The sequence below is a fragment of the Elaeis guineensis genome, chromosome 16 (assembly GCF_000442705.2).
Source record: "Elaeis guineensis isolate ETL-2024a chromosome 16, EG11, whole genome shotgun sequence".
Taxonomy (NCBI): domain Eukaryota; kingdom Viridiplantae; phylum Streptophyta; class Magnoliopsida; order Arecales; family Arecaceae; genus Elaeis; species Elaeis guineensis.
Window position 1 is genome coordinate 44,668,487 of NC_026008.2, and position 59,318 is coordinate 44,727,804.

The 59,318-nt window shown below is 43.2% G+C and overlaps 3 protein-coding genes across 5 annotated transcripts; 2 read left to right on the top strand and 1 right to left on the bottom strand.

Annotated features, from left to right (window-relative positions):
• The first annotated feature begins 5,786 nt into the window (after nt 1-5,786).
• On the top strand, nt 5,787-9,038 carry LOC105059132 (auxin-responsive protein IAA10). Of its 3 annotated transcripts, none has more exons than XR_012137571.1 (5): nt 5,787-6,350; nt 7,212-7,540; nt 7,881-7,996; nt 8,246-8,307; nt 8,595-9,038. XR_012137571.1 is itself a non-coding variant. In XM_073250243.1 (5 exons), exons 1-5 carry the CDS (start codon nt 5,896-5,898, stop codon nt 8,624-8,626), a joined length of 981 nt encoding a protein of 326 aa, XP_073106344.1. In that variant the 5' UTR covers nt 5,790-5,895; the 3' UTR covers nt 8,627-9,038. The 3 variants fall into 3 exon arrangements, 2 of the variants coding, with proteins under 2 accessions (XP_073106344.1, XP_010940651.1); XM_073250243.1 differs by having other exon boundaries at nt 5,790-6,350; nt 7,894-7,996; XM_010942349.4 differs by having other exon boundaries at nt 5,794-6,350; nt 7,215-7,540; nt 7,894-7,996.
• A 9,787-nt stretch (nt 9,039-18,825) lies between these two features.
• Nucleotides 18,826-33,282, bottom strand: LOC105059133 (probable voltage-gated potassium channel subunit beta). Its single transcript, XM_010942350.4, has 4 exons — nt 32,552-33,282; nt 32,132-32,275; nt 31,398-31,562; nt 18,826-19,121 (listed from the first exon to the last, which is right to left on the bottom strand). Exons 1-4 carry the CDS (start codon nt 33,119-33,121, stop codon nt 19,008-19,010), a joined length of 993 nt encoding a protein of 330 aa, XP_010940652.1. The 5' UTR covers nt 33,122-33,282; the 3' UTR covers nt 18,826-19,007.
• A 9,236-nt stretch (nt 33,283-42,518) lies between these two features.
• Nucleotides 42,519-54,951, top strand: LOC105059134 (actin-related protein 2/3 complex subunit 1B). The gene is made up of 15 exons (XM_010942351.3): nt 42,519-42,716; nt 43,543-43,628; nt 44,446-44,522; nt 44,640-44,734; nt 45,510-45,579; nt 46,702-46,771; nt 49,220-49,293; nt 49,377-49,419; nt 50,160-50,241; nt 51,066-51,154; nt 51,255-51,340; nt 51,705-51,768; nt 54,288-54,394; nt 54,492-54,550; nt 54,634-54,951. The coding sequence occupies exons 1-15, from the start codon at nt 42,647-42,649 to the stop codon at nt 54,690-54,692; spliced, it is 1,131 nt and encodes a 376-aa protein (XP_010940653.1). The 5' UTR covers nt 42,519-42,646; the 3' UTR covers nt 54,693-54,951.
• Nucleotides 54,952-59,318: the final 4,367 nt, after the last annotated feature.

Below are 59,318 nucleotides of genomic sequence, written 5' to 3' on the forward strand. Positions count from 1 at the left end.
GTCGATGATCGGATGTCGCATCCACCAGTTGGTCGATCTTCGACAGTAGGAAGCTGTCCTTCGGGTAGACTCGATTCAGATCGGTGTAATCGATACAGATCCTCCACTTCTCATTGGCTTTCTTCACCATGACGACATTGGTGAGCCAGTCGGGATATGTGATTTCTCTGATGAAGCCCGCCTCGAGTAGTTTGTCTACTTTCTCATCGATGGCCTTCTGTCTTTCGGGGGTAAAAGATCATTTCTTCTGTCTCACCGACCTTATGCCAGGGGCGATGTTGAGTCGGTGAGTCATTATTTTCGGAGGAATACCGGACATATCCGCTACCGACCAAGCGAATATGTCGGCATTGGCTTTCAATAGCTCTATCGGCTGCTGTCGCTCCGGGTCGGACAACTGCGACCCGACCCAGACCACCTGTTCAGGATTCTTTGCCATCGGGATGGAAATCAGCTGTTCAGCCGATTCACCCCGTTCTTCCTCTTTCCGTTAGTCCAACTTGTCAACCGGCAGGAAATCTTTCGATTTATTATTTTGAGTTGAGATTTGGAAGCATCGCCGAGCGAGCTGTTGATCCTCGTGCATTTTTCGAGCTTCATTTTTAGTCGAAAATCGGACCAGCAAGTGATATGTCGAGACTATCGCTCTGAGAGCGTTTAGTCCGGGTCTTCCAAGTATGATATTGTAGGTCGAAGATACTCGGACGACCGTGAAGGTCAAGTAGACGGTGCTTTGTCGTGGTTCGGCCCCAGCTGTCATGAGAAGAGCAATTTCTTCTTCTACTGCGACGGCCTCCCCGGCGAAACCTATTAGGGGCGTAGAGACTCTCCTGAGTCGGTCGGTCGACAGTCGCATTTGGGAGAAGATCGAGTAAAACAAAACATTAGTCAAGCTTTCATTATCAACAAGAATCTTTTTTACATCATAATTTGCTATTGTTGCCGAGACAACAACAGCATCATCATGGAGAGTTTGGATTCCCCAAGCATCTTCATCTGTAAAAATGATTACATCATCCTGGCGTGGCTTCTTCATCGACTCCCCTTCAGCAGTCGTCCCTCGGTCCAGTCGTTTGGAGATCATGTTGATGACTCCGGCAGTAGGCTGATTGTTCGCTGCCTCTTCAGTCGGTTGGGGTCGTCGGTCGGGAAGGGGTCGAGTCGGCAGGTCCCTTCGATACTTTTCGAGATACCCTCGTCGTATGAGGGCCTCTATTTCATCCTTGAGTTGGATGCATTGCTCGATGTTGTGACCGTAGCCCCGATGGAATCGACAGTATTTTCTCCGATCACGGTCTTTTGCCTTCAGAGGTGGAGGCCGTCGCAGATATTTCGCTCCTTCAATCTCTATCAGGATCTGCACACGAGGAGCAGAAAGAGGGGTGTAGGAGTCATACCTGCGATGCGTCGGTCTCGAACTCCACCGTCGTGGCGATCTCGGGCTCCATCGTCGGGGCGAGACCCGTTTATCGGTCGGGGGCCTGCTGGGTTCAGCAGGAGCCTGATTTTTCTTCCGCTTCTCCTTTTAGCCCGTGCTCTCGATCAGGCGTCGGTCGGAAGCTCCTTCATCCGCGCGCATGTATTTGTAGTGCACTCCAGCAATTCGACATATGTCTGGGGGAGTGTCTTGTCTAAGAAATATGTGAATCGGGACTCCTTTAGCCCCCTCTTCATGGTCGAGATAGCCATATCTTCGTTGAGATCCCGAACCTCGAGTGTGACCGTATTGAATCGGGCCACAAAGTGTCGGAGTATCTCATTTTCTCCCTGCTTGAGGGAGAAAAGACTGTTCGAGATTCGTAGTGATTTCTGGCTGGTACTAAAATGGGCCACGAAAGAATGCTCGAGCTGTCCGAAGGAGTGGATACCTCCTGAGCGGAGGCCGGAATACCAGGCCCTGGTAGCTTTACAAAGTGTGTCGGGAACGCCGATGCAGAGGAGGGCATCGGTTGCCTCTTGAATTATCATGAGAGCCTTGTAGCTCTCCAGATGGTCAACTGGGTCGGTGGAGCCATCGTAAGGCTCCACATGAGGCATCTTGAACCGACTAGGGATTAGTTCGTCGAGGATAAATCGGGAGAGAGGTTGGATAGTCCGAAAGTTGACGTCGTTTGAGAATTTCTGACCATCCGTCTGGAGCTAGGCAAGCCGACAGTCGATTTCTTTGAATTTACGTTCGTAGTCGTCCAACTGTCGGTGTTGAGAAACCCCAGGGGTCGAACCTCCCGACGAATTTGAGAGTGAGGTGGATGGTGTTCGCGGCCGCTTCTCCTTCCTCACTCGCTCCATCTGGGAAGGAGAGGGACGCCGAGACCGGTGGGTGTCGCACCGTGGCCGTCTCCCCCCTTCTCGGTGGGAGTGCTGAGACGGCTGCTCTTGAGGAGGAGACAGAAGTTGACGCGGGCGTCGGCGGCTATTTCTGGACGGCATCGGGTGCACCGTCGGTTGTTCCACCGGCGGTTGCGGCAACTGGATCAGTTGTTGTTGGAGATTTTTGACCGCGTCCGTCAGAACAGTCATTTACCGCACGATCGCCGCAATCTGTGCCTCCATGGTCACCACCGGATGCGGAGAGCTGGGTTCTGTCATGGAGGATAAAGGAGGGGCCTCCTCCCGGTGGGAAGAGTGCCTCACCGATCCGATAGCTCTCGATCACTGAGCCCTGATTTTTGTTATCTCGAGAGATTTTTTAAGCTCTATAGAGCTCGCTGTCTTACCGCCGCCGTGGCCGCGGCCCCCTACCTGGCACGCCAAATCTGTTGCGGTTAATCCCCTCGTCGCCTGATCGCCGCGGACGCACGCCTGCAAGGAAAGTCCTCACTGACCGAAGATGCCTCCGGTGGGGACCCTCCGATGCTTAAGTCAGAGAGGAGACTAGGCAACAGTGAAAAAAAAATCAGGGGCTCAACCCGAGAGAGAGAGAGAGAAAGCTCTTACCAAAACTGTTGCCTTATCCCATTTTATAGTAGAATGCGGTATGGTCCCACCATTAATGGTGTAGACAACTGGAGAGTTGTCAAATCCCGGGGGCTATCAAATTGTCGTGGGTTGTCATGTCCTTGGCAAGACAACGTCCCATGGCGGTCGTACAGCATGTTCTTGACATGACAACAGTCCATAGCGGTTGTACGGCGTTTGGATGGGCTGGCCGACTATATGTCGGTATTTGGTTGTCGGGACATCGGGTGATGACTCGAAAATACCGTTGACTGATCTGGTGCCTTGTGGAAGTCGGACGTCGGCTGCCACTCCCGACAGTAAGTCGGTGATATGGGTTCGGCTATTCGATCGGTTGGAAACAGTATTGGCCTGTTTGGCCGGCATACCTTTGGCCGGATATTGTCGGCAGTCATTATCGGAGTTGTCTGTCCGTCCGGTGGGTAGAGTCGGACGTCGGTTGGACCGTTTTGAGGATAAGTCGACGTATAGAGGTCAGCCGGTATATCCAACATGTAACATAAATGAGAAGAGTTTTGGAAGGATATTTATTTATTTATTTATTTTGAGTAAAATAAAAGCAAGCCCACGTAACAAAGCCAACTATTTATTACCTAAAGCATCGGTGATCAAAAAGTCCGAAACATAAACAGCTGCTAAAATATAGAAAATTTTGTACGTAGAAGCCAATGATGGTTGCCTCCAAAATTTCGTACCATCCACATGTATGAAGTAGCCACAGCTGCAAAGGAAATGAATGCATACTCCACCATAGTTAGCATAGGAAACTACGGTAGAGAGGAACATAGAAGTAGCTTCAGAGATAAGTTTGATTATAGGCCAAATCAGGAAGCCCCATCTCCTCAAAACTCGTAAAAGCTGTAACAAACACAGAAAGAGATAGCTAGGGTCTGAGAGCTCTCTTCCACTGTGGATTAGATCATGAAAGTTAATCTCAAAAGTGCTCCCCAAGAACCTCAAATATGAAGCATAAGATAATGAAAAATGATAATAAAGTGGAGAAGTGTCATGCATAATATGAAAGACATGGGATGGTAGTGATTTTTTTCAATTAGAAGAAAGGCTCCTAGAGAATCGAGGAATAGAAGTGAATGTTTTCTTCTGGCGTCGTTGGTTTTTCTTAATTTCATTGAAGGGCGATATTCTGGAGTTTACAAGCAGGAGAAAAAGGTACCATGACAAGCCCTATCATATAAAATATCGACATCAAATGTATAAATAATCAAATTCAAACATATCGGCGTGCACGTCTGAAGATTGTGCACTAAAATGAAACCCGTTGGTGGTTACAATGACACTTGAGAGCGAGGGAAGATCTGGTGGAGATTTAGAGTTTAGTTGGCCAATCTTATCCAATCGTGGTGGCCCATCCTCACAAAAGTACAAAAAAAATGGGGTTTTTATAAAATATTATATTTAATAAAATAAAAATTTTTATAATATTTAAAAAATATCGTAGAATACTGTACATATATTGAAATATTCATTAATAATATTATATATTATTTATTTAAATTATTTAAATATTTTTAAAATTTATTTATTTTTTTTAATATTTTAACATGCATGCGTTCATCCATTTTTTTGATAGATATTCGCGAAACATTCACAACATCTTATGACAGAGGATTTCGAAGCATGCTACCATTAACGTGCAGGATTAATATACCGTGTGACCTGTGTTCCATAATTCTATGAAATTAACCCTGTACGTAATAATACTGATATATATGCCCACTTTACGCAACACCCATACGCAGAAGATCTCATGAAGAGGGTTCGTCCTCAAACAAATACGACTTCGGTGTTTCGTAATTTGGGTGCCCCATTTTTTTTTCCTCAATGCACATGGAAACCGAAAAAAAAAAAAAAAAGGGTAAAAAAGATATTATAAGTTCCATGGTACAAGCCTTGTAGCCAACATTTTCCCGTTCTCCCCTGGACCGGACCGACAGCATCTCCTTTTTGCTTAGCTTTGTCTCCTAACAAAAAGAAAAAAATTAACCCCCGGAACCTTTTTGATCGGGACCGCCACTTGTAAGACCACTAGGCCGGTCGACCTCGGCTTGGTGTCGCCCCACAACTGGTTAACCTAATCTTTATCATTATATTTCCTCTCCTACCAACAGAGTGGCAGCTTATGCGGAGGTGGTCCGATTCCGAAAGAAAGACCAAGTACACGATACCGTTGCACGCTACATATCGTCTCGATAAGATAAATTGAATCCATTAAGGCGAGAAATTGCCTCTCACCACGTCCAGACACCCACAAATTCACCCACATTAGTCTTTGCTTCAGCGAAAAACCAAACGCAAAAAATGGCACACTCGCATGTTTACCCTCTTAATTACCTCTCACCTCCATGATTTAAGATGAGTCTATCCTCGTAACAGAATTACTTAATGATAATTGTGGAACATTGCAGTCATAATTTAATACTTTTCTTATTACTTACATGTGGACTTTTTTTCAATAAACAGTCAGCTGAGCAAATATTACGGTCCCCAACCGTATTTTTGTTATTGTGGCACTAAATTGAACGTGATCTTGATAAATTAAACATAAAAATTAACTTAATGTCATAATAATTATGACAGATCGAAATTTTGTTAATTGTAGGTGTGCGATGTCAGTACATCAAGTGCTGCGTCCCTTATTTAGATCAACCATTGGTGACGTACCCAGTCGCACACCCACAGTGAACACCGTCTCCTGTTCTCTGCATCGCACGATCCCTACTTTGGGCTAGCTTGTCTTTTCCACGTGACACCCATCTTTTCACCCAAACACGACTTCCCAAACCCTGCCTGCTTAAAAGGGATCTCGGCACTGAAAGCACCCTCGGGTACCGTCACCGCTCTTTCCGCTGCTACCCTTATTAAACCACAGAAGAAGACTTCTCCGACACCCACTGACTGAGAGAGAGAAGGAGAGAGATGAAAGGTGTTAGCGGTTTCGACGAAGGAGTAGCTTCGGCGGGGTCGACGTCGGCGGCGGACGTGGTGGTGGTGGAGAAGGACTACGTGGGGCTTTCGGAGGCGGCCTCCTCGCATCCTGCCGTGGAGGAGGAGGATACGGAGGCCAGGGACGAGAGGGAGGAGGAGCTGGAGCTAGGTTTGAGCCTGGGGGCGAAGAAGGTTTCCGGTGGCGGCGGTGGCAAGGCTGCTGCGGCGGTGGCTGCGACGTGGGGGCATTGTTGTAGAATTCTCACGGCCAAGGACTTCCCTTCTCTGGTCTCCCGTGAGTCGCCGAGGTCGTCCTCCACCTCCTCCGTTTCCTCCCCCTCCGCTGCTTTGGGTGGTGGAGTGAGCGGTTGCGGCGGCGTCGCCGGCACTAAGAGGGCAGCGGACACCGTTTCCCCGGATGTCGTCGGATCCGGTCACCCACCTAGGTGAGTGTTAGACTCTCTCTTTCGTTAGCCAGCTCCGTCTTTCCCTTGCAAATGGTTTTTTAGGTAACCTTCGTCCGGTTTTCTTTTTATTTTTGTTGATACTTACCTTCAAAAGCTTGTGGATTTTTTCCTGGCTTGAGATATTTTCTTTTCATATATATATATATATATATATATATATATATATATATTATATGCTGAAAAGAAAAATGGTCACGATTTCTTGTATTCTGCTACATTATGTTTTTCTATTTTTTTTCCCTTATGGTCATTTTTTGGTGAAATTTTTCTCCATTTTTTGTTTTTTTTTTTTCCTCTTTCTTTCATTGCGATCCATGAAGTTGTTGGTTCTCAGGTTCTATCTAATTATTCTTACACTTTTTTTAATGCTCTGCACTTTCTCTTTTTTTCAATTTTCTAATGACTGGTGAGCTTTTGTTTCTTTTTGTTGTTTTCTTTTTTTTGTATTTTCCACTTGAGTTTTTCTTCTCGCTGAAGTTTTCTTTTGATTATTTTCTCTGTTTCCTCTCCAATAAAGGTTGCTTTCTTGCTACTCCGAACCTATTGACATCTTTAACTGCATTGTGTGAACTCAAGAAAAAAGTGACACTCTTAGTCTCAATTATGGGATGCTTAACCAAAAAAGGTTGGGAGAATGATGCATCTAAGCTTGTAATAGCAGAGTTGTGCCAATCAAAGGAAAAAATAAAAATAAAATGAAGGTAGAGGGAAAAAATAAATAAAAGATGAACACATGGTAACTTGGTAAGCATAAATTGATGTAATACTAATATGTGGTGAATATTTGGATGAACATTTACCATTTTTTTTTCTTTGATTCAAATAATTTTCATGTGGTAGCAGTCAGGTGGTGGTGGGATGGCCACCTATAAGGGCATTCAGGATGAACAGCTTGTTTAACCAATCAAAAGATAACACCTCTCAGACTGATGCTGCCGCCCCCAAGAAAACCAACAGCAACAACACCAGTATGAAGGAAGCCAAGGGGAATAATGATCAGGCTCATAATGGGAGGGCTGCTGTGAGCTCTCGCTTTGTTAAGGTGAACATGGATGGAGATCCCATTGGGAGGAAGGTGGATCTCAATGCTCATCAGTCTTATGAAACCCTTGCACTATCTCTGGAGCTCATGTTTCACAAACCCACCATGGCCCTCAGTACCTCTGCCCGTGAGTTCCGGACCCCAAAATTCCCTTGGTTTTGCTTTAGCTGCAGTTGAATCAATATCTCTATGGTTATGTTCTTTGAGGCTGTTGTGTATATCTAAACATCACGTTAGCTGAAAGATTTAAGATGTATTACTGTAGTTGGAAAAATTAAAGCCTTTATTCTGGATCACACATAAGATTAATAAGCTGTTACAACTCCATGGTTTCCATAGTCCTATTGTTTAATAGGTAAGACTTCTTTGATGCAGTCTATTTGTGTGTGCAAAATAGAAGCTGAAGTCGTGTCATTATTTTTTTGGTTATATTGGCATGGGTGGAAATTTGATTTGGTCAAATTAAGTGGATGATGGCAGATGGTGCGAAGGCCTCGAAGTTGTTGGATGGCTCTTCTGAGTTTGCTCTTACTTATGAAGACAGAGATGGGGACTGGATGCTTGTCGGAGATGTCCCATGGGGGTAAGCATTCTTCTTCCCACTCCACATTTGTACTTACAAGAGATGAGCTAAGGTAGCATCATAAACAATTTACTTAATGGTAGCCTACTTGCACTTGATGCTTGTATGATGATGTCTCTAATGCCATTTCTGTAGAATCAAGTGCATAGGGTGCTTGGGCTATGATATTGATGCATACATGCATTTGCTTTGACACCAATATTCCTGCAATTGTGCAAGATGTTAATCTGTAATTCCAATTTGATACAGGATGTTCTTGGACACCGCCAAGAGACTTAGAATCATGAGGACCTCTGATGCCAGTGGGCTTGGTAAGTGAGCTTTGCGATCAGCTTAGGCAAGCCAGGTGCAAGCCGTCTAGTATTCTCATAATTATATATAAAAAGCATAACTAGATTCAAATCAACATAATTCTGCTTTGGATATTCCAAAATGAACTAATTATCGTGGCCATGTCTCATCCAAGTGAAAGTTCACAAGTCTGATGGGACCGACCAACATGGTCCTTTGGTGGTTTTCCTTTAGAATTAGATCACAGCTGTGAAGTTTTTCATAACTCCTTATTGATATCTTTAACTCTGACCTGATTTCCTTGCAGCTCCAAGGTTCCAATCCTCAAGCAAATCTTGAAAAGGAGATGAAAGGACAGGTGCTGTTGACTATACAGAGAAAAACAAGAGAAAGTAGAAAACTAGAGTTGAGAACAAGGTCTTTTCATTTTTGCTTCTTTTTTGTTTGTTTTTGTTTTTGGTTTTTTTTTTTTTTTTTTTTTCTTTTGTTGGAGCAGGGGGTCAAGCCTAGATCATCACCACTATCCATTTGTTATTTTGCCCCTTCAAAACCCCTCTCTGGTCAGTTACCCCTTGTGTTGGGTGGTTTGCTAGGTATACCCATATGTTTTCTATTTCTTTGTAGCTCCATACAATAGTGCCTCCAATACTGTAAATATTGTTGTCTGTGCTGCTTCAAGATTTGAGGGATGAGATAGTTTATCCGTTTCACATATCCCAGTGAAATATATTGTGGTGGATGTTTACCGTTATTTTTTTGATGTATGCTTCAGGTATGGGTTAGATGGATCTTTTAATTACCCATATCAGAAATCTCTCTTTGTGCAGAAGTTCCATTTCGGGGGCTTTCCACTATTTTGTCTCTTGGCATGGTGCCATCTATCAGTTGCTTGAACTAATTGTGCTGGTGTTGCAGTGCATCAGATGCATGTATGATGCTTGTATTTTGTAATCTTTGTGCCTCTGTATCTATGAATGGATCGGAAAACATGGCTCTGGCTCTGCTTGAACTCTGCTAAACTTTTTGACTGAGTGGCTCGTTCCTGAACTGTTTTTGTGTACGTGTCTGTGTGTGTCCCAACACAGCCACAAAGCACAAAACCATGTGCCAGCAAACGAGCATGTCTCATGGCTGGCTCTAAAGCTGGCAGAGATCCAGTCGATGCATTCCTGGTACAGGCTTTTTGAACAGCAAACTGCAAAAGTGTGCTTCAATACTTAAACGAAAAGGTTGGCAAACAGAGGTGCCACCAACCATCTCAACTGCAGGAATGAGCCATTTTCCTGATTGTTTGAAAAGAGTTTTCCTCCAAGTTAGTACCGTGAATTCAACGCTCTAAGATCAGAGTTGGTCCCCAACATTGGCTTTAGGGTGCTCGCATGCCAGAATGGAGGAGGACCATGTGTGAAGTGGGCCGAGCTAAAGGCCAAGCCGGACGTTTTAAACATTACAAGGACTAGCACGAGGTGTATAGCTTGGAAATTATAGGACGTTTCTGTATATATCTGGTGGTATTCCTGCAAGAGACGGAGGGATACAATGAAGACACGGCACTGCGTGGCATTTTCCTTGAATAAGGCATCTTTCTGACAAGCATAGTTTTGGTTCCTTGAATAATCCATGGGTGCCAAACCTTGGAGAATTAGGAGAGTTTAAGCAGACCACAACGTCCGACTTAAATGGTGACACTTCTCCTACGAGTCGGGAGCAATGAAATGCTTGGATATGGTCTCCCCCTTAAAATACCTGAGGGCTAAATTTTGCTGAGATGTAACTTAATTCATCACCACTCGTTCCTGAACAAAGAGACGTTATTCCCCCCTCCCGCCGGCGCGCGCGAGAGAGAGAGAGAGGAAAAGGAAGAAGAAAAAGAATCTCCGAGAGGCTATTTTAATACCAGTCGAAGGATTCAACCTTCTGGCTACTTTCTTCTAGTCAACTGATACAGCCTTCTGCCTACATTCTCTACAGCTATATATGCCTTACACCAAAAGATTAAAATTCACATCAATTCACATCCAAAGATTAGGCAACTGGTTGCGTGACCTCGCTAACCACAAATTCCTCCGGTCTACTGAGATCTCCGAAATGAAGGACCAACCTTGGATTGGCTTAGCTAATGCGCACCGCTAGCAGGGCTTGGCCCCTTGGGTGCTGAGACCGGCTTTCATTAAACAATGCCTAAGTGAGCTCCTTATTCTCTCGATCAAAGCTAGTTCAGAAAGTAACATGACAAACTTAGTGTTATGAGGGTTATCCTATCTTAGCTCATCATAAAATCGACTTCAACTTGATGTCACCAGAAATCCGACCTGATCAGAAAGCTGTCTGTCATGAATCCGACCTGAATTGGAGGTTGTCTGTCATGAATCCGACTTAAATTAGAGGTTGTCTATCATGAAGCCGATCTGAACCAGAGATTGAGTTCATATAAAGTCGATCTAAACAAGAGGCTGAGCTCATAAGGAAACCGACCTGAACTAAAAGGCTGAGCTTATAAGGAAGCTGATCTGAATTGAAAACTGAGTTCATATAAAGTCGACCTGAATTGCCTGAATTGACTTCTGATAAAGTATTGTGATCAGCTCATATATATATATATACCGATATGACTCATTTTAGCTTATATAAATACCGATCTGAAATATAATATTATATATATCCGAGACATTTAGGATCTCATGTGATTCTTGATTTCACCTCGGTATTTTATCGAGATGAACTATTACATTAATGGCTACAGTCATCCTATTAAAATCCGTCATGATCTCTACAACTAAATTATAATTGACGACGATCTCACATACAGCTATGCTATAACTCACTCCTAACTGGCACATACAGCTAAATATGACCTCATTTCTAGTTAATATATACAGTTATGCTCTATCTCACTTACAGCTAACCTCCAACGACCTAACGAACTCCACAGCTAGCCTTTAACGGCCTAACAAACTCTTCCAACGACCTCATTAATCCCTATATAAACAGAGGGCCAGAAGATCCTCCAGGTAAGTTCTGACTTTCAAGTCCCAAGCTCAAACTAAAGCTCAAACTAGAGAGAGACTCTGTCGCTGGGACTCTAACTCCCACGAAGTCATATACTCTCTAGTTTCTCACCAACCCTCCTGTTCTCTTTCCATTTTTCTACCTCCTACTATCGAAGCTCGAACTGACTTAAGTATCGAAGAGTCAAGAATCGGAGAATCTCCATCCAGTTTCTTGACTTGTTTTGCAGGATTCTTCAAAGGAGACTAGGATTGGACTACCACACCCACTCTAGCATGGCTTAATCTAATCTCCCTATATGAGATTTTGAGCCTCGCAGCAATAGATTGACGCTAGAGAAAGGACCTTTGCTTAAAACTTTTGAGGACAAATGATGGCTTAGAGAGCACAAAGCAACTCTATACCTTGACCGTCTCCTTCTGGAGATATGCTGGAAGCTATCTCACCTCCATTTCAATAGAGATTGAGGGGTAGATGAAAGTTTATTTTAAAAAGGATAGTACACCGACCATAGATCCCTTAGTGAAGTTTTCTTTAACATTTGAATTTTTTTCCATAGAAGGTCAGATCCCTCTATCAAGCCTTGTCAGGTCATAGCACTTTACCATGTCATACCTTAAGTTGTCAACTAATGACATTAATGAAGGCGGCCCCTATGTACTGTGAGATGACAATATTTATTAATTCTGAAAACTAAAGAATCAGGCTCGGTACTCGAGAATATTATGGGAAGGGACAAAAACATCCTTTCCAACTTTCTCTTTTCTGAAGGCCCTCAAAGAGAACTCCTAATCTCTATGGTAATAAACTCTCAAACCCCATCTTTTATTTTATTCCTCTCCTGTAGGGCAACAACTTCTTGGGCACGTAAGCCGGAGAAGAAATCGAAACAAGGACAAAAAAGTCTGTCCAAATGAGATATCTGTTTGAGGAAACTAGAAGATCGTGGCATCTGAAAAAAAAGAAAAAGAAAAAAATTTCCACGCACCTGGCCTCAATCGTGGCCGAAGCCATCTGTAAGCAGTCTTCTGTGAGTGGCCACTTTAGAACTTGATTTGATTCTCCTGCATTAAATAGGTGCAATGATATCCGTCACATTATTATACAGGTAACATAACACATTATCCTATAGGTAACAAAAAAAAGAGGAAAAAATCCTAGTGCATCTAGCCTCGGGCACGGCCGATATCACCTTACAGGTGACAACAAAACAATAGAGAGAGAGAAGAAAAAAAAAAGAAAAAAAAAAGAAAAAAAAGAAAAGAACAGAAAAGAAAAGAAAAGATGAAAAGGAGAAAAAGAAAAGAGGATGGAGGAGAATCAATCTACTCTGCCCGAGACCTGTCTCATGCCCGTGCAACTCCCGACATCAAATCACTGAGAGATCGAGGGTTCACCAAGCTCCCGTGTGCCTTCCGTGGCAGATCAAGGGTTCATCGAGCTCCCGTGTGCCTTCCAAGGTAGATCGGGGGTTCACCGAGCTCCTATGTGCCTTCCGATGCCAACCCTGACAGATCAAGGGTTCATCGAGCTCCCGTGTGCCTTTCGATGTCACCCCGACAGATTAGGGGTTCACCAAGCCCCCATGTGCCTTCCAACGTCATCCCCGGTAGATCAATGCCCTCTCGAGCCCTCGTGCACCACCTAGAGAGAGATAGAAGGGAGAGTCAGCTCTCTCCACCACAGGCATTCTTGGTGCGAGACCCCATCGGATCGAGGCCTCCTGGCATCGGACTCTACTGGATTAGTGGCCCCGATGTCTCCGGCTCCCCTCCTCACGTCCGCACCCATCTCCGACGTCAAACCAGTCGGATCGATGGCCCTGTGCTGCCATATGTCTCCCGTCGTCGAGTTCCATTAGGTCAGTGGTCACCATAGTCTCCCACACGCCTGCATGCCTGCCCGACGTCAAACACTGTTAGATCCCCACACTCTTATGCGCCTCTCTGTGTTGAGTCCCGCCGAGTTGACGGCCCGGGCTTCTCCATCACACATCGAGACCAAGGCCAAATGGCCAAAGATCCCCGGTGCTTCCGCACCCACGTTCAGCTCCTGTCGACAACAGTTGAGACCACTCGCACAAGCCTGATGCCAAACCATTCTGATCAGTAATTTCTTAGACTTCTCCAACTAGCCATCACAATTCACTATGCACTCGTGCCTCCCAGCGAAAATATTTTAGGTCGGTAGTTTTCTGATCTTAAAGCTCCCTTAAACCAGGCTAGTAATCTCCGGGCTCCCGGACACCTTGCCTCCCTCCAACGTCAAGCACCGTCAGATCGGTACTCTCCCGATCTCCTGCAACTCTGCATGCCTTCTAACATTAAGCTCCGTCGAACCAAGACCTCCTATGTTGCTTTATGCCCTCGTCCCCAGGCCCCGCCAGATTGGCGACTAAGGATTTCTCCGTCGCCTGTCAAACTAAGATCAGCTGGCCACTTGCCCTCCGTATTTGTCAAAAGATGGAAATTTTGGCCTGCATGAAGTGGTTGAAGCATTCTACAAAAATGGCTGGTGTCGGGGAGTTGTTGCTAGGATTAATGCCAGGCCAAAGTATGGCATTAAGTTAATGCATTTGGAGGAAGAGTTGAAATCTAGCCCTGCGAAGGTCTCCAACACTTCCATGTGCAGGCAGGGACTTCGGCTGACTCAAACATGAGGGTTGTTTCTCCTTTGCCCAAGGCTTCCACGCACAACTGACCTCGGACAACGCCAAAGAGATCTATGGGCGTCTCCAAGGCCCAAATTCAAATAAATGATCCAAATCACAAATCAAGTCCGAGCCGAGCAATAAGAAGTTAAGTAAGACTCACGAGTTCTCTAATAAAAACTCCTCATAAAAGACTCTTAAGCTACCATCTATTATCCTTTCTCTTTTCTTTCTTGCAGGATCTAAGAAGAAAATAGGGCCAAGCTGATATCATAATCACGGTCAAATTGGGGTCAAAATCAGACCAACATAAAGCAAAAATAAGTTCTAACTGAGAAAGAGAATAAGGAGTCAACAAAATCCAAAGGCTCTCAAACAGAATATATAATCTCCATGGTAATAGACTCTCAAGCCCCAGTTACTATTCTATTCTTTTTTTGCAGGATCACAGATTCTTGAGCATATGAGATGAAGTAAAAATTAAACAAAGCCATGATAAATATTAAGCCCAAAGATAAGCCAAAGACTAAGTTGAAAAAATAGAGGCTCATCGGAAGCAAGCTTGTCAAAAAGCCAACTTCATTAGAAGGGTGAAGGCTGAGCTCATGAAAATACCGATCTCAATAGAAAGGTTCAACAAAAGCTCATTAGAAGGTGAGACATCCGATCTCCGAATTAGACCTCAATGAAAGTCTAATCTCCGAATTGGTAAAGCCCCAAAGAGCCTAAATCTGATCTTCGAATCGGTAAAATCCCGAAGGATCAAAATAGAGATAAGATCTTTTCAAAATTCGATCTCCGAATCAGTAAAGCCCCGAATGACTCAAATCCGATCTCCGAATCGGTAAAGTCCTAAGAGGCCCAAATGAAAATAAGATCTCTTCAAATTTAATCTCCGAATTGGTAAAACCCCGAAGGGCCAAAATAGAGCCCCAAGAGATACAAATGAAGATAAGATCCTCCCAAATTCAATCTCCGGATTAGTAGAGCCTCGAGTGGCACAAACAGAGATAAGACCTCCCAAATATCGATCTCAAGATCGAGGTTATCTTTAGCTCTATCAAATACTGACCTATGGATTGAAGTTATCTTGATATTCTATCAAATACTGATCTTCAGATTGAGATTATCTTCAGCTCTATAAAATACCGACTTGAAGGTCGAGGTTATCTTTCAGTTCAATGAAATACCGACTTGAAGGTCGAGACTATCTATAAAATACCGACCTCAAGATCGAAGTTATCTTCAATTTCTATCAAATACCGATATGAAGGTCGAGGCTATCTATAACATACCGATCTAAAGGTTGAGATTATTTTAAATTTCTATAAAATATCGATGTGAAGGTCAAGATTATCTTCAGCTCTATAAAATACCGATCTGAAGGTCGAGATTATCTTCAGCTCTATAAAATACCGACCTGAGTATTAAGGTTATCTTCTACTCTATAAAATATCGACCTCACAGTCAAAAATATCTTTCAGCTCTATAAAATACCGACCTCAGGATTGGAGTTATTTTATTACAAATCTCTGGATCAAAGTTATCTTGAAATTCTATTATTGATCTACGGATCCAAGTTATCTTGAAATTCTATTAAATACCAATCTCCGGATCGAGAATATCTTTCGATCTATTCAAAGTTACATCGAATAAAGAATCCAAGCAGTTCATTTGAAAAATCAAATGATACAAATTCATCGCATCGAACAAGTTGAGAACTTATTTTTTGGACTACTTTCATCCAAAATGAATCTTTTGAACTCAAAAGTGGGGGACAAGTATTATGGGAGTTATCCCACCTCAGCTCATCATAAAACCAACCTCAACTTGAGGTCACCAGAAATCCAATCTGACCAGAAGGCTATCTATCATAAAGTCGATCTGAATTGGAGGCTATCAGTCATGAAGCCAACCTGAATTGGAGGTTGTCTGTCATGAATCCGATCTGAATTGGAGGCTGTCTATCATGAAGCCGACCTGAATCACAGACTGAGTTCATATAAAGCTAACCTGAACAAGAGACTGATCTCATAAGAAAGCTGACCTGAATCAAAGGCTGAGCTTATAAGAAAGCCGACCTGAATTGGAGGCTGAGTTCATATAAAGCCAACTTGAATTGTCTGAATTGACTTCTAGTGAAGTATTGTGATCAGCTCATATATATATATATATATATATGTATACCGATTTGACTCATCTCAGCTCATATAAATACCAACTTGACTCATTTTAGCTCATATAAATACTGACCTGAAGTAGAGTATTACATATATCCGAAACATTCAGGATCTCATGTGATGTTTGATTTCATCCCGATATTTTATTGAGGTGAACTATTACATTAACAGCCACAGTCATCTTGTTAAAATCCGCCATGATCTTTACAACTAAGCTACAATTGACCACGATCTCACATATAGCTGTGCTACAACTCATCCCCAACTGACACATACAGTTAAGTATGACATCATTTTCAGCTAATATATATAGCTATGCTCTAGCTTACTTATAGCTGACCTCCAACAGCCTAACGAACTCTACAACTGACCTCTAACGGCCTAACAAACTCTTCCAATGACCTCATCAGCCCCTCTATAAATAGAAGACTAGAGAATCCTCTAGATAAGTTCTAACTCCCAAGTCCCAAGCTCAAACTAGAGGGAGACTCTGCCACTAAAACTCTAGCTCCCATGAAGTCATAAACTCTCTAGCTCCTCACTAACCCTTCTGTTCTCTATTCTTCCATTTTTTCACTTCCTGTTCTTGAAGCTCGAACTGACTTAAGCATCGAAAGGTCAAAAATCGAAAGACCCCTATCTGATTCCTTGACTTATTTTGCAGGATTTTTCAAAAAAAACTTGGATTAGATCACCACAGCCACTTCAACATGGCTTAATCTAATCTTTCCATTTGAGATTTTGAGTCTTGCAGCAATATTTAGTATCATGAATGCTCACATACTCTACCATTGAGGCACTTTGATGGCCCACATGTTGAAGGCAAATTGCATGATCGATTTCTTGCAGCTACAATTGGGACCCATGCCTAACGTAATTCAGACAGCAAAATTACATCCCCTCGTTTGGAATATAAAGTTGAAACCATGACAAGTTGCACCACGCACGAAGCATCAAACTGAAAAGGTATAATTTTTTTTTCCTTGAGAAAGGACAGGCATCTCAAACTAAGCCAAACAGATCGAAGTTCAAGCGTATATGATCTAAGGAGATCTATGCTCATAAGCAGATCCAAGCTTAGCTCCAATCACTTACAGCAGCAACAAAAGAAGCTACTAATTATACCAACAGAGTGGGAGAAATTAAGTAGAGCTCTAAATAACACTCCAGAAGAGTAGTAGATCATATTAACATGTGGCCAGGAATTGAGAACAAGTGTCTGGCACATAAACAAACAATCCTAGCTTTTGCAAGTATTGGGAAACAGATGCATAAAGGTTTGCTAATTGTGACTTGGAGACATAGGCTCATAATTACCAATTCAGAGCCTTGAAAAAAAAAATCGTGGTTTAGTAAGCCTTAACAAGTTAATGTAAGTCAAGCAATAATGCTACCAAAAATTAGGAACCAAGACTGAGTACCCCGCAGAATGTATTCTTAAAATAGAATGAAAATAAAGACAGACATTGCACAGTTTTCAGGCAAATTACAAGCCCGTCAAATATAATCTTTAGAAAAATTTGGGCTCTACAGAAAAATACAGGGTAGTACAGCACTATTCTGAAGCCTTGGCATTAAGCCAAGTCAGGGCTCAAGCTAAATCAACTCATATAGATGAGAATGAAGGATTGCTTGAACCCTGGTTTCAAGTCATCCCAAGCTGTACTGTGAAATTTTAGAGTAGAAAAGTGTTACAAGCCCATCAAATATAATCTTTGGAAAAATTTGGATTCTACAGAAAATTAGGGGGTAGTACAGCACTATTATGAAGCCTTGGCCTTCAGCCAAGTCAGGGCTCAAGCTAAATCAACTGTATAGATGAGAATGAAGGATTGCTTAAACCCTGGTTGCAAGTCATCCCAAGCTGCACTGTGAAATTTTAAAGTAGAAGTGCATATCCTTTCACGGAGTATGGTAAAGATATGTAGTACCGCATCTTTGCAAAAACCACAAAGAACCTTATAAATGGGTTTCTTAAATGCTGGGACACGAAAATAATTATGAAAACACCCAGGGCTTGGTAACACTAAAATGTCTCACAACTTTCAGATTGGTGATAAGATGATGGGAAGGACAGTCCTCTCAACCAGGAAATGGTGACTGAAAAGAAAGAAGTTGGAAATCTGTCATATAAAGCCCAAGAGATGTAGAGAGCAAGTTCTCAATGCAAGCAAAGGCCAGAAGAAAGGCCACGATGTCTGTTGGTCAAACAAGACAACCTAATACAAGGAGCATTTGACAGAGACAAACTCAAAGAACCAAGATTAGAATTACTCAGATACGGGCTAAGCAATAGAAGACTCTTGTAACGTCTAGCATAAACTAATAAGGCTTCCTCCATTCACATAAAGGCCACATAGGATTCACTTTAGACAACATTCATGTGGTTTCTAGAAGCAGTATGACTTTGCACATCCAAAGAGCACAGGATTAAACTCTGTACTCTACCGCATGGGGGCAGATAAAGTCCAATAGTGCTGCAAAAAGTCTTCAGCTATCTAGAGATCTAGCAGCCTTCAACTGACAGTATTTATTAGAGTTTGATCTTGCAAGAATCAAGTAGGCTAATTCTTTATCTCAACATGAAAACAATCATCAGCACAATAGAATTAGCCAACTTTTATCAACTTATCTTGGAATAATCACAAGCCACAAAGAATACAAGATAGCACAATAATACAATGTGCAGCAGCAAAACATGAAAATTCAGAAATCTCCATCAAAGGCTTCAACTACTATAAAAATGTCACATCCATGATGCAAACCCAATGTTTTTGATAAGCTCAACAAGACCATTCACAACAGGATAAACATTCCTGGGCTTCATACATTCTCAAACGAAGCAAAAGTAAAACAGACTCTACTAGATCTCATTGTGGATTTACCTGTATGATTCTGGACGCTTGGGCTTGGTTTGAACAACTGCCTCAATCTTCTCAATCACATCAGGTGTCAAAAGTGGAATGACATCAAGAGCTTTCATGTTCTCTTTTATCTGTAGTAGTGACAAAATGGAATTTTCAATAATAGCAGAGGTGAAAGAATAAGCATAAAGGAAACATGAAGATTAAGGTATTCACAAACTAAATGGTTATCACTGCCTTTCCAAAAGCTTTCTTGCTAACTAAGTAGCAGGAATGAGGCAAAGAGATGACCAGTGATCATCTAGTGTATGCCTATTAATACATGCAGAAAGCATGCAAGACATGGTAAACACAACATACCATATTTGTTAATTAATACCTAAAGATGATATGCGTTGCTTTCAGTAAACATTTTCAGGGGCCACATATTTTTTCACCTGCCTACAGAAACACAGGCTCCTCTTTGTAGAGCCTCCTTGTGTACTCATTGCATGCTATCATGCTACCTAATCAATCATAGACTATAAAGCTATGTGAAATTGGCCAATATGGTTTTCATTTTTTTTTATAACTATAAGTTATGCCACATCTAAGCCGTCAATTATACTGCAAAATGCTTCAAATCTGCCATTCAGAAATATAACACTGAAAACCACAATAATTTTTTTTAAAAAAAAAAAAACTAGTCTCGAGTTAATTTCTGCAAGCAAAGCCTCTTTGAACCATAGGAGATGATCAAAGTCAAAATTCTGCAAGCAAGCCCCTGTATTCATTCATCGCTCCCTCAGCCTGCTTTTCTTCACTGTTCTTTTTTTTTTTTTGGAAGATACAGCTCCCAGATCTCACCTCAGTGCTCCTTTTTTTTTTCTATGTAGAATCCTAGTTCTCCCACAAATCAACACCATTATATTTATATCCGCTTGATCTGTCTTACTAAACTCTGCCCTCGTATCCAAGAAATCCACCTATGATGCCCCCAAGTGTTGAAACATCAGTCTCACCCCAGCACCTGCCTAAAGCTTTTGCAACCTTCTTTGAGCAATCCTATTGTCAACATCCCTACATGTTAGTGATCTAGTTCACTCATAATGTATCATCTACTCTTCTATCACTCTTTAGATCAATGGGTTGTTATATATGCTTTCAGAAAACGGCCACCCAGAAAAACATGTTTCATTTTTCCCATAACAAAGTCTTGCTCTATTATATCTTTTAATATCTTTGATTCTTGTTGGTGCAAAAATCCGCTTGCGCCGGAGAAGCTGGAGTCGAGGGAGTCGCGGTCGCCGCCGGGACCTGCAAAGAAAGTCTAACCGGAGGTGGGGTTGCTCCGGCAAGACCCTCCGACGCTCAAGTCAGTTCTCTGCCTCAACAAGAATGGAGTGCTCGAACGGAGAATTTAGCAGAATTTTGAGATAAAAACTAAGAGCTTCTTGAATAACGTATCTGGGGCCCCCTTTTATAGACGGAGGGGACAGTAGCCTGATAGTGATATCTGTAACCGTCTGGCAGTGTGCCGTCCAGGGTCAGGCGGAGTTTGTTGCGAAGAGTAGTGGGGTGGATTCGTGGCTATCACCGGGGTGTGCCACGTGGAGTCTGCCGCGGGGAGTGGAGCGGCGTCCGTTGTCGCGACTTGCCATCGGATGGGAGAATCGTGCGGTATCCGTCACAGGAAGTGGAGCAGGATTGGGGCCGTTACTGTGACCTGCCAGGGAGTAGTGGAGCTGCGCGGGATCCATCGTAGGAAGTGGAGCAACGCTGTGACCGTTACTGCGGCCTGTCAGGGAGTGATGGAGCTGCGCGGAATCCGCCGCAAGAAGTGGAGTAGGATCGTGGCCGTTATTGTGGCCTGCCTGGGTGTGTAGATCCGTCGGCTGAAGTTCGGCAGCAGTCGGAGCTGATGACGGAGTCCGGCTCCCGTAGGAGCCCGGGCGGAGTCCTCTTGCGGTTGGAGTCGTGGGCGGAGCCCGGCTCCCGTGGGAGTCCGGGCGGAGTCCCCTACAATTAAAGTCAGGCGCGAAGTCCGGCTCCCATAGGAGTCCAGACGGAGCTTACCGGCAGTCGAGGTTGGCGACGGAGCCCGGCTCCTGTAGGAGTCCGGACGGAGTCCCGCTTGAGGTCGGAGTCGTAGGCGGAGCCCGGCTCCCGTGGGAGTCCGAGCGGAGTCCTCCCAGAGTTGAAGTCGCGGGCGGAGCCCGTCTCCCGGAGTCCGGGCGGAGTCTCCTGCAATTAAAGTCAGGCACGAAGTCCGGCTCCCATGGGAGTCCGGACGGAGCTTACCGGCAATTGAGGTTGGCGACGGAGCCCGGCTCCCGTAGGAGTCCGGGCGGAGTCCCGCTTGAGGTCTGAGTCGTAGGCGGAGCCCGGCTCCCGTAGAAGTCCGGGCGGAGTCCCACTTGAGGTCGGAGTCGTAGGCGGAGCCCGGCTCCCGTGGGAGTCCGGGCGGAGTCCTTTCAGAGTCGAAGTCGCGGGCGGAGCCCGGCTCCCGTAGGAGTCCGGGCGGAGTCCCTTGTAATTAAAGTCAGGCGCGAAGTCCGGCTCCCATAGGAGTCCGGACGGAGCTTACCGGCAGTCGAGGTTGGCGACGGAGCCCGGCTCCCGTAGGAGTCCGGGCGGAGTCCCGCTTGAGGTCGGAGTCGTAGGCGGAGCCCGGCTCCCGTGGGAGTCCGGGCGGAGTCCTTTCGGAGTTGATTCTGCTGAGAACTTCGGCTGTGGGTATTTTGTATCCAACACCAGTCCCCCTACTTCCGAGTTTGAATTTCGAATGAAGGAAGTACAGAGATATAGCCGAAGTTGTCCCCTCGAATCCTGCGCACGGCCGCCCCCATATATTTTTGCATTAAATGTGCGCGTGCTGGAGTCTTTTCGAATCGGGGCGATACGAAGGGACCCTTCGAAATTCCCGCCAGTACACTGGCCCAGGTACGGCGCCATAATGGCCCTGCCGATTCGTCAGCCGCTTTTAGCCGCCCACCGGGGGGAGTGGGACACGTGTCTGACGCGGGCTGGCCTGGGGGGATTCGCGATCATTATGGCGCCGGATCCCAGGATCTATTTAAACCCGTCCTTCCACCTTTAGGGGCCCTACTCCGTTCCAGAGTTTTTATCTGTGTCTGTCTTCCCTTCGAGAGCCCTGTTTCAGTTGGCATCTTCTCGAGCCGTAGGCACCCTCCAAATCGTCCCTCTGGTCCCTCAGAGCGATCTAGGTTAGTTCCGGTACCTTCAACCTTCTTCCCACCGCTTAGGAACTTCTTCTCTGTCATTATTTTTTGTATTCCTCCGAGTTAGTTTCCTATGACCTCTCGCCCCTCATCCGGTCCGCCTTCTTAGGGATCTTTAGAGCTCTCCTTCAAACCTACCCGAAATGTCGTCCGGCTCTTCTGCTCCCTGCAGTTCCGAGAGTTCTTCCGCCTCAAACCCCCAGGTCCCTTGCTCTGTAGACGAACCTGCGTCTGGGACTGGGCTCCGCCCGGTTTTTGCACCGGGCGCCATTCCATGCTCCCTGACTCCGGAGGAACTCCTTCTGATAAGGGTTCAGTATGGAGTTCCTCCGGAGTACGACCTGGAGCTGCCTGGCCCTTCTGACCGGGCCAGCACTCCCCCATCCAGTCGTTTTTGTCTGTATCAGGAAGCGTTCCGTGCCAGACTCCGGCTTCCGCTTCCTTCCTTTGTTGTTGCCCTTTTCCGCTTCTTAGACATCTCCTTGGCTTCTGTGGCCCCGAATTCTTTTAGGTTTTTGATAGGATTTCTCTTCCTTTGCCACGTAGTCGAGGTCCAACCGTCCCTCTCCCTGTTTAGGCACTTCTATACTTTCAAGCGCCATCCTTCGACGAAGGACTGGTGGTACTTCTCCCCCCAGTTCGGTAAGAAGGGGTTGCTGAAAGGTGCCCCTTCTTCAATCCACAATTGGAAGGGGAAATACCTCTTCGTCCACTGCCCGACCCTGAGGCTGGGCCTGCCCCCTTGGGGCTCTTTGAGGGATTCTGTTCGCCGGGCCCCTAGTCTGGGGGAGGATGACCTCCAGGCTGCCCGGAAGCTTCTTGCCTATTCCGCTCCTTCCCTTCCCAATCTTCTGAGGAAACAATTTCTTTTCAACATCGGCCTGAGCCCCCAGGATCCTGCGAGTATTCATCTTTTCCTTTATCTTCTCTTTCATGCCTTTCTCCTTTTTCTTTCCCTTTTTCACCTCTTCTTCCTTCTCTCTCTTTTTCCCTCTGTTTCTTTCTTTCTTCCCCCCCCCTTTTTTTTTTTTTTCTTGGGCTCTTGATTGATTGGTTCGCTTCTTTTTCTTCTTTCTTTTTTTCTTCTTTTTTTTTTTTTTAAGGGATGGACGCCGAAGCAGCGCGGATGCTTGCCAGGGGCCTCAGGGCCCACAAGAGAAAGGGCGTCGCAACCTCCGGATCGGCGAAGAGGGCCAGGGCGGAGGAGTCGAGCTTGGCCGCACCTGTCCAGGCGGCCCCAGCGATTAACATTCCCTCGGATGCCGAGGCAACGGCTCCCCGGGCCTCCTCGAGGAGTCCGCCGGCTGGGGCCCCTGTTTCGGGGGTCCGCTCCACGGAGGCGCCTGTGGCCGAGAGGGGGAAGAGGAAGAAATCAGTGGCCCGCAGGGTGAGTAGCCGCGAACTGCTGCCGACGAGTCCCTCTGCTCCGAAGAGGGACCGGAGAATCCCTTCAATAGGGATTTGATCAGGCGGTTGATCGACGGCTGCATTCTGCCCGACATCGTCGAGAGGATCGACCGCGCCGATCCTGAGCAGCGAGCCTGGGACTCTTTGGGGTCCTTCCTTGAGGTAAGCAAATCTTTATTTACCTGGCTACTCGGCCTTTGTTCTGATTCCCTAGCTGCCCTTGCAGATTGGGAACCAGCTCCTCGCCAATATCGAGGCGGTGAACTGTGCGAGGAGGGACATCCTCCAGGTGGAGGAGCGCTGTCGGACCGAGGTTGCTCGCCTCCAAGCGAAGACGGCCGAAGTAGCCGCCCTCCAAGAGGCCCTGGAAAGAGAGAAACAAGCCCGGGAGGAGGAGAGGCAGACCTTGGAGGAGTCGACGAGAAGGGCGGAGGTCGAGGTCGCCAACTTGGCTGAGCAGATTCCGGTCTTGGTCTCGGAGGCCAGAGTCCTTGCGGTAGAGGAATTCAAGGCTTCCGCGGAGACGAGGGACCTGAATGTCCAATTCGGCCAGGAGGCGTTCATCAAGGGGTTTGAGCTCTGCCAAGAGAAGGTGGCCAGAAAATTTTTGGAGCTCGACCTCAGCTTCCTAGGCGAGGAGTCCGAAGACGAGGCCGGCCCCTCGCCAGCCGCCACCGCAATTGCAGTCCCCTCGCCGGGGACGCCGAATTCTCCAACCCCTGCCCCCGAGGTCTGAGACCTCCGGCCTTGTATTTTTATTTCATCGCAACTTTTCTTTTTCTTTTTTGTCTTCAAAAAATCATCCAATCAATAAAGTTGAATTTCTTGTCGCGGATGGCTTCTCCTCCCTCCCCTTCTTTTCCCTGCTTTTCTTCCTGCGATGAATCGTGCTTTGACGCTTTTGCCTTCCGATGACAGTGTCCTGCAGAAGCACTTCCTCTGCCCCTGGGGATCCCACTGAAGTCGACGATCCAGCGGCTGAAGAAGAAAGTTCTTCACTTGACAAAGAAGTCGAAGAAGATGGAAGGCGAGCTTCGCAGATTGAGAGAAGGTCATTCTGAAGCCACCGCGGAGGCCACCCACTTTCGGAATCTCCACGTGAAGGGGATCATGGAGTATAGCCGGAGGAAAGCGGCTTTCGCGAAGGAGCTTGATGAATGCAAGAAGAGCGCCAGCGACCGAATTTGGGCTCAGGCCACTAGGATTAGCGCCCTCAAGGTGGAACTGTCGGCCGCGAAGGAAAAGATCGGCCAGCTGGAAGGAGGTTCGTCCCGGCTCTTGGCCCGGGTCGACGGCGACCAGGAGTGGTCGAAGAAGGTCTCCGACCTCCAGCAGCAGCTTCAGGACGCCGAGGTGAGCCACGACGTGCATCGGGCCAGCTGGCGCAGGCAGGTGAAATATAAAAGGAGACTCAGGGCGGCGACCGACGAAGTCGCCCGTCTCCAGAGGCAGCTGGCCAGCAGGGCTCAGCTTACTTCCGCCCGGGATTCTGATGAGCTCCAGTCCCTAAGAGGAACCGTTGAAGGGATTTCAGTCGCCCTCGGGGAAAAGACAGCCGAGCTGCAACAACTAAAGATTCAACTGGCATACGAGCAGCGGGCCGTCGCGGACGCGGAGGCAGAATCCGAGGTCTTGAGGAAGAGGCGTCGAGAGGCGGAGGCCGAGAGCCAGCGACTTCGTCGGGCGCTCCAGGACGCGCTGCAGAAAAGGGAAGAGCTAGAAGAAGAAATTGAGAATCTAAGGCAGTCCTGGTTGAGAGGTGGAGCAGACAACTCTAGGTCGGAAGGAGCAGAGCCTCCTTAGAGCTCTTTTCGTCCTTCTGTCTTTTCATGTATTTACTTCCCTTTTTGTCGTTTTGCTTTTCTTTCCTTGGCCTTCCGGGCTTTGTAGCGTATATTACGGAAACGGAATGAAAAGGGTGTTTTGTGTTACCTCGTCCGCGCGTTGTGTTAAATTGTCGTCCGCCGAACTTTTCTTGTCGTTCGATTTGTCCGATGTAGACGTCGTTGGGAGGCGCCCAGTCGTCGATGCGTTAGCTCGCCTTCCTCGTCGTACGTGGCCGCAAGCCCGAGCTTGGCGGTCCGAACTCCGCATTACTTCGGGGATGTCGCTGTCTTCCTGACCTGTGTCGGGAGTCTTTTTAGAAGTCGGGGGTGTTTGGTAGGAACTCCCCGTCTCCGTTGGGACGAAGTCCTTTAGGTCTTTGGGGCGGTTCGTCCTTCATCTGTTTCCACCGTGGTTCGTCACCCTTCCTTTTTAATTTTTCTCCTCTTTTCCGAGTGAGGACCCTTCCTTCGCTTTTTGCGGGGTTGCATAGGAGCGCGGAGGTGTCGCTAGGGGGCTTTTTCCCTTCATCCGATCTTGTTGGGCGGCCGGATTTCGTTACCATCAGGGCGAGGTTTTCCTCCCGTTCCCACGAGGGCATGTAAGGGTCATTGCCAGGGCGGGCGGAGTCTTCCTTGCTGCAGAAGTCGCGGGGTGGAGTCCGGGCGAAATCTCTCTTGCTGCAGAAGTCGTGGACGGAGCCCGGCTCCCGTGGGAGTCCGGGTGGAGTCTTCCTTGACGTCGCGGACGGAGCCCGGCTCCCGTAGGAGTCTGGGTGGAGTCTTCCTGGGCGTCGTGGACGGAGCCCGGCTCCCGTAGGAGTCCGGGTGGAGTCTTCCTTGGCGTCGTGGACGGAGCCCGGCTCCCGTAGGAGTCCGGGTGGAGTCTTCCTTGACGTCGTGGACGGAGTCCGGCTCCCTAGGAGTCCGGGTGGAGTCTTCCTGGGCGTCGTAAACGGAGCTCGGCTCCCGTAGGAGTCTGGATGGAGTCTTCCTTAGCGTCGTGGACGGAGCCCGACTCCCGTAGGAGTCCGGGTGGAGTCTTCCTGGGCGTCGTGGACGGAGCCCGGCTCCCGTAGGCATCGTGGACGGAGCCCGGCTCCCGTAGGAGTCCGGGCCTTCCACTTTGCTCAAGCCAGGGTGAGGTTCTCCTCCCGTTCCCGACTTGGCTGTGGGGGCGCGTTAGGGCGCTGTAAGGCCTCTCCCCCCATCCGGTCTAAAAGAACCGGACCTTCGACTTTGCTCATGTCAGGATGAGGTTCTCCTCCTGTTCCTGACATGGCTGTGGGGGCACATTAGGGCGCTGTAAGGCCTCTCCCCCCATCCGGTCTAAAAGAACCGGGCCTTTGACTTTGCTCATGTCAGGACGAGGTTCTCCTCCTGTTCCTGACATGGCTGTGGGGGCACATTAGGGCGCTGTAAGGCCTCTCCCCCCATCCGATCTAAAAGAACCGGGCCTTTGACTTTGCTCATGTCAGGACGAGGTTCTCCTCCTGTTCCTGACATGGCTATGGAGGCACATTAGGGCGCTGTAAGGCCTCTCCCCCCATCCGGTCTAAAAGAACCGGGCCTTTGACTTTGCTCATGTCAGGACGAGGTTCTCCTCCTGTTCCTGACATGGCTGTGGGGGCACATTAGGGCGCTGTAAGGCCTCTCCCCCATCCGGTCTAAAAGAACCGGGCCTTTGACTTTGCTCATGTCAGGATGAGGTTCTCCTCCTGTTCCTGACATGGCTGTGGGGGTACATTAGGGCACTGTAAGGCCTCTCCCCCATCCGGTCTAAAAGAACCGGGCCTTTGACTTTGCTCATGTCAGGACGAGGTTCTCCTCCTGTTCCTGACATGGCTGTGGGGGCACATTAGGGCGCTGTAAGGCCTCTCCCCCCATCCGATTTCGAGATAGTCGGACTTTCATTTTAGGTATGTTAGGATGGGGTTCTCCCCCGGTTCCTAACATAACTTCGTTTCAGGCGTTTGGAGGGGTCATATCCAGTCGTGACAAATCCATGCCAGAGGGGAAGAGTACGTTAAGTAGAAAGAAATTTAGATTCAAGGTGAAATCGTAAGTGATACATTTACAGATTTTTCGAGTTCCATGGTTGCGGGAGGCCTGCTCCTCCTTGAGGCCCTCCGGTGATGGAGTCGATGGTCCCGATGGGAGGCCGATCCCCGGGTTGCTCCTCCCTTTTTGGCGGCTCAGGCTGCGGAAGGGCCCTTGGTCGATCTCCTCTACCCTCAGACCTGCGTCGGATGAACCTGTCGAGTCGACCTCGCCGAATGAGCTCCTCGATCTCGTCCCGGAGCTGGATGCATTCCTCTGTGTCGTGGCCGTGGTCGCGGTGGTAGAGGCAGAACTTGTTGGGGTTGCGATTCCCGGGGTGTGTGCGCATCCTCTCCGGCCTAGGGAGCTGCTCCCTGACCTCCATCAGTACCTGGGCCTTCGAGGCATTGAGGGGGGCGTAGTTGCGGAATCTCCCTGGTGGGAAACCCCGCCGAACCCCGCTATCCGGACTTCTCTGCCTGCGCACCCGGTGTGGAGTATGGGCGCGCCTGTGCCCAAGAGGGGATCGAGAACGCGGCCGGGCTTCCCTTGGCCTTTTTTCAATTGCGGGCTTACTCGAGTCTCCCGCTTGCCGCTCCCTCGCTGTCTCTTCATCCTTCATTTTGAAGGCTTCTTCCGCTCGGACGTATCCTTCGGCCCGAGCTAGCAAATCAGCAAAATCCCTGGGGTACTTCTTCTCCAGGGAGAACAAAAGGTCGTTCTTCTGAAGGCCACCCTTCAGGGCGGCCATTGCGACTGATTGGTCCAAGTTCCGGACCTCCAGCGCCGCGACGTTGAAACGGTTGATGTAGGCCCGAATGGACTCCCCTTCCCTCTGCTTGATGTTGATGAGGGACTCCGAACCCTTCCGGGGGCGCCGGCTGCTAACGAAATGGGCCACAAATTGGTGGCTCATTTGATCGAAGGAAAAGATGGTACCCGATTTCAAAGCCGAGTACCAGTTCCTCGCCGCTCCCTTCAAGGTGGACGGGAAGGCCCAGCATAGGATGGCATCAGGAGCACCGTGAAGCAGCATCATCGTCCGGAAGGCCTCCAGATGATCAATCGGGTCCGAAGTCCCGTCGTAGCTCTCGAACTGAGGAAGCTTGAAGTTTGGCGGGATCGGTTCCTGCATGATCATTTGAGAGAAGGGAGGGTCAGTACAAATATCCTCACCATAAGCGGGGGGTGCATGGCGGAGTTCTTCGATCTGCCAGTTCATCTCCTGGAGCCTCCGGTCCAGGAAATCCTCTCGACTTCGAGTCTCGAGGGTCCTCTGGCAGAATGGGGGCAGGGATCTTCCAGGGGTGGAGTCGTGGTCCGATTGAGGGCTCTCCACCCTCGGGTTCGCTTTTCCAGGAAGGACGGGGCGGCTGGCCCAGGTGGCCCGCCCCGCCGCCGGATTCTGGTGTTCCGGGGATGCCCTTTCCGGGCGTACCGATGCCTGCGGCTGCTGCTGCTGCATAGCTTGCACAGCTTCAGTGAGGCCCCTGACCTGCTGTGCCAGCAGGTCAAACTGCTCCGCGCCGACCGCCGCCGCCGGAGGAGGAGGAGGTTGAGAAACAGGAGGGGAGGCCGGAGCCTGAGATCTGGCCGCGGAGGCCGTGGACGCCTTGCGGGGAGGCATCGAGTAAGGATCCCGAGGGGGAGACAAGGAGTGGGTGCCGGAGGAGACGATCGGAGGCGGCTCCGTTGAGCGCTCCTTTAAGAATAAGGGTACTGCGAAGACACAGGGCCCTTCCTCTAGCGCCAATCCTGTTGGTGCAAAAATTCGCTTGCGCCGGAGAAGCTGGAGTCGAGGGAGTCGCGGTCGCCGCCGGGACCTGCAAAGGAAGTCTAAACCGGAGGTGGGGTTGCTCCGGCAAGACCCTCCGACACTCAAGTTAGTTCTCTGCCTCAACAAGAATGGAGTGCTCGAACGGAGAATTTAGCAAAATTTTGAGGTAAAAACTAAGAGCTTCTTGAATAACGTATCTGGGGCCCCCTTTTATAGGTGGAGGGGGCAGTAGCCTGATAGTGATATCTGTAACCGTCTGGCAGTGGGCCGCCCAGGGTCAGGCGGAGTTTGTTGCGAAGAGTAGTGGGGTGGATTCGTGGCTATCACCGGGGCGTGCCACGTGGAGTCTGCCGCGGGGAGTGGAGCGGCGTCCGTTATCGCGACTTGCCATCGGATGGGAGAATCGTGCGGTATCCGTCACAGGAAGTGGAGCAGGATTGGGGCCGTTACTGTGACCTGCCAGGGAGTAGTAGAGCTGCACGGGATCCGTCGTAGGAAGTGGAGCAGCGTTGTGACCGTTACTGCAGCCTGTCAGGGAGTGATGGAGCTGCGCGGAATCCGCCGCAGGAAGTGGAGCAGGATCGTGGCCGTTATTGTGGCCTGCCTGGGAGTGCAGATCCGTCGGCTGAAGTTCGGCAGCAGTCGGAGCTGATGACGGAATCCGGCTCCCGTAGGAGCCCGGGCGGAGTCCTCTTGCGGTTGGAGTCATGGGCGGAGCCCGGCTCCGATGGGAGTCCGGACGGAGTCCCCTGCAATTAAAGTCAGGCGCGAAGTCCGGCTCCCATAGGAGTCCGGACAGAGCTTACCGGCAGTTGAGGTTGGCAACGGAGCCCGACTCCCGTAGGAGTCCGGACGGAGTCCCGCTTGAGGTCGGAGTCGTAGGCGGAGCCCGGCTCCCGTGGAAGTCCGAGCGGAGTCCTCCCGGAATTGAAGTCGCGGGCGGAGCCCAGCTCCCGTAGGAGTCCGGGCGGAGTCCCCTGCAATTAAAGTCAGGCGCGAAGTCCGGCTCCCATAGGAGTCCGGACGGAGCTTACCGGCAGTCGAGGTTGGCGACGGAGCCCGACTCCCGTAGGAGTCCGGGCGGAGTCCCGCTTGAGGTCGGAGTCGTAGGCGGAGCCCGGCTCCCGTGGGAGTCCGGGCGGAGTCCTTTCGGAGTCGAAGTCGCGGGCGGAGCCCAGCTCCCGTAGGAGTCCGAGCGGAGTCCTCTGCAATTAAAGTCAGGCGCGAAGTCCGGCTCTCATAGGAGTTCGGACGGAGCTTACCGGCAGTCGAGGTTGGCGACGGAGTCCGGCTCCCGTAGGAGTCCGGGCGGAGTCCCGCTTGAGGTCGGAGTCGTAGGCGGAGCCCGACTCCCGTGGGAGTCCGGACGGAGTCCTTTCGGAGTCGATTCTGCTGAGAACTTCGGCTGTGGGTATTTTGTACCCAACAATTCTCATACTTCCACAATGATAAACAAAGGATTTTTCCTACATGTTGCTCAATAAAAACACCATCAAAATCTAGATAATTTTTGTCTAAAAAAAAATGATGATTATGATGTGATATAATAATAGTGATCAAGACATATCTGATTTTAGCATGAAACATGAGGACTACTGTCTCTATAAAGAGTATTGGAAAAGGTTGGTTGCATCAATTTGCTTGTGTTCATTAAATTTTCATATTCAGTTATCCTTGCTTGGTCTAAGTTTGTTTATCACAATTTTTTTTCTTATATGTTGTACATTTAGTAGGCCATATAATTATCTACAATATGCTCTATTCAACTATAGAGTAAGCATTAAAAAGGATTATATTTCCATAACAGATCTAATACATTTAACATCTATTAGTATTGCATAATTTAACATTAATGTAGTGGTCCCATTTTCCAGTAATAACTTAAGTATCTACCAACTGGCTTTTCAAGTCATTGGAAAGAAACAGAGATAAGAGAGCTTCCCAGTAGATAGATCAGATTCTTGCAGTCAAAGTAGGACAGGTTCCAGCAAACAGATTCATGTTTAGGGAAACAAGAAACAAAGATATCTTGCAAAAATTAAAATATAAAACTCTAGAATAAGGGAAATCAATATCAACACTTGGTATCAAGATATGTTAGCTTAATTGTGCAAACTGGATGTAGCACATAATATGTACCTGACTCTCCTTAGTGGCACCGGTAATTACTGATGAAACATTTGGATTTGATGCACACCAAGCAATTGCAAGTTGAGATAAAGGTACACCTAGCTCATCTGCAATTGGTTTCAGTCCATTAACCTTTCTAAGCACATCATCTACCAATGATCTGCTCGCCAGATTCTGCAATGCACAATGTACCAACCAGCCTTTATCAACATTTCACTAACTACAAAATCTAGGACCTTCTAGCAGTAACTTCTGCACAGAACCAATTGAATGAATGAAACTTTGCCACAATAAAATGATTATTAAAACAGCAAAAAGACAAAGTATTCTTACTCTGGAGATACAAACGCTAGAATGCAGATCAAGAAACTGATTATTCTAAAAGCGCATAATCTTCATCACGGGTTTAGCTTCATAATTATGCAACGATTGCTTCCAAAAGTGCATCCATCTTTCCAAAAGTTACCAAAACATTACTGGCAAACAAAGGTATCCCTTTTCTGATGATCCCATCAATACCATTTCCTAGAATTCATGAAATTAGAAAAGAAGAAAACCAAGATCTTATATATTTCAGATGGTATTCTGAAGCGCAACGATGTTGAAGTTCCTAGTTACATGAAACCATATTCAAATCCTTAATTTGGTTTATGGATTACAGCCATTATCGAAATAGGGTACCACTTAAAGAAAGTCTATAACAATGAGTAACTTTAAGTGCAGTTGTGAAAGATCAGGATTACCTTGTAGTTTTCTAAGGCAAATCGACTATCGGGTGGTATGTTCCCTTTGCTGTATTTGCCAGTAAGAACCCCAGAAGCTAGCGGGCTCCATGTGGTAAGACCCAGGCCATAGGTGCCGTAAAGAGGCAGGTATTCGACCTCAACCTGCAACAAAATATACGAAGCTTACTACCTCCATTGAGGTTTAAAGGCATTGTCTTTTTGTTTATAAAAAAAAAGAATAATAAGGAGACTCAATTAAGTTCCGCAGTCACTCTTTACTTCCTAAATCTTTAACGATGAATGAAATTAATCCAGATCGCATACTAATCTTGGATCCCGCTAGCTAGTAATGGACAAACTACGATATAATTTTTGAAGAAGAACAAGACGAAGTTCCCTAGATCGGAAAACAAGTCCGATGGTTTGTTGGAACGCTACCTTGTGACGGGAGAGAAGATTGTACTCGGGCTGCTCGACGATGGGTCCGACGAGGTCGAGGCGGTTGGCGACGCCCCAGGCCTCGGTGATCTGCTGCGCGGACCACTCGCTGGTCCCCCAGTAGAAGGCCCAGCCCTTGTCGATGATGTGGTTCATCGCCCGCACGGTCTCCTCGATGGGCGTGGCCGCGTCGGGGCGGTGGCAGTAGATCACGTCCACGTACTCCATGTCGAGACGGCGCAGCGACGCCCGCGTGCCCTCCACGATGTGCTTCCTGGAGAGGCCCTTGTCGTTGGGGCCGGGGCCGCCCCAGAAGATCTTGGTGGAGACCACCAGGTCGGAGCGGCGCCACCCGAGCTCGCGGAAGGCCTGGCCCATGATCTCCTCGGCGCGGCCGTTGGCGTAGACCTCGGCGTTGTCGAAGAAGTTGACGCCGCGGTCGCGGCAGCACTGGAGGAGGGCCTTGGCTTCCTTCACGTCCAGCTGGTTCCCGAAGCTCACCCATGTTCCGTACGATAACTGGCTCACCTTCAGCCCCGATCGCCCCAAATTCTTGTACTGCATCGCCATGGTCTCTCCCTGTGTCTGTCTCTCAGGCAAAGAGGAGGCTCCAAGCTCCGGTGGAGCTTTGCTTTTCTTTGTGCCTTGGAGACAAGTTTTGCGGGGAATCTTGGGAAAGCTCGGTGGGCTGGGAATCGAAGCATCGAACGCGGCACAAAAAAGGGACAGGAGGTGGATCGGACTCGCTGGGCACTAGAACACGATGTTTGCAAATGTGGGGTGGGATGTCACGCACGGTGAGATTTGAGATTCGCGACGATACGATGGGTCTCCTGGCACGGGTATTGAAGTAAGCGTGCCGGACGGAAGCTCTCCATGCATGCTGGGGCACGGAGCCGATCCGTGGAGCGCCTGGGGGAATCCACGGTCTGCAAAGAATTCTCGGGAGAATAGAAGGCGAGATGATCGACAAACCGGCCACATGGACGCTGAAAGGAACCTGCTCGCCGTTGTCAAAGTCCCGTCTTGAGTGCACATATGTTTGGAGTCCAGGTTGGGACTGAAGCTGGATCAGGCCATACTTCCATCTAAACCTGACTCGGGTCTGGTTGGGCCAAACTAATATTCTTGCCTTCATTTCATTGTCCTTCACCCTAAGCTTGCCGTCCACACCAGCCCTGGCTCCATCTACAATCATTAGACCCTCCTCCACCTTCTCAAGTCCCTCTCTGATGATCGTTGCCGTACTGACCACCTCCTCCATGCCCCCTCCATCAACCTCCCCAACCTCCCTCTTAATCCATGAAAACGTGGCAGATCCATGGGGGCCATCTGATCTATGAGTCTTGGCATCTTGTTCTTCTCCTCCAATGTCACCGCCATCTTAGACGGTGATTCTGAGATCCCACACAGATTGGCTAGGTATTTGAGAAGTTGAACCGTAAGGCCACCGATGAAGTGGCCGCAATGGCCATCAAGCTAGTGAAGGTATTGCCTGCCAGTGCTTGGGAGAAGATCTTAGGCACATAGTAAAGTTGAACCCATTCGGATCAGCGCACAACCTCCGATCTCCATTGTCCCTATAGCCACTATCACCACCTCGTCGGGCCCTCCAAGTCTTCATTAGCCCCTCAAAAACCCATGCCATAATCATCCTCTTCTGGTTCACCCAATCCACCTCAATCCCTCTTCCTATTTTACTCGGACGGGTGAAGAAAGAGGAGGCAGTGGCATCGAAGGGGTGGGAGAGGACAAGGAGGAGGGAGATGAGAATCAAACTCTTACCCTACCCGGCTACCCCCCCTCCCCCCTGCCCTGCCAAAAAAAATAAATCCACAAGTATTGTAGATGCATAGTCGAATAGGTTGAATCTGAGCAAGCCAAGGAAGGGGCCTGTAATCTAGCTCAGATTCAGGCCAACTAATGATATACTTGAGTCCAAAAAGAAAATGGGCTATATTATGATGGTATCATGGATGCCTCGGATCTACAGCTCTATGAGCTATGACTATGCTGTAAAGAGCTAAGCCATATGCATACTGTGAAGAGCTACCTTCATATGAGCTGAGCTGATCCTGATATGACTCCCCTATGCTGATACGAGGTATCCTGAGCATCTATGCTGATACGAGCTAAGGCCAAAAGCAATAAATGTCCTCACGTGGAGAGCACATGAAGGCTAAAATCTCTCTTGATTAATAATGTGATAGCCCAACCAAATCAAGCCCACAAAAGCCCCAAAAAAAAAAAACAGAGCAAACCGGGAAGAAGACTCCCGGTAGGAGTCTTCTTCTCCGGCGAAACCCATGGAAATTAGGACTCCTAGGACCCCTCGGAGTCCTAGGGTGCTCTATAAGAAGACCCCTTCCCCTTGAGACCGATCATCGGCCTCTTCTCCCTCTCCTTCCCTCTGATTTTTTCGAAATAAAGCCGCGGTCACCGTTTTGATTTCTCGCCGTGATCGCCGCCGACGAGGTCTCCGGAGACTGAGGTGAGTCTCCTTCTTCTTTCCCTCTTTCTTCTCCTTCCTCCCCGTGCATTTGTGCGCGGCTGCCGGCGACGAAAGTCGCCGATTTCTGACCGGGGAAAAAGACTCTGTTTTTTTATCTATTTTCTTTGAATTTTTCGGCGCCGGCGATCGGAATTGATTGCCGGCCCCACTCCTCCGTGACCAGGGGAGTGGCCCCCGTCGGCCGTCGGCCTCCACCGTGGCGGCCGTGGCCCGAACGGCTGGTCAAGGCCGAGGGGACGCCGATCCCCTGTTCCGGCACGGGAAGAACCGAGAAGAAGAAGAAAAAGAAAAAGAAAAGAAAAAGAAAAGAAAAGAAGAAAAAGAAGAAAAAGGAAAGAAAAAGAAGAAAAAGAAGAAAAAGAAAAGAAGAAAAGAAGAAAAAAGAAAAGAAAAGAAAAGAAAAATAATAATAATAATAAAAATAAATAAATAAATATATATATATATATATATATATAAAAGTAAGTAAATAAATAAATAAATAAATAAAAATTGAAATTGATGAGAGAGAGAGTTTCTCTCTCTTCTCTCTCTTCTTTCAGTCTGAACCCTGATTTTCTCTCTCTGGAATTGGACTTTCTCTCTCTACTTTCTCTCTCTAGAATTTTCTCTCTCTAAAATGTTTCTCTCTCTTGATGGATTTTCTCTCTCTCCAAAGTCATCCTTCTAAGATTAGCGTAGGGGAAGGCTTCATCTGATGATTCTGATCGAGTTTAGAGACGAGTCTGATTTTAAGCGAGATTTTGATTTTGGGATTTGTTAGATTTAATTTTGAATTAAAATTAATATAAAAATATAATTTTGGATAATAGGCACGGAAGAATCTTCTAGAAGTTAGTCGATCCGTTCATTCAGTGCTCCGTGAAAGATAAGTAATGAATCATCTTCTCGAGATATTCCATATTTATTCTGAAAATAAATAATTATTCTCTGAAATTATGCATGATTTATGGAATTATATTTTGAAAGAAAAGTGCTTTTGAAATGTTATGGTATATCGATTTATGCATATGTTTAGTGAAAGATTATGATATATATTGTGGTACTAAGTGTTTTGATATAGATCGGATTTATGCTCTCAGCCTAACTATGTTTCAGTGGGCCCCGCCAATGGGGATTATACGTTGGTACTTTGTGGACCCTGCCAGTGGGGGTTGTGCGCTGGTATTTGTGGACCCTGCCAGTGGAGGTTGTGCACTGGTATTATGTGGACCCCGCCAATGGGGGTTAAACGTTGGTCATAGTCGAGGCTGTTGAGTTTCGAGTGTTTTGAATCGAATCGGATTTATTATATGTGAATATTTGAAAATTTGGATTTGCATTAAATCAGCATGAAATATATTTTTATGTTTATTTGCAGCATTATATAATATCTGAAATATCTGGTAGAGATATTTGTTACTTACTGGGCTGTCTAGCTCATTACCTTTCTTTCTATTTTTCAGATTCAGACAATTAATTTCGAGCGTGGGAAGAAATATTGGGACAGAGCTTTTAGAGGCGAGATTTAGCATTGTTAACTTCATTGAACTTAGATCTATTGTCTTTATTGTTTTAGCAAAAAATTTTATTAGATGTAAGACATTTGATTTAATTACTTGAATTAAAGTTGAATAATAATTATTCCCGCTGCGATGCATTGATATCGTGATGAGATGCCTTGCATGCTTATGGAGAGAGTTCTTCATGAGTATGCGGTGGTTGCCGCGACCCTCGATTCACAAATCTCGGATCGGAGGTGTGACAAATAATCTATACAATTAATAGGTGAGATCCTCATTTGCTACAAGGTGATACCATTCATTCAATAAGACCAAAAGATCAGGTATAGTCTTCGAGATTATTCAAAAGAGGTATTCAAATCCTCCACTCAGTATGCTACCAGCAACGATCTCCTCACTTCATGGGAGTGATCGAGGGCTAAATTATCTCGTCCAATTTGGCATGTCCAACGGTCAGGCAATCTCGGGATCGTGCGATCTCACAGCTAACAATCTATCTATTCGACACCTTTCTATATAAACAACCAGAGCCTTGAAGATCTAGATAAGTCAAATCAAATTTCTCTCAAAGAATCCATTGCTGCTTTTTTGTTCTCTGCTTTTCTGACTTGAGCGTTGGAGAGTCCTTGCCGGAGCCACAACCTTGAGTTTGAGACTTGTTTTGCAGATCACTGCGATGCCATCATCCCTGCACGAGGATCAGACGTCTGTCTTCCGACCTTGATCGATTTAAGCAGCAACAGATAGAGGAATGACTACTTCTTGCAACATGCGATCAGTTATCTTCTAAGGGTCTTCTAAGGGTCGATTTAAGCAGCACCTTGATCGCATGTTGCAAGTAGTCATTTCTCTATCTGTTGCTGCTTAAATCGATCAAGGTCGGAAGACAGACGTCTGATCCTCGTGCAGGGATGATGGCATCGCAGTGATCTGCAAAACAAGTCTCAAACCCAAGGTTGTGGCTCCGGCAAGGACTCTCCAACGCTCAAGTCAGAAAAGCAGGGAACAAAAAAGCAGCAATGGATTCTTTGAGAGAAATTTGATTTGACTTATCTAGATCTTCAAGGCTCTGGTTGTTTATATAGAAAGGTGTCGAATAGATAGATTGTTAGCTGTGAGATCGCACGATCCCGAGATTGCCTGATCGTTGGACATGCCAAATTGGACGAGATAATTTAGCCCTCGATCACTCCCATGAAGTGAGGAGATCGTTGCTGGTAGCATACTGAGTAGAGGATTTGAATACCTCTTTTGAATAATCTCGAAGACTGTACCTGATCTTTTGGTCTTATTGAATGAATGGTATCACCTTGTAGCAGATGAGGATCTCACCTATTAATTGTATAGATTATTTGTCACGCCCCCGACCCGAGATTTATGAATCGAGGGTCGCGGCAACCGCCGCATACTCATGAAGAACTCTCTCCATAAGCATGCAAGGCATCTCATCACGATATCAATGCATCGCAGCGGGAATAATTATTATTCAACTTTAATTCAAGTAATTAAATCAAATGTCTTACATCTAATAAAATTTTTTGCTAAAACAATAAAGACAATAGATCTAAGTTCAATGAAGTTAACAATGCTAAATCTCGCCTCTAAAAGCTTTGTCCCAATATTTCTTCCCACGCTCGAAATTAATTGTCTGAATCTGAAAAATAGAAAGAAAGGTAATGAGCTAGACAGCCCAGTAAGTAACAAATATCTCTACCAGATATTTCAGATATTATATAATACTGCAAATAAACATAAAAATATATTTCATGCTGATTTAATGCAAATCCAAATTTTCAAATATTCACATATAATAAATCCGATTCGATTCAAAACACTCGAAACTCAACAGCCTCGACTATGACCAACGTTTAACCCCCATTGGCGGGGTCCACATAATACCAGCGCACAACCCCCACTGGCAGGGTCCACAAATACCAGCGCACAACCTCCACTGGCAGGGTCCACAAAGTACCAACGTATAATCCCCATTGGCGGGGCCCACTGAAACATAGTTAGGCTGAGAGCATAAATCCGATCTATATCAAAACACTTAGTACCACAATATATATCATAATCTTTCACTAAACATGTGCATAAATCGATATACCATAACATTTCAAAAGCACTTTTCTTTCAAAACATAATTCCATAAATCATGCATAATTTTAGAGAATAATTATTTATTTTCAGAATAAATATGGAATATCTCGAGAAGATGATTCATTACTTACTTTTCACGGAGCACTGAATGAACGGATCGACTAACTTCTAGGAGATTCTTCCGTGCCTATTATCCAAAATTATATTTTTATATTAATTTTAATTCAAAATTAAATCTAACAAATTCCAAAATCAAAATCTCACTTAAAATCAGACTCGTCTCTAAACTCAATCAGAATCATCAGATGAAGCCTTCCCCTACGCTAATCTTAGAAGGATGACTTTGGAGAGAGAGAAAATCCATCAAGAGAGAGAAACATTCTCCGGAGACCCTTAGAAAATCTCCGGAGGGATAACTAATCAGACCCTTAGAAGACCGTCGAAAGCGCAAGATGCTGCAGGCACAAGCTCGCTGCTGGCACACACTGCCTCTCACATGAAGACGAGAAGTGCTAGATGCCATAGGCACAAGATCGCTGCAGACATACAATGTCACTCATAATGGCTAACTTATCAGACCCTCGAGAAGATCTCGATGACTTTGAGGTGGGGCTAACTTACCAGACCCCTGCAGAGCCCGAATCGCTCGAGAAGTGGAGGGAGACCCTTAAGGAACCTCCAGAGGGATAACTAATCAAACCCTTAGAAGGCCACTGAAAGTGCAAGATGCCGCAGGCACAAGCTCGCCGCTGGCACACACTACTTCTCACGTGAATACGAGAGTGCTAGATGCCGTAGGTACAAGATCGCCGCAGGCACACAACGCTACTCGTGAGGACTAACTTACCAGACCCTCAAGAAGACCTTAACGCTTCGAGGCGGAGCTAACTTACCAGACCTCTGCAGAGTCCGAGTCACTTGAGAAGTGGAGGAAGATCCTTAAGAAACCTTCGAAAGGATAACTAATCAGACCCTCAGAAGGCCGTTGAGAGCATAAGATGCTGCAGGTACAAGCTCGCTGCTGGCACATACTGTCTCTCGTGTGAAGACGAGAAATGTTAAATACCGTTGGCACAAGATCGCTACAGGCACACAATCCCACTTATGAGGACTAACTTACCAGACCCTTGAGAAGATCTCGACAACTCTGAAGTAGGGCTAACTTATCAGACCCTTGTAGAGTCCGAATCACTCGAGAAGCGAAGGGAGACCCTTAAGAAACCTCTAGAAGGATAACTAATCAGACCCTTAGAAGGCTGTCGAGAGCGCAAGATGTCGCAGGCACAAGCTCGCCGCTGGCACACACTGCCTCTCGCACGAAGACAAGAAGAGCTAGATGCTGTAGGCACAAGATTGCCATAGGCACACAATGCCACTCATAAAAGATAACTAATCGGATGCTAGAAGAAGAATAAAAAAGACAGACAGTGTATGGATCGAGGCATCATATTAACAATACTCCTTTCGTCTGATTCTCAGACTCAGGAGTAGAGGGTATGTTACGGGGATATCATGGATGCCTCGGATTTACAGCTCTATAAGCTATGACTATGCTGTAAAGAGCTGAGCCATATGCATACTGTGAAGAGCTATCTTCATATGAGCTGAGCTGACCCTGATATGAGCTCTCCTATACTGATACGAGGTATCCTAAGCATCTATGCTGATATGAGCTGAGGCCAAAAGTAATAAATATCCCCACATGGAAAGCACATGAAAGCTAAAATCTCTCCTAATTGATAACCTATACAATTAATAGGTGGGATCCTCTTCTGCCATGAGATGACACCACTCATTCAACAAGACCAAAAGATCAGGCACAGTCTTCGAGGTTATTCAAAAGAGATATTCAAATTCTTCATTCAGTATGCTACCAGCAATGATCTCCTCACTTCACGGGAGTGATCGAGAGCTGAATTATCTCATCCAATTTGGCATGTCCAATGGTCCGATAATTTCGAGATCGTACGATCTTACAGCTAACAATCCAACTGTCCGACATCCTTCTATATAAACAACTAGAGTCCCGAGGATTCAGGTAAGTCAAATCAAATCTCTCTCAGAGAATCCGTTGCTACTTCTTTGTTCTCTATTTTTCTGACTTGAGCGTCGGAGGATTCTCGTCGGAGCCACAACCTTCGATTTGGGACTTGTTTTGTAGGTACTCCAATGCCATCATCTCTGCACGAGGACCAGCCGTCTGTCTTCTGATCTCGATCGATTTAAACAGCAACAAGCTATATATTCAGATTCAAATCCGATCTGATTTTATTCGGGCCCAGCCTATAGTTCAAATCGAAAGTCAGGCCAGCTCGAAACCCATCGGAACTGCCTGAGCCCATTTCTAGCCTTAGTCCAGGTTCTTTTCCATGATAGAGAATGTATCGTGGGAATGGTAGAAGTAGGACTCATGTTAGAGCTGCCAGCTGGCATGCACTTTATTCCCTTAGATAATAAGCAGATGCTTTGAGATATGCATGCTGATTACTGAGAGAATTGTTGATTCGTTATGGAGGGTGAACTGGGTAAGTTGGAGATAAAATTAGCCCATACTAATGTGGAGGATGTTTTGACCTCGGTACTGATCAAGATGGAACCTGCTTGGTATGATCGACCATATCATCTCAAATATGGATGATCTAAAGGTATAATTATATCAGTATGAGAATGTCAGTGATGGCTATGTAGTAACCATTATCATACAATTAAGATGCTCGAAACTATTGGAGCACGTGACTAGTCATTATGGTCCATTTAAGTCATAGGCTAGCAGTTGCATGCAATTATTACATATACTGTTGATCATGGAAATGCCCATCAATCTCCCTCTACAAATATAGAGAGATAGGGACCCTCATGTTGGTTTAAAAAAACCTATACCACTGCTCTCATTCTCACATCCTCTCTTCCACTATTCTTTGGATTTCAACTGACTCAACCATTCGAGGGTTCCATAAAAAAAAATCTCGTTAGTGGATTTTTTGTCAGGTTCGGCAATCAACCAAAAAGCCACTACAACTGCACCGACCTCAACTTATCTTGATTTTACCGGCCCCAATCTGATCTTGAAGTTTAGTAGCAACACATGCCATGATAAATATATATGTTGCATCTATCTAAATAAAATACATAAACAATTTAGGTCATTCGTTTCATAGTGGACATTGGACAATCTTAAATAAATAACTATATAACCGTCCATACAAATAAAATAATAAATCAAAAAAAAAACATCTCTTTTTACATCTAAACATGATCTGAATTTTCTTAGATCCAAAGCTAAGCATGAAAGCCAAGGTCATCTATTGCCACAATGCTTAATGTGCATAATTCATTTAACTTATTTCTACAAATAAATTAAATTAAATTAATTATTTACTTAAATAATTATATTGAAATATAAATTTTTAACCCATTTAATAAATAATTAATTTAAATTTATAAAATTTTAATTAAATTTTTATTTGACCTGACTCATATTTAATCCATTCCTATTTGATTGCCCCTCCCGGACCTAACTCATATCTTATTCCCATACTAATTAAAGTGCATTTGTTTTAGTTTTACAAACCAAATTCCCCACATTCTGGGAATTTAAGATCCAAGCAACCAGTTTACTAATTCAAAGGGCAAAGAAATGTACGCCAGAGATCAATCACTATTTATTCAAGAGCGGTCACATCGACGAGGACGGGAGGAGAATGTAATACGTATGTGGGGGTTAAATATAAAATTGTCGAAGAAATCACGATGTCTCGCTTTCCACCTCAACTGCTCTTGTTTGGTCCTCTGCTGCTTTCCTTTCCCTTGTCTTTCACTCGTCGGTTCCCTTCTCCCAAACGTTTCCCCAATTTCCCCAATCCCCACTAAAATCCCATCCCATCCCATCCCGTCCCGTCCCGTCCCACCCTTTCCTCCTTTGAAACCTAGGGGGAAGGAAACAAGCGAAGGAGAAGAGTAGGAGGGGAGGCGGCAAGACTCATGGCGGCGGTTGCGGTCCATCAGTTCGCGCAGTGCATTACCTGCCACGCCTGGAGCCCGGATCGGACGAGTAATCTCTATTGCCCCGCAGCCCCTCTCTTTCTCTCTCTCTTCTTGCCCTACAACTCTTGGAGTCCCAGTTTTTAGATCTTGGAGTCGTTACTGCATTCGGATCCATGCCGTGAGATGTTCTTTTTGGTCTTTCTGTGTCTTAATTGTTCCTTTCTTGGTTACAATCTTTCAATTGTACTGTAACCTATGTTAATTGTGACGACGACGAAGCGGAGTGTAGTCAAATTGGACGGTGAATGGGCTATTTTTTCGAGTGATAATTTGGCGTTGCTGTGCGAGTTGATTGATTCGCTTATTTATATTCTCTCGGGTGTGTTTTAGTCTATTGAATTACATCAAGATTCTAAGCTTTTCGTTTTCGTTTGATGGATGAATGGGTATTTGATTCCAAGAAATCAAGAGAAGAATTCGGTTTTCTTCTTTTTAGAATCCCTATAATCTAGTGAAAAATTAAAGGAACAGCAGGTATTGGGTGGGAAATAGTCATTCCCCGAATTAAAACCACAGTAAAACAGGGATGGGGAAACAACAAACTGGGAAAGAAACAAAGGTTGAAGGGAAAGCACGTGGCATATCAAAGTTTCCAAGATTGCATTTGGCTCAGCTAGCCAAATCATAAATTTATCTTTTTTCTTGCCCTGAATTTTCACGAATTGTTATTTAAAGCGAAGTGTTTCCATGACTTACTGCTACAAACGTATTGTTAATCCTTTGTTTTCTAATGATGATAAATGATGATGGGTCATGATGGTGAACCTAACTGTTGCATTTTACTTTATAATATTTTCAAGGCAGTGATATATTAGCATTATCTTTTTTTGCAGTGGTTGCATTTTGTCCAAACAATAATGAACTACACATCTATAAATTCATTAAAGACAGGTGGGAGAAACTGCATGTTCTTTACAAGGTATTGTTATTAGTATATGCTCAATTAGTTTTTCCATTTTTCATGATATATAGTTTTTTTTCCACAAATGTCGTGTTACATCTTGGATTTTTCTGTCTTGTTTTTTTTGGTGAAATTATATGACTTCAAGGCAGCAACCAAGCATTTTTAGGCGGTCTTATATAACGAGGAAACTTGTTGTTATATATTTAAAACAGTGGATACTATCTAAGGAGCTCGTTCTCATTATTCCAAGTTCCACTCTTGTTCTTACCAAGTTATATTCATGTATCGTGATGTAACTATATATGTAAAACATATCAGAATACACATGATGCATAATGAGTCACATGGTATAGTTTTCTTCTCACAAGACACATGCATAAATGGCCAACATCATACATATAGAAAAAGGGTGGAAGTTGCTAAAAAAGTCCAAGGTCCAAGAAGTGTGGAATGGTATTGCTGGCATAAGCATTAATCTTCATTCCCTTCGTAGTTGACAATATGCATGATCTTCATATTTAAATGATAACATTATTTTACCTCATTTTACTATTTTCTTTCCATCGATGGTATCTATAACCTGTATACCTTGTGAATTAACCTCCACATATTTTAACACATGATTTTAATGTCAAGGCAAGCAAAAGTACCCCAAAATTGAGAAAATTTTAACATCTGGATAAATAAGGTGCTTCAAGTCCCACACTCCCACTACTTATATAGGAGATTCTGTTTGCTTATTCATTTGTGCTTCTGTGTAGGCCTGAACTGGTTTGTTCATTATTCGTTAATAACATAATATTTTTGGGTCCTTACAATGTGTTTCTCACAGCATGACCAAATCATATCTGGAATAGATTGGAGCATGAGATCCAATAAAATTGTAACAGTTTCACATGATCGGAATTCGTAAGTATCTAGTATCCACTACTGTGTTTGTTTGCTTGTTAAGACAGTCAGATTTACTATTGTGAGTTATGACTAATAGTTTCGGGTTTGATCTATTTTTGATGGTCTTCTTTTCAGATATGTTTGGAACCAAGAAGCTTCTGAATGGGTACCTACCCTTGTCATTCTCAGGCTAAACCGAGCTGCTCTTTGTGTTCAGTGGAGTCCTAAAGGTATCAGAGCAGAGGTAGCATAAATGAATTTTTCTGATTGTGTTGTTATATAAGTAAACTTCTAACTTTTTTTGTGTATTTACTGATCTGGCCAATGGCTTTCCTGAATCTTGAGATAGATGTTATATTTCTGTTATCTTTCCAAAGGTCTGATGTCTTGCACTTTCTCAATCAATCTCAGTAACCTATTATTTGCTAACTGTTTCTTTATTTTTGCCACTGAATTAAATGGATCATGGTATCAATTTTAAGCCCTGGTCTTTCATTTTCTATGGATTGATTATTTGCTGAGGTTGTGACAGTGCATTGCTATACAAACATAAGAACTGCTTATGATGGTTTTGCTGTGTATTCTGCTGCTTGGTGACACCTATAGTAAAGATGGGCATTACATGGTTGAGTTTAAAAAGAGGGAGACCTCTGCAGACCTGGATTAAAGAAGTGAGAAGCTACTAAATGATCACTGTTTAGTTTAGGAGATTTGGCTGCTGATTCTAACTTTTGAATGGTGAACACCAAATACATGGGATTGTCTTGTTGTTTATGTAATCATCAATTTATAAATAGTGGAAGTTGTGATTTGGTTCAAAATTAAGTAGATTTGGTGGGAAATGCACATTGCAACAAAATATGTTACTTCAATCACTTTATAAATAGCATTATCACTGTCCTGATTTTTTCTGAGTTGATTTGTCAAGAGATGCTTGTTAACACAGAACATGTCTTCTTCTCTCTCTCTCTATCGCTTCAATTAACTCATTGATTTATTTTCCAGAAAACAAGTTTGCTGTTGGAAGTGGGGCCAAAACTGTTTGTGTATGTTACTATGAGCAAGAGAATAACTGGTAACTTGCTTTCCTTCAGTTCCATGCTTCTTAAATTTTCTATTCAACAATCTAATCAATCAACTGAAAATTTTTTAGAGATAGCAATGTTTCAGAAGATTTCCCTCTTCAGTGGTTTTTCTGGTCTATGTTTATAAGTGAAGCTAGTGGTTTAGAAAATAATTGTAAAACAGAAAAATTCTGTATCTGCACTGGATATCAATTAATTGAGGTCAATTATTTCAAATAAAAATCTAGATTCACTTTCAGTAGTGGGACTTGACGTGAATTTTGCTTTTGGTCCCCTTTCTTGGTGCTTTGGACACAAAATCTGTTAAAAATGGTTGACAATTTTTTTCGATATTGTCCAGCCAAAGGTTGGCCAGTTGGTATTGGAAGCAATCTGAGCTGACTTCACCTGATAATATTGGTGAGCAAAGCAACAATTGGTTGTGCCTTCTTAGTCGGATATCATTATGCTTTGTGCTTTTTCTAACATTTTGGTATTTATGCTTTCTTAAGGAGGGATGTGATATCATTATTTGAATATGGAATAAGTTTTTAAAGTGAAGGAGATCTCATCCTACATAAGTTCTGTGGTTCCTAAATTAGTTTGTTTATTTATTTGTTTGTTACAATAGAATAAAGCATAATCTGATTGCTCTCCAACGACTTTTTTCTTTTGTCATGGCCAGCCAACTGTAGCCCATGTGGACCCTCCAACTATTCCGTTGGTTTCGCACCCACCCCCCTCCCCTCTCTTCCCATCCCTTCTGCCCTATGTCTTCCTTTCTTCTTTCCATTTCTGCTGTTCCCTGTTCCTCCTGTCTTATCTCTTCCTCTGCTAAAATGACAAACACCACGTGCACTAAAAATTTGTTGCACTTGCGCTAACATCAGTATTAAAACCTGGTTGCAGTGTGCTGGATTATATCTTATCTCTTGGTTTGTGATGCACTTTTTTGTTTCTCATGTAAACTATTCTGGGTATTGGATTTCTTTTCCTGAAATATTTCCCTGTCAATATGCATGAGGTAGATGTTCAGTCAGAAAACTGAAATGTTGTAGTTCTTCCTCGCTTGCATGCTCTTAGATTTAGGTTTCTGAATTAATTTCTTATTCTATATACTGCCTTTCCTTCAGGTGGGTTAGTAAGCTTATCAGGAAAAAGCATAATTCTTCTGTTACAGGTGTTGCATGGCACCCTAACAACGTGAGTTTCTTTCTGCTTTCTTTCACATATCAGATTGTGTATTTTACCATCAGTCATAAATGCTATACTGTATGATACAGACAAGTATGTACTTGCATGTAACTCTTTTACATAGTTCACTCTGTAATGTGGCATAGAAAGGAAGTAAGGGAGCTGGAATGTAGGTCCAGACTTGGTTGATGCTATAATTCAATGATCCTTGATTCTAATATTGCAAGGCACGATACGAATTCCCTTATTTTCCTCCACAGTCTCTCTAGCTGAAGTCACCATGAATTTATTCCTGGCCACGAAATACCATTACTTTAGAAAAGGAAAGCAGGTAAACCTATTGATTGAATAGTACAACAATGCAACCTTTTTGTGGTAAATCCTTCAGCTATAAGAGAGAATCCTTCTCATCCATCCGGTCACATATTATGCAACATCCACAATACAATTCTTATCCTTAGCCCTAGATTTTCAAGATATAAGGGATGACCTTGCAGCCCAACAAATTCTCAGCTAACACATGCTAAGCATCAATTAGCCACTTAGACTGCCTACCAGTAATACCATCCAAAGTCCCAAACCCTATTCCCAGAGATACCTAACTCAAGATACATCCAACAGGTCACCTACACTCATTTAAAATGATTCTAGCAGCAACCTCCCAGCAATTCCAATCTTTTTGATCATTTGCTCAGTTCCCATGAAAGGCATTGTGCAGGTCAGAGGTGAGCTTTAGATTTGTGCTTATGAGCATACATGATGATAAATGTTATTTACAGTCAAGGACTAGAGTAAAGATGCAAAAATGATTATATTCTTACAGATATATTATTTTATTTGATAAGTCTTGTTGCTAAAATATCTTATCTGTGTTGCTTTCTGATGCAAGTACCAAGGAACATGCAGAAAACTGACAGCGTGTTATTGGCTAAGGCTTACAACAATTAAATTGAAGCAGCAGGAAAGTAATTTGATGGAATGAATAGTCCAAGGGGATTGAGTAACAAAAAAGCATTACAGGACTTAGGCTCTATTTGGAATTGCTGTTGGTAGTAGTAGGGCCTTCGGAGCTTTTGAAAGTAGAGCTTTCAAGAAGTAGAGCTTTTGGAAGTAGAGTTTGTACAAAAAGCTGTTTGCTGTTTGGTAACCACATTTATAAAATTCTTTGAAACTTTAACATATGTTTGGTAATTAAAATAAGAAAGTATTTTGGGTATGATAAAATGATAATAAAGACATTGCGTGGTATTGTATCGTGAAAAATAATACAATATAATATTATATATTAAAATATTATTGTATTTATAATATAATATAATGTTATATTTTTATACTATGATATAATACTATTGATAATTATAATATAATGTGTAATGTAATATAATATAATGGATTATAATCTAATCTTGTAATCAATTATAATATAACAGATTATATTATATTATTATAATATAATAATATTATATTATTATTAAATACCATTATGTTAGATATTTTTATAATATTATAATAATATAATAGATGATATTATATGTTTATAATATACCATAGTATTAATTTATCATTATATTATATTATATTTATAGTATAATAATATAATATGATATGATATAAGATGTAATTAGGAGATTTGTTAGTGGGTATTTTGTCATCGAACAAATTTCATTTAAATCAAAATAGTTTTTCGACATTAGCCAGAAGGTATTTTTGGAGAGATTTTGGAGCTTCTCCCAGGTAGACCTTTTTCAGTTTTCTGATAAAGTCAAAACGGCTTTCAAATTTTTTATCAAACATTATTATACCATCTAAAAGTGTTTTTGGATCGCTAGAAAGTGCTTTTTAGCACTTCAAAAGCTTTGTTAAACAAGGCCTTAATGATTTGGATTGCATTAGCGGGAAACAGAAACATTAGATGAGGCCTATGTTTACATTCCTTGATGTATTTAATTATTTTTTAATATTGTGTTTCTTGGGAATTGTTTTCTTTTCTGTTGTAAATTAACTTTATCTTCCAGAGTACATGGAATATAGTCCTGGATTTTTCTTTCAAAGTGCAACACAAACATAACATGCTAGGCTTCTCTGAATTGTTCTTTTTCATCATGTAGATCTGATCATTGATATTTGTGAATCATGATTTTCTTTTTGCCACAGTTATTTTGTGCTGCTAGACCTACATGAGCATGTAGATGATGATCACCTTTGTTCCCCTTCCCCCCTTTTTATTGGGCTCAATGAAATAGCAATGCATATCCCAACCTGAAAAAGGGGGAAGCTTCGATTTATATGTCAAATAGGCTGGTTTCACCTACATGTGCACATGTTGATGTACAGCACATTTCTTTGTTACTAGATTAATTTATAGTAACGGAACAATTGTAATGCTTGAAATTTTCAACCAAGAACAAATTCCAATTTTTTTAAGGCTTCCATTGTTTCCCTTCCTATTGTTTGCAGATTCTTCTTGCAACAACATCTACTGATGGTAAGTGTCGAGTTTTTTCAACTTTCATCAAGGGTGTCGATCCAAGGTCAGTATAAATATTTAGTGATTATTCAGCTAAAAGCTTTGAAACATATGCAGATGGCTTATCTTTGTTTCCCTTGTGAGCAGGGATTCAGGAGCAAGCTCTTCTAATGAATTAAAATTTGGAGAGGTTCGTATTATCTGTTGTTTCCTTTTTTTTTTTAAAGATATTTTTATTATATACACTAGATGATGTTTTTTCTTGATTTGATGAAAAACCATTTCAGCTCATGTGCTAGTGTATCAAATTATAATGAGTTTTGTACCTTTACAGCAAGCCTTTCTGTTGTGCTACAATGTGCTTGGACCAAATCTCACTACAGGATACCATCATTGCACCATATTGCATAAAATTCTGGTGCCTGAAAATATTCACACATTGATACTTTTTTCTTCCGATCGGAAAGCTCTTGCTATTTTCTATGATTACAGATGGTGCCTACAGAATCACTTTAGGATGATTCAAAGTCGAAATTTGTTCACTTTTAAGAGTTTGATAATTGCATAGCAGCCCAGAGAAATGTTTGTCTTCCAATTGGCAAACCATTGCTGTTGGCTATGAATAGAGGTGGTGCCAATAGAATTCTTTTAGGAAGATTCAAATTTCAAATTTAATAACTTTTATGAGTTTGATAATTGCATAGCAGCCCAGAGATATGACGTTATTGCTGGTTCTTTCTTCTTCTAATTTATATTTTTAAGTCGATCATATTTATATTTGAAAATTTCACCTTGGTAGAGGATGGTTGTGTTTATTCTTTGGCATCATTGTTCTTTTTCTTTGTCCCCTATAAACTTCTTTCATATTTTTAATCATATTTCTTGAATTTGATGTTTATTGTACATGTTGTTTGTATTGTTTCAAAGCAGCAAATTGCACAACTTGATCTCTCTTTTACTTGGGCATTTGGTGTGAAATGGTCTCCAAATGGCAATACCTTGGCTTATGCAGGTTAGATCTCTCTTTCTCTCTCCCCTGATTTTCTTGGTTTTTGTTTACGATGATCCTTCCCTTTATCATGTTGTATTATAATTTATTTAATGATTTGCTGCTGTGTGCTTCATGAATATTTTTAAGTTATATGATCTCTAAAAGTATTAAGAGGAAAATTGGAATCGTATTTCCAATGCTAAGGTGTTTCATTGCATACTCAGTACTTGTTAGATGTCTACAATGATGGGCATTGATGAAAAGTTGCATCAATCTTCTACTCTGTGGATCCTTTTTATTATCTTGCTTATGAAGCAGTAGAATTTGTGTAATCAAAAGAAGAGAATTGCAATGACAGCTTACAATGTGAAAGGTGAGGTGACTACTTCCATATCTAGTGTAAGTCCAGCACAGTGCAAGTCTGACTTCCCTGACGCTGATGTTTCTTTGTCAATAAATTTTTGACCTTTATTCCAATATAATACTCAAACTGAACATTTTATTAGGCCTTTTTTATTATATGATGTTTGGTAATAAATAAGCTCTTGTCATTCCCACATCCTCAACCTGCAAGTAATATTTAACCAAGCTACAGGAGAATGTAAAAAATAAACTAGAAATTTGATTGTGACAACCATTCAATTTATGTATTCTGGGCTATTATGATATATCTAATAGGTTTTTATTGATTGTATGATCAAATAAGGAGAAAGTGGTAGCACCCAACTGTTTGATCTTATGATAATGTTTTACAGTCACAGGGTTCATTATGTAGTCCACCAGCCTTTTCTATTCATTTTTCTAGTCATGTGCATTACATGACCTAATATCGATTTAACTGTTAGGTCACAACTCTATGATTTATTTCATCGAGGATGTTGAATCTTCTCCTTCTGCACAAACTGTCGCCTTCCGTGATCTGCCTCTCCGTGATGTGGGTCAGCATTTTCTCTTCTCTACTTTGTACATCAGCAACTCAGATGTGTCTTGAAGTTTGCATAGAACTTATTCACCAACTGCCAACTATTTTCCAGGTCCTTTTTGTTTCTGAGAGAATGCTAATTGGTGTGGGATTTGATTGCAACCCCTTGGTTTTTGCTGCTGATGAAACAGGACTATGGTATGCTATTGTTTCAAGAAATTAATTTTCTTTTATCACCTTAATATTGGAATCTTCATTCGATCTTGCTCTAGGTCAAATCATGAGTCATTGATATGAAATCCGGAGGCTTTGCCATTTCTGAGTATTTCATTATTTTTGGGAAAAAAGTGGTTTCCTTGTATTCTTCTTGACATCAAATCCATGCATAAATAGAAAGAACAGCAAATGCTTAGTAGGTCCTTTATGACTATTGCGATGTTTTATATATTATCCTAATATCTAGTTGCAGAAAAAATATGATAGTGCATGACACTGTCCTTGGTGCAAACTATATCGAAAAGGAGATGATTTTTTGGAGTGATGTTATCATTTCTTGTTACAGGAGCTTTGTGAAATTCTTAGATGAGAAGAAAACAGCACAATCAAGCTCGAAGTATGGTTCACAGGTTTGTTCATAGATTTGCATGATATTACTCCTTCGTAAGGAATGCTGATCAGATATCAAAAGTTTTTTTTTTTTTTTTTAATTTAGCAAAATCCATTTCTTATTGCATCATTTTCTATAAAAGCATACCCTTGTGCTATCTGTGACATGATCTGGGGAATTTAACTTAGTCTATGTTCTCAATTATTTTTTTAAGCTTAATGATGAATATATAGTTTGTGCCTGAGGATTTGAGCTACTATTTGATCAACTGGAACAGGACAGAGTGTTTTGCACTCAAACTCCGTTTTGACTTGTGACTGGTTGAACTGATCCGTTGCCTCATGACTCAAAAAGTTTTTCTGATATTTTAACCATCCAAACTTTCAGAAGAGTCATAAACTGGAACAATTTGAGGCAGATACCTTCCTTATGTTTTATCTCCTTTGACAATGTCATCACATTCACTCTTACCTGCTTGATCATCAAATTTGTAGCATGTTGATTTTAAAGGCTTTGATCTTCCTTCATGCAAAGGGCTGGTGAAATCATCCTTTCTGATATTTACCTTGCTCCAGGTTTTCTGAAATTTGTGTCAGCCCACCTTCAATAAGACAAGAAGAGAAGGTGGCTGTTCTAATGGTTAAAATTGAAGGGAACTAATGTTTAAAGAGAACAGCAATAACAGGAAGAACAAGGATGAGACAGGTGTACTTGCACTTTTTTTTGGGTGGATGAATTGCACTTTCAAAATGCTACGGTGGTTTTACCTAGGGCCGACATAGTCACACCTCCAAATTAGCGGCAGCAATTTATGACCGATCTGCTAGTCTGACCCGTATTCGACCTGGTTTAAGCAGATTCAAGTTTTGCATACACATTTCTGGTTGTAAAAAGGTTGATTCGACTTAAGTTGTTTATTAAACAAGTTAGGCACAGGTTTAGAATTCTGACTTATTAGACCCATTTTAATCCGTTTAATAATTGGGTCGGGTCATGACCAAACTGTTTAAGACTGTAAAGACTCTTTTAGCTCATTTAAGACCCACTTAATTTACTAGGACCTGTTTAAAACTTGTCTAGCCTGTTTAATCTGATTTGATCCATTTATTAAATGGCTTATGTGGCCTAGATCAGGTTACATGTTTAATAAAAGGGTCAGATTTGAGTTTGGACTTTTTACCCATTTAATAAACAGGTCGGGTTTAAGTTGACAAATATTTGATCTGAACTGCATTTGATCCGACCTGTACTGACTGGATTGCTACTCCCACTTCAAATTACAAAGTTGGAGATGTAGATTCCTTGTCTCTTAAGAAAAAGATTCATATTATTCCTCAAAATGTGTTAATCCCTTTCCTAAACTGATTTCCCAACATAATAAAGAAATAATAAGTAAAAAATTACAAAATTTGGATACCCATGAATTCTCAGTTATAAAGATAATTCTAAAATCAATCTGCATGAGTTTTGGTCTCATCTCCATTATAATAATCAGTTAATGAGGAGTATGCACAATGGTCTTATTCAAAATAGGACCCTAAGACATACCCTGAAATTAGCCTAAAAATCAATCCAAAGAAACTGTATATTCAAAGTCCTTTATTGACTCTCGACTTATCCAAGTATTGTATCAACTAGAAATTCATTTTAGGTTGGAGTCTGTCTAGAGTGGAAGACCTAAATTTACAAGTAAAATATATAACATGAAGTCATGAACATTTAAATTTTAATCTGCTTGTGGACTCATAATACAACTAAGATTGAAATAAACTATATGTAGGATTTTTTTTTCCTTCCAATTTTTTTGGATCTGTGTGAGTGCATTTTTGTTTTTGTGTTCCCTTTTCTTTTTTGGTTGTTTTCTTATTCCTGGGGCAGGGGGTGTATAAATATGCGTGTTTGTATGTGTTCAATCATATCCATATTTTGCTCTTTTGCCATTCATGTTAGTGAGGAAAATTCTCTCTGGAGATTCACCTACAAATGTAGTTGTATTTCTTAGTGCATTCATTTTGTGGCCATCTTGCCATTTTCTGTATTCAGATTACTTTTCTGTTGTATTTTCTAATTAAGTTGGTATTGTATAAGTTGCCAAAGGATTAGATGTGGTAACCAATTAGTCAGTATTTTGGCTCTGATTAAGTTCGTTATAAAAGATAATATGGTGCTAACCAGTAAGTATTTTGCAACTAGGGTGCACATCTTAGTACTCTGTGCGAGACTTTTTGTTAGTCATCAGATCTGTTTCCTATTTTCAATGTTTTGAAGTGCTTTAAAGGCTTATAAAACTAGTGCTTCCATTGATGCAATTTGAAGTGATAAAAGTTATATTTCTAGGACACTAATCCTCAGGCTTAGTGTGTCTATAAAATAAACTTGATATAGTTTTGTGATATTTCTTCATATAAAAATGTATTTATTGGTTGTAAAGATTATATATCTTGAAAATTGTCTTTGTAGCTACCTATGATTTTGTCCATGTATAAGGTTGTCACACTAGTCAGAAAATAATAAGAAAAGGAATTTTAATCTTCTCAGTTCTCTGAAGCCTTTGGGAAGCTTTATGGCCAATCAAAACATGGAGCGAGCAATGATGCAGTTGAACCATCAAGACCTCGGGGTGGAGTTCATGAGAACTGCATAACGTATGTCTTTGTCGGGATGGCAACATTTGCATTTAGCTGTATCTTTAGTGTGCAAGCTTTTTGGATTATGTTTTGATGTACACATTGGCTTTTCCAGTTGCATCGTGCCTCTAAGAAAGGGTGGTGAGACTGTTGTGAAGCGTTTCAGCACCTCAGGTTAGATAAAATATCTAAACTTCCTACCTTTTCCTAGGTCGTGATGACCTTAAATTTTATGCATGCTATATTATTTCATGTAGGGTTGGATGGTAAATTGGCGATCTGGGAGTTGGATGACTACATTGATCTTCCACAATAAGTCCAAGTTGGCTATCATTTAAGACTCACCGCATTGGAAGTTTTGCTTCAGCTCTGTAGCATCCTTGGTCGTGATGCAAGCATGTCTTAAAGGTGAACCTAACTCTGAAGGATCCCATCCGCATTCAAACCCCCACCCACCCTACCTCTTTTGTATTGTATACCGATATTGCAATTTTTTTTAGTCTGCAACTTCTTATCATTGTCAGCTCATTTAGAACTTATTTTCAATTGAGTGGATTCTGCCGATGTTTTTGTAATCCTTTGGGGTTTCTGACAACTGTGAACTTTCTAGAAAATGCACAAAGTCAACCTGCGTGCAGGTCGTCATCGAAAATTGGAGAGATCTCATTGAAGCACAAAACTTTAGGAATGTCATTGTTCGTATCAAAAGTTGATCATTCTTTTTATCCTGACCATTGTACCTCTTAACGCTAGGGAGATGTTTTTTGATGTGGAATAGATTTTATTCTTACATATTGTAGGATACATGGACCAGAGGCTTAACGATAGGATTCCTGTATGATTAGAGCTCATGTCTTGGAAATGGCTGCTATTAGGTGAAAAAAGGCTACAGAAGAAAAGACTTACCATCCTTAGATGACGTACAACCTCATGAATATGTGAAAAACTTCCATTGTTTAATTGAAACTTCTGTTGGTTGAGCTGGGACCTTGATGAAGAGATCTTAGATAATGTTATTTGAATGCTTGCCCAGTTGCCCTGAAGTATGCTTTGTTCTAGAATTATCAATGCTTATCTAATATTTTTTCTTTCCCTTTTTTTTTTTTTGGTTTTATTTTGGGTGGGTTTTTGGGGTGGATGAGGGGGCGCAGTCTCTCTTGAATGAAGCTCCTGATAGAATATTGTTTTGCAAATTAGAGGCTATTTTTATCAATGGATTATTTGAAATAGAAGATTTGAAGTTTCTTTTGAGTATCATTCCAGATGACGACCTTGCGATGGAGTCCTAAGACGCCAACTTTCCGATATTATATAGTGGAGCAACCTGAAAAAGGGAAAATTATAGGTTGCAGTGGTTCCCCGTCGGTGGCTAGGGTCAACTCAGATATTCCTAATGGTATACTTGTTCTACAAGTGAATTGGAAAAGCTGCATAAAGCTCATTATTCTAATTCTTTAGCCGTGCCCATGGAGACGCCACATCTGGTGGACAATGGATGATTAAGCGTATATTTAACGCAAAAAATATTATATATTGATGCCGAGGAGTTTACGCTTGCAAAAGTGTTTCTGGTAAGGAGTGGTGAAGTTAACACAAGCCGCTAGGTGAAGTTTGCAGCCAATAAAATAAATGGGAGAGCATTCTTTTGGCCAATCTGATTATACTTTTTGTTTTAGAAGATGCCTCAGAATCATGAGCTCACTACTTATTTCCTTGCATGAACATGCATGCTAGTGTTGTGGCTCATGTGTAGACCTAGTCTTCATGGAATAAATAAAGGAGAAGAACTGATTCAGATAATTGGCTAAAAATCTAATGACTAAGACTTTTAAATTGAGCCAGCTTCGGAGATGAATGTTGAGTTCTAACGACATTGTATAGATCCTTCAACAACGACAAGTGCAACGGTCTGTAATTACTAACCATATGTTAGACTTACAACACTAATTATACTGAATTAATATGATTAACAAAGAAAATTTGGATATTTTTCAATCTGTGTTAAATGTCTCATGGTAATATACATATTTTTGCACTGTAATCATGCAAAACAAAGATTTTAGCAATCATCAAATAGAACAACCAAAAACCATTAGTTTGATTTTTATTTACTGTTTATCACACAATTAAAGCATCAATCAAGTAAACTGCCCTTTGGAAGTTTTTTTTTTTAATGAAAAGGGAAGCAAAATGCCATCCTGAATTCTGTTGCGTTAAGGCTCCAGGGATATTGATGTGGCCAAGGGCAGAGGGAGAACTTGATTCCAAGATATTGGAATGGACTTGCAAAAAAAATCCGCTCATACCGAAAGTGGGGGTCTCTGACGGGAGACCCTTCGATGCTTAAGTTAGTTGAAACTTGAACATAGAGAGAAAGAGAGAGACTATGGGAGCTCAGAGTAGCCTAGGTTGGCTTACCAGAGCTTGTCCCGAGAGTCCCCTTACTATCTTCTTATATAAGAAAGTGCCAAAGTTTGTTAGGCCTGACCTATAGGTTGTTAGATCTGAACCCATAGGTTGTTAGTTATAGATGTTTGTTATCCCCACATGGCCACATTTTAGAAATTTATTGAGAGATTCCAACAAACTGTCCACATGGCATGATGAATTGGCAAACTGAGATCGACTCATGGCCGAGGTGTCGTCTCCATCAGATCCGTACTAGTATGGGCCGTGGAACCTTGTCTTTAGTGGTCAGCGAAATTCCGACCTGAAGGTTGGTGTTGGTTGCAGATTTTGTTCCTGTAGAAGATGAGATCCAATCCGGAGGTCGATGAAATCCTGACCTGGGGGTCGGTAAAAGGTCGACTTGGAGGTCGGTCGAAGACCGAGTGGATGCGATCACTTCGCTTCAGCTCCACATTGTTAAAATGTAATGTTTATTCTTTTTAATTTCTAAATTATGTAAGTTTTGATTTAGTTATATGTTGGGTTCATGTATGGACTCATATATAGTTGGGCTTATGTTGTCATAGTGGTTTATGTATTGATATATGAACTTTAATAGGATGTGATAGCCTCACACATAAGAGGCCTTATATACTAAGAAAAAAGAAAGAAAGAATCCTAAATTTATATTCTCTCTCAATTTTTCATCTTATTCTCCACTTCAATCTCCTCCCAAATTTCATGAAGTTGGTAAACAAAGCCAACAAAAATGGTATTAGAGCAAGGAAGATCAACAATATTTGAGTTTGAAGACAACAAGTGGGAAAGATAGCACCATTCAAGAAGATCTCCATGGCAAGTTCAAGCAACATGGGTATGAGCATTAATCAACCTTCTATTCTTATTTTTGATGGAGAAAACTATGATTATTGGAGCATCAAGATGAAGACCCTCTTCATTTCACAAGAGATTTGGGATTTGGTAGAGAGTAGGTATGAAGAGCCATCCACTCCAACAAACCAACAAAGGGAGTAAATGAAGGACTACTAAAAGAAGGATGCTAAAGCCCTCTTCTTCATCCAACAAGTGGTGTCCGACAAGATTTTTTCAAGAATCATTAGAGCCACCAAATCAAAAGAAGCATGAGACATCTTACAAGAAGAATTTCAAAGGAATACCAAGATGAGAACTATCAAACTTCAAACTCTAAGAAGAGAATTAGATAATTTGAGAATACAAGAAAATGAGAAGTTGAAAGATTATTTCTCCAAAATCATAGAGATTGTTAATCAAATGAAGAGCTATGGTGAAACCATCACCGAGCAAAGAATATGTGAGAAAATTTTGGTTAGTTTGCCTTCAATGTTTGATAGCATAGTTACTATTGTTGAAGAATCTAAAAATCTTTCTACTTTAAGTATTCATGAGTTGATGGGATCTCTTGAAGCTCATGAGTAAAGATTGTTTAGGCATAAAAAATCATCATTAGAAAGTGTCTTTCAATCTAAGCTCAAAATGTTTGACAAAAATCCTTAAAGAGAACCGTCTAGTCATAGACAAGTTAAAGAGGAGTCATCTAGAGATGAAAACCAAAATAGAGGAAGAGAAAGAGGAAGAAATATGAGAGGAAGAGAAAGGGAAAAAAATAACTTTCCGAGAAGTCAAAATGATGAGAGCACTCAATCTAGGTGCAACATATGTAAAAGATCTTCTCATATTGAAAAAGATTGTCAGTTTAAGGGAAAATCCCGATGTTATAATTGCAAAAAGTTTGATCATATTCAAAAAGATGATAAGTACCAAACAAGTGAGCAAGCACACCTCTTCGAAGAAAATAAAAGCGGCCAAAGCATATTTTATGCATGTCAAACCGCGGAGGAGCAAAGAAATAATGTATGGTACCTTAATAGTGGATGTAGCAACCACATGATCAGTGACAAGTCTATCTTTGTTGACATTGATAGTTCTTCAATCTCACAAGTCAAGATAAGAAATGGTGCACTAATCCAAGCAAGAGGTAAAAGAACAATTGCAATTGATACAAAAAAAGAGAGGAAGTTTATCCATGATGTTCTATTTATTTCAGACTTGACACAAAATCTTCCATGTATTGGTCAATTGATTGAGCATGGGCACATGGTGTACTTTAAAAATAATGGATGCAAGATATATGACAAAGGGGAGAAAAAGCAACTTATGGCAAATATCAACATGGAGAAAAATAAAAGCTTTCTTCTTATTTTGCACTATGCAAAGAATGTTGCATGAAAGATGGAGGTGAATGATGAGTCTGACTATGGCACAAAAGGTATGGATATTTGAACTTTCAAAGCTTGAGAAGTCTACATCAAAAGAATATGGTATATTGTCTATCGGCAATACAAGACAAGAAAGAAATTTGGGAAGGATGTGCACTTGAAAAACAACATTGAAAGACATTTTCAAAAAAGCATGCATGGAGAGCCAAAGCACCATTGGAGCTTGTTCATAGCGACATATGTGGACCTATGAAAATTTTTTCTCATGCCGGTAACATTTATTTGATTACTTTCAT

What these genes read in the sequence shown, in the direction of transcription:
- LOC105059132 (XM_073250243.1), top strand. Translation starts at nt 5,896, where the DNA reads ATGAAAGGTGTTAGCGGTTTCGACGAAGGAGTAGCTTCGGCGGGGTCG. An exon ending in GGATCCGGTCACCCACCTAG is followed by an intron (nt 6,351 to 7,211) that starts GTGAGTGTTAGA and finishes TTCATGTGGTAG; the next exon opens with CAGTCAGGTGGTGGTGGGAT. An exon ending in CTCTGATGCCAGTGGGCTTG is followed by an intron (nt 8,308 to 8,594) that starts GTAAGTGAGCTT and finishes ATTTCCTTGCAG; the next exon opens with CTCCAAGGTTCCAATCCTCA.
- LOC105059133 (XM_010942350.4), bottom strand. Translation starts at nt 33,121, where the DNA reads ATGGCGATGCAGTACAAGAATTTGGGGCGATCGGGGCTGAAGGTGAGC. An exon ending in ATCTTCTCTCCCGTCACAAG is followed by an intron (nt 32,276 to 32,551) that starts GTAGCGTTCCAA and finishes ATTTTGTTGCAG; the next exon opens with GTTGAGGTCGAATACCTGCC. An exon ending in TTGCCTTAGAAAACTACAAG is followed by an intron (nt 31,563 to 32,131) that starts GTAATCCTGATC and finishes TGTGCATTGCAG; the next exon opens with AATCTGGCGAGCAGATCATT.
- LOC105059134 (XM_010942351.3), top strand. Translation starts at nt 42,647, where the DNA reads ATGGCGGCGGTTGCGGTCCATCAGTTCGCGCAGTGCATTACCTGCCAC. An exon ending in TTGCATGGCACCCTAACAAC is followed by an intron (nt 46,772 to 49,219) that starts GTGAGTTTCTTT and finishes TATTGTTTGCAG; the next exon opens with ATTCTTCTTGCAACAACATC. An exon ending in CAATACCTTGGCTTATGCAG is followed by an intron (nt 50,242 to 51,065) that starts GTTAGATCTCTC and finishes TTTAACTGTTAG; the next exon opens with GTCACAACTCTATGATTTAT.